This window comes from Pavona decussata, unplaced genomic scaffold (assembly GCF_977016875.1).
Source record: "Pavona decussata unplaced genomic scaffold, jaPavDecu1.1 SCAFFOLD_238, whole genome shotgun sequence".
Taxonomy (NCBI): Eukaryota; Metazoa; Cnidaria; class Anthozoa; order Scleractinia; family Agariciidae; genus Pavona; species Pavona decussata.
The window spans coordinates 1,315,015-1,385,627 of NW_028145643.1; the positions used below are offsets into that span (position 1 = coordinate 1,315,015).

General features: G+C 38.7%; 6 protein-coding genes, 1 long non-coding RNA gene and 1 pseudogene across 9 annotated transcripts in view; 7 read left to right on the forward strand and 1 right to left on the reverse strand.

Moving 5' to 3' along the window:
• The window catches only part of LOC146457667 (ferric reductase SjCytb561-like), a 7,898-nt gene extending 2,046 nt beyond the window's left edge, over positions 1-5,852 (forward strand). Inside the window, exons 2-4 of the mRNA XM_085091660.1 lie at positions 732-934; positions 2,486-2,640; positions 4,772-5,852. Coding sequence (XP_084947786.1) covers positions 732-934; positions 2,486-2,640; positions 4,772-4,934 — 521 coding nt within the window. The 3' untranslated portion in view covers positions 4,935-5,852. The remainder of the gene's footprint in view (positions 1-731; positions 935-2,485; positions 2,641-4,771) is intronic.
• A 10-nt stretch (positions 5,853-5,862) lies between these two features.
• LOC146457668 (uncharacterized) lies at positions 5,863-8,150 on the forward strand. Its single transcript, XR_014858414.1, has 2 exons — positions 5,863-6,329; positions 6,376-8,150. It is a non-coding gene; the product is annotated as an uncharacterized LOC146457668 (long non-coding RNA).
• A 2,144-nt stretch (positions 8,151-10,294) lies between these two features.
• Positions 10,295-12,961, forward strand: LOC146457669 (opsin-3-like). The gene has a single exon (XM_085091723.1). The coding sequence runs from the start codon at positions 11,825-11,827 to the stop codon at positions 12,932-12,934; it is 1,110 nt and encodes a 369-aa protein (XP_084947849.1). The 5' UTR covers positions 10,295-11,824; the 3' UTR covers positions 12,935-12,961.
• A 1,115-nt stretch (positions 12,962-14,076) lies between these two features.
• LOC146457670 (uncharacterized) lies at positions 14,077-16,042 on the forward strand (annotated as a pseudogene).
• A 518-nt stretch (positions 16,043-16,560) lies between these two features.
• On the forward strand, positions 16,561-23,134 carry LOC146457671 (uncharacterized). Its single transcript, XM_085091667.1, has 4 exons — positions 16,561-16,887; positions 19,416-19,484; positions 20,846-21,115; positions 22,637-23,134. Exons 3-4 carry the CDS (start codon positions 20,858-20,860, stop codon positions 22,832-22,834), a joined length of 456 nt encoding a protein of 151 aa, XP_084947793.1. The 5' UTR covers positions 16,561-16,887; positions 19,416-19,484; positions 20,846-20,857; the 3' UTR covers positions 22,835-23,134.
• A 4,070-nt stretch (positions 23,135-27,204) lies between these two features.
• On the reverse strand, positions 27,205-36,167 carry LOC146457672 (sodium-coupled neutral amino acid transporter 5-like). Of its 2 annotated transcripts, none has more exons than XM_085091626.1 (8): positions 36,027-36,167; positions 33,990-34,329; positions 32,880-32,954; positions 31,514-31,656; positions 30,352-30,646; positions 29,762-29,905; positions 29,139-29,312; positions 27,205-28,179 (listed from the first exon to the last, which is right to left on the reverse strand). In XM_085091626.1, the coding sequence occupies exons 1-8, from the start codon at positions 36,086-36,088 to the stop codon at positions 27,925-27,927; spliced, it is 1,488 nt and encodes a 495-aa protein (XP_084947752.1). In that variant the 5' UTR covers positions 36,089-36,167; the 3' UTR covers positions 27,205-27,924. The 2 variants fall into 2 exon arrangements, with proteins under 2 accessions (XP_084947752.1, XP_084947753.1); XM_085091627.1 differs by lacking the exon at positions 36,027-36,167 and adding an exon at positions 34,471-34,626 and having other exon boundaries at positions 27,537-28,179.
• A 137-nt stretch (positions 36,168-36,304) lies between these two features.
• On the forward strand, positions 36,305-47,290 carry LOC146457673 (citrate synthase, mitochondrial-like). The gene is made up of 11 exons (XM_085091628.1): positions 36,305-36,457; positions 36,664-36,729; positions 36,895-37,002; positions 39,935-40,000; positions 40,993-41,034; positions 41,469-41,558; positions 42,872-43,060; positions 44,089-44,415; positions 45,020-45,118; positions 45,728-45,940; positions 46,696-47,290. The coding sequence occupies exons 1-11, from the start codon at positions 36,407-36,409 to the stop codon at positions 46,858-46,860; spliced, it is 1,416 nt and encodes a 471-aa protein (XP_084947754.1). The 5' UTR covers positions 36,305-36,406; the 3' UTR covers positions 46,861-47,290.
• A 1,928-nt stretch (positions 47,291-49,218) lies between these two features.
• Positions 49,219-70,585, forward strand: LOC146457674 (sodium/glucose cotransporter 4-like). 2 transcript variants are annotated; one of them, XR_014858416.1, is made up of 16 exons: positions 49,219-49,370; positions 51,370-51,441; positions 52,818-52,922; positions 53,587-53,646; positions 54,800-54,904; positions 55,720-55,825; positions 57,432-57,512; positions 58,963-59,171; positions 60,068-60,203; positions 62,126-62,233; positions 63,604-63,754; positions 65,203-65,371; positions 66,323-66,538; positions 67,676-67,865; positions 69,240-69,547; positions 69,582-69,598. XR_014858416.1 is itself a non-coding variant. In XM_085091677.1 (16 exons), exons 1-15 carry the CDS (start codon positions 49,275-49,277, stop codon positions 69,455-69,457), a joined length of 2,022 nt encoding a protein of 673 aa, XP_084947803.1. In that variant the 5' UTR covers positions 49,219-49,274; the 3' UTR covers positions 69,458-69,493; positions 69,582-70,585. The 2 variants fall into 2 exon arrangements, 1 of the variants encoding a protein (XP_084947803.1); XM_085091677.1 differs by having other exon boundaries at positions 69,240-69,493; positions 69,582-70,585.
• Positions 70,586-70,613: the final 28 nt, after the last annotated feature.

Sequence of the window (70,613 nt, forward strand, 5' to 3'; positions counted from 1 at the left end):
CCCAGGAGACTAGGGATAGTGTAGCTGTGATGTCAATACAGGATTGTTACTTTCGCAGTTTCTCTATTCCTAAGTTGTGAGCAGTCAACATTTCCAGTCACAATTTTGTCCTTCCCACATGAAAAACAACTTACATTGAACCTTGCATCTGACCATAACTTTGTTATATTTAACGTGTACTTTTTTTGGTGACTTAATTCATGATAAACAGAATGGGACATGCCAAATTTTTGTCAATTGAACAGCATCATTTCCTACAACTATCCATTCCCCCCCCCCCCCCACCCAAATCCCAGGAAGGTGTTATTTCTTGAGCCCCACTTTCCCACCCCTCTGGAAATTCTAATTTAGCTTCATACTTTTTTTTTGATAATTTTGGTATTTCATTTGAGCATCCCTCCTCCCCTTCTCTGAGCTTTTCATTTTGAGTGCCTATCATTGGGTTGGATAGCCGAGATACTGTACATTTCAATCAGTACTTTTACTTATCTGTGAAAAACAATACACCCTATGCAAAAATGGCTGACATTTTAATATTCTTTGGTCTGTATTCAAATTAGCCTCACCAGCCTCATCCAAGGTAAAATATTCTTTTGATATTTGAACTCAAGAACAAGTGAGTGAAGCCAATTTGAATGTAGACAAAAGAATATTAAAATGTCAGCCATTTTTGCATTGGTTCTATATTACTAATAACAAAATTATTGCGTTCATCTTCTTTTATGTTTCAGCCATGATCGTTTACCGAGTGTTCCGTCATGAAAACAAGTTTTTGGTGAAGTTGGTTCACTTTGGCCTGCAGCTGTTAGCTTTTGCCATTGCCGTTTGGGGTTTAAAAGCAGTGTTTGATTTTCATAACCATAATAACATTCCCAACTTGTACAGCTTGCACAGCTGGTGTGGCCTGACTACCGTTATACTGTTTGGTTTTCAGGTGAGTCAGTCTACCTTAAATTTTTGTTCCAAGAAAATAGCCATATCCCTTGGGGGTGATTAACATGTATATTCTCCTCACTGTCCTCCATATATTTCTTATGCTACTAGTTGGGAGTTTTTGTCTAAAAATCAATGCATTTTATCTTTGCCACTGATATTAGAATTATAAAGGAAATAAAGGGAGATGTAATCTCTTCCTTTATAATACTAATATCAGTGGCATTAAGGTTGGTTGGTTGGAGGCTCCTTCATAGGCGAGGCATTTCTTGCAATTAATGTGACTGCGTGATGCAACAACAACAACAACAATCGTTTATTCGTGCCCAGAAATTATACAGTTACATTAATACAAGGAAGAAAAATTACTAAAGAAGAGGGCACAGCCACTTAGAAATAGCAAGCTAATCGAGCTAAGTGGCTGGGCCAAGCGGAAAAATTTGCAAATACCCTACATTAAAATAGAACTAAGGACACGATTTACCATTCACATACACACACGCACACACAAAAATAACAATAAACAAGGGGAAGTGTACACGCAAAAACTGGAAAATAAAGTGCATCAATGAGCCAGTCAGTGGTTGGTTAAGCCTTGATGTGTTGCTTGTGATGGACTGTGTGACTGCGGGATGCGGTTCGTAAGTCCAACCCACAAAAATGACCCTTGCTCACCAATGAGTCCTCAGTAGCTCAAAGGTTCGAGCATCCGATCTAGAACATGGAGGTTCTTGGGTTCGAATCCCATCTGGGTCTCAGATTTTTCTGTGTCCTCTTATGGTTGATTGTTTACATCTCCCTTTATTTCATTTTATCTTTGGTGGTTATTTCCTTTATTCTCCTGGCTTAATTTAAATGTTTTCAGGAGAAGTTAGATGTTGATCACCACTGCCCAAAGGTCGACCTCGTACCCTGTCACATACCAACTTTTACCTAAGTGGTACACTGTACCCCTTTCACATGTAATGCATAAAAAAATGTACCACTTTCTCATACCTTAAAGGTAAGGGAAAGCCTCATTTGTCATCATCATTTTATTTATTTATTTGCCTTAATAAAAACAAATAGAAGAAATGATCGAATTTACAACTATGGCGAGGAGACTTCAAGAAACCACCAGGCTTATAAGAGAGGCCACCTCGGCTGTCATTAATAAGTAGAAAACATGGTGCTGCGTAAGTGCGGCTTAGTCAATTCATGATTTTGAAAGGTGAAAAAACTAGATAAAGAAGTAATTTTATTGATATTGGGAGAGAGTTCCAGATTTTGGGACATTGGTACTTTTTTGCTACTTTTGTATTGTAATTTTGCATAGTTTCTGCTGCCTTTCCAGTACTTTTGATTGCTACCCTTCTGGTTCACAATATCTTAGTTTACAACCCTTTAAAATATTCACTACCTGTTTGAAAGTTACTTAGTAATACAATGGTCAAGATTGCATAAATGAAACTCTTCAATTATTTTCTGAGGAGACCATATTCATCAATCTTTACTGTCACATATTGACTTGCCTTTGTACAGTGTCAGCTAACGACATGGCTTCTTTTTGCAGCTCTTGGGTGGTTTTGTGAGCTTTCTGTTTCCCAAACTACCTGATAGTCCTCGAGGAGCATATCTAAAGGTGCATGTTTTCTTTGGTGTGTTTATTTTCGTCCTGGCTATCAGCACCTGTCTGATGGGAATCACTGAAAAGCTCTTCTTTTCAAAGTGAGTAGCAACATGTCTATCTAAACTAAATCAGCTGTAAAATAAATACATGTTATATTGAACTAGCATGAGATCCGTATTGTTTACCTGCCAACTTTTTCCGAGTCGAATGCGTGAGATTTTCGTCTTGTCATGACCGGGATTTCCGAAAATGTCCCAGCCAAGATGTTCCTACAACCTTTGAACACTTCTGATTCGAACGGATTGTAGACATTTGAAACCTTTCGCAAAAATTCTTGTGTATTGTAATGCAGCTAGGACACAAAGTCCACATTAAGCGCCTTTTCAGGGGAAATTTAATTGAATTTTTGTCATTAATCGTGTTAAAGAAAAACTCGTCCGGATTTGTTTTCCAGGTGTGACAAATCGTCCTTGGTGCGTGAGATTGATGTCTTTAGTCCACAAGCGTGAGACTCACGCATAATGCGTGAGAGTTGACATTTGGCAAAAAAAAAACAAGACCAATATTTTCCCAATACGTACAAAACAAGCTAGTTCAATGAGTTTTTTATTATATAGGCTTGCCCGCTTGTTGCTTTCTAGTCCTCCTAAAACTTGCTTATGTTCAATTAAGCAGTGCAAGAAAAAGGGCATTGACAAAAGTAAAACTCTGACATGATGGTTTGAACCGTTCTTACTTCCTGAGCTTAATTTAAGATATAACTTTTGGAAGAAAGGTCCTCGCAGTTATTTACACAACTTAGCAGTTGCAAAAAGAAAGCCTGAAAAAAAAAATGTAGGCTTGAACAGGATTCAAACCCATGACCTCTGCTATGCCAGTGTAGTGCTCTACCAACTGAGCTATCGAGCCATCTGGGAGCTGGTCATATTGTGAGTTCGTAATATACCCTTGAAGGATGATAAATGAATATGAATATAAAATATGAAACATATATTTGAACTGCGGGTGAAAGATTAAAAAGAAGAAAGATCCTCACAGTTACATGTGTTTATGCAACTTAAGTAGTTGTTAAAAGAAAGCCTGAAAAAAATTCAGGCTTGAATAGGATTTGAACCTGTGACCTCTGCGATGCCGGTGCAGTGCTCTACCAACTGAGCTATCAAGCCAACTGGAAGCTGGTCGCATTGCAAGTTCATAATATATCCGTGAAGGATGAATAAATGAATATGATTATATGGAACATAAATTTGAACTGTAGGTGAAATATTTTTGTTTGTTTTTTGTTTTGTTTTGTTTTGTTTTTTTTTTTTTTAATTGAAACACATTGCTCCTTTCAAATGTATGCTGTTACATAAGCGGTCCATCTTTGCAGCCGGTATGTAAGAAAATTTGGACCGCTCAAGGAGCCAATCAGAATGCTCCTTTTCACGGCAGTCCAGTTCAGCTATATAATAAATCACTTTATTTAAATGTTAATGTATTTAGCTGTCAGAGCACTAATTGGGGACACTCTCCAGATTGATTTGGAACTGAATTTGGAAATGTTGGTTTTTGAGAAGAGGGGAAAACCAGAGTGCCCTGAGAAAACCTCATTGGATTAAGAACCAGAACCACCAACAAACTCAACCAAATTTCTGACTGTCCTAATATTTTTTCTGCCTAGCTTTGACCTCACCAAACCAAATTTCCTTCACAGTGCTAGCAGTCTGGGAAACTATAACAACAGTGCTTAGTTTGGTGGCCCAGAGGGGCCATCCATGTTGTGTTTTCGTTTTTTCCTTAGCTTGAGATCCTCCTATCTCATCTTATAATGCTAGATTATTCAACATATAACTCAAGATCTCTACTTATATCACAAGAACTCAACTTATATCACAAGATTTCAACAATAATTTATATTGCATTGCTTGCGAAAGCAGACACCTTTCTTGCTTTTGTTTCACCCCAAGAAAACGAAAAACAGCTCAAGATCTTGACTTATTACACAAGATCCAGTCTTATAGTCTCAATTTACAACTCAAGTCCTGAAAATGCAAGTCCACGTTCTAACGTGCCGATTCATTTGACTGAAAAGTTCTGTAAAGTTGGAGCATCGTCATGGCCCTTCTGGGCCATAACATTTATTTAACAGTAGTCCTCATTTCAGCACTCCAAACAAATTAGTTTTACTTCTATATATCACTTCTATCATCTTTGAGATACGATTGTTATGTTTGATTTCTTTTGCAGGCAATATTCTTCTTTGCCTGAACAAGCACAGACTGGGAATGTGTTAGGAGTCGTACTTATAATCCTGGCTGGCATTGTTGTGTTTGTGGTAACAAACTCAGCATTCAAAAGAGTCAACACAGATGAGGAACATGTGTCATTGATTAATGATGACAAGGAATGAAATTTTTCAGTATTGGTGAAGATTGAATTAATAGTTGTTAATTAATAATTTATTATTATTATTATTGTTGTTGTTGTTATTGTTGTTGTTGTTGTTGTTGTTGTTGTTGTTGTTATTATTATATTATTATTATTATTATTATTATTATTATTATTATTATTATTATTATTATTATTATCCTCAGGTGCCTCCACCAAAACTGCCTGTTTTTGAGGTAGCTTTTCTTTAAATTAGGTACTATACTAGATACTTATTGTACTTATTTTATTATTGCTAGAGTGCAATATACTAAGTAATGTTTAAAAAACGAGCAGGAGTGTTTCATTGGGTTTAAAACCACGAAGTGCAGCCGAGTGGTTTTAGACCCAATAAGACGTGCTGCGAGATTTTTGAACGGCTTGAAAAACATTCCTGGAAAAGCTTGTTTCAATAGAGTTCATAACAATTATCATTTACGCTTTTGTGAGCGTTGGAAATCAGCATACGAGAAAAACACCGCATACTTATGAGGAGTGTTTTATTAGCTGATAAAACACCGCATACTAATAAGGAGGAGGTTTATCGATACAAAGTCACTGAAAGTGAGGTATTATTGACCATTGGATAGGTCAATGGGCTTATTAATTATCATCAAAGTCCACAGAAGGTTAAAAATAATTATGTGTTATGAATCAAATTATTTTTAAGTTTAGATTAAAATTTTATTCATTTACGTTTCATCAGTTCCAATTTCATAAGGAATGGAATTTCACAGTTTAGACATGGCAATCAGCGTGATACAAAACAGTGTTTGTACTTGGAACTTTCAGTAAGATCTGATTAAAGGATTAAGTAGGGTTATATCTGTCAAATAGGTCAGTAATATGACTCAGTGCTAGACCATTAAGCACCTGCATGTAGTGACAATGGAGAGCCAATGCAGGTTTCTTGCTAAAAATCAGTCTTGCATCACAGTTTTGTTACATTTGAAGTAAGATTCTGCAGTAGACCAAACAGTAGTAAGTTGCAGTAATCAAGCTTACAGGTAGGTGCAAACTTGCATCTTGGTGCTGTCTGTAGAGAGGCATTTCTGAATACAAGATATATTGCGCAGACGGAAGAAAGATGCTTTACAAAAGTTAATAGCACTAACTTGAGCTTCATAATTCATATTTATATCAAAGATCACACTAATGTTCTTGGCAAAAAAGTCTGAAGGTTTGATCAAATAATTGCCAGTCATGAACCAAATACAAGGAATTCTGTCTCATCTGAGTTAAGTTCAAGTCTGTTTGTGAACATCCAGTTGCTTACATAATAAGCGTCTACTCTCATAGTAATAAATGACCTGGTAGGTTCAAGTCAAATGACATGTAGATTTGCGAATCACCAGTATAGAAACGTAAAGCATATCATGTTTACTTGCAATGTTCCCTAATGGTGAAGTATACAAAAGACAGAGAATCAACCTAAGATTCCTATTGTAACAATATGAAATGGGGAAATCTAGAAAGAGGAGAATTAGAAATCTAACATGACTTCTCCTTAATAATAAACCGTTGTTGTGTTTCTATTTTTTTAGAAAGATGTATTCAGAATTTTTTTAAAATAAAACAATCATTATTTTCTTGGAAAAGCATTTAAGAAGAAAAATGAAAAGTAACGTTGTCCGACATTAAACGTTTTCTTCATTCTTGATAATGATGTTTGATACATGGACACGTCAAACAACGTTTCTTTCAATTTTCTTCATTATTTTCTTGACAAGTTATAAGAGAAATGTTCAACAATAATAATCTATCACTAAGGTTTAGCACACCTGGAGGGGGGGGGTGAGGTTCGGGGGGGAACACTCCTCTGCATTTATGGCGAGGTTGTGCAGCTAAGCTCTCCAAACCCTGACTCTATTTCAGACCAAAATATGTAATTTTCTGGTACCTTTTCAGACCTGTTCTCTGAAATTCATACCCATTTTCAGACCTGGTTTCTAAAATTCATGCTAATTTTTAGATTTTCGGACCAAAATGGTTAAAATCTGTACCCATTTTCGGACCAAAACAGCTCAAAAACCCTTCGCTTTGGTAATGCACATACCTATATAGCTTATATACAAGAGTACCCCCATCCCCCCCTCCCCTGGGTAAGCACAGTGCACAAATAACAATAGGCGATTTCTGAGTTGCCGTAAACCTAATTATGATAAAAGCAATGCTAAGTGCAAAGTTTTTATTATGAAAATTAGTTTTCATCCATATGCAAACAAAAATAATTTTCATGTGAAAAGCTTTTGCACTTAGCCTCGCTTTCATAATGAGGTTCACAGCAACTATTATTATCATTATTATTGTTATTATTATTATTATTATTATTATTATTATTATTATTATTATTATTATTATTATTATTATTATTATTGTCATTACCAAAGTAGCAAAACAAAAAAGAAACATACCATACAACTTTAAATACTACACTGATACTAGTCACAAAGGAAAATAAACAGTGAAGACTAATAAATATTCCTTGAATAAGCGCCTTTTGACGCTTCTTTCAAGTTTTGGACTTTCTTGTTAAGATTCCATAAATTTTGGACTTTCTCGTTAAGATTCTGTAAATCATAGTAGTTTTTGGGCCAATAAGCTGAAATTTTTAGAGACTAAGAGGATATCTTTATTCTCTGTCAGTATTCCCAGGTACTTACGGTAAAAGTACAATGAAGAGTTCTGGGACACATAGGGGATGCTTATTCAAGGACTTACTGGTAACAAAGCAGCAATAATTACGTTGACTAGTTAATGCTTAAATTTAGTTTAGTCGTTTTCCTTAAAATATTAACAGGCCTGTACTAACAGCAAAAAAAGAACGAAAAGATTCCTGACTTTAAGGGGCTAAAGGTCCACATTATCTTGGACACAGGATACCTCGGTAGACTACTTACTTTATTGTTTCTATTGACTAAATTCTAGGTCTAACGCAAACACTTGATTGAAACCACCCTTTTAAAACTCGTGTTAACCTGTTTCTTGGTTTCATTTAAATTTTCACATTCTTCCCAAACTTGCTTTTCTGTTTGCGCTACCTACACAGACATAGGTTATTTTCATAGGTTCAATTTATGGAGTACATGTACTCATACACTGTGTCAAAGCTAGGTATATAATAAAGTTTCCTTGCGCGGATACATTCATGGATACAGTGTAATGAAATGACCGATAAATATGTAAGTGACAGACTCCATATGGATACTTGTCTTCAGTTTATGGATAACAGTGGATTCCTTGGGTTGCATTGGGGTTTACCCTGAGAAGTTTGGATTGGTGGGGTGACCCACGTCCACCCAGATTAACACCCACCCTGCCCCACCCCAAATACCCATTTCCCAGGGGTTTTTTTTTTTTCTTTTTCCCCTGCGAAGCGGCGACAACCCAACTGTTTTCAGAGGGTACACTCCAAACGAACATCAGCTTGAAATGTATTCCAGACGCAACTGTTTAGTTTCGTCAGTGTATCTTGTAGTTATCCACGCTTGAATAGAACCGGTTTGAAATGAACGAATCCTCGCTGGTAAACTCTTTTGTCAGGGAGTCTGGAGTCCTGAGCCATGAAGCCTGGATAAAAATGCTGATTCTGGCTAAATGGAGCCTTTGCCCCCAGTTGTTCATAGCCCCAGGCGCAGACGTTCTTTGGCAGGATCGGAGGTCATGGGTTTCGGCTTTGGCTCGTCACGTCACGTCACGCACTCCTCCCCGGCCGTGGGGAGGGTTGCGTGATGTGACGAGCCGTCTGTGTAGGAGCGTTGCGTGACTCCTGCCCTTGCTGCTGCGAAGGAGACTATATAGTTTTAGGTTCAACGTGAACTTTGAATCGAATTTGATTACTAATGAGGATTCTTCCTAAAGATTTTGTTCTTCAGATTTAAATTAGACTTTCTTTACCTTAAGGGCGCTGCCACCTTGGCAGAGGTATATTTGCGCCGTTTGTGGCTGCAGGAAAAGCATACTGCTTAGAACTAGTTTTCGTTTTGGATTTCAACAGCCGTTGCAAAGATATCAGTTTAATTCCTGCATAATCATAATTTGCACAAAAATACCTTGTTAGAATCAGTGAAAGGACCACCACGACAAATAAAAGTACCGGATCCTGAAGTAAAGGATTTAATGAGTAAAAGATTATAGAACAAATAATCTAAAAGAGAGCATAGTTAATAAAAGGCAATGGTTATGAAGCCTGACAAACTTCTTTGTTATATGCTTTTGTTAGCATTTTTGGCCTTGACAGTGCACAAACCACAATAGATTTTGAAATGTGTTGGAACAACTGACCAATAGAAATGTTCGTGGTTAATAAGATATTCAACTGTAGTGTGACTGACATTCGAACAACGGATTCAGCGCGCTGTCGTGGCCCTTCCAACATAAATTGCAGCACCATTGTTTTCATGACAAAGTTTCATAACCAGTCCCTAAATTAACTATGAAAAGAGCAAGGCTGATTTCACGGTCAGGGAAATATACATGTATTTTTCCAACATTTCGAAAGACACGAAATACACGGCGTCCTTGTAAAGCAGGAAGTCTGTTTGTTTGTCTCAAACATACCCTGAAGAAGAAAAGCCGTGCCTTTCGAAATATTGGAAAAATATATTTCCCTGGCCGTGAAATCAGCCTTGCTCTTTTTTGGATTATCAAAAACTTTCTTTCATGCCTAATCAGTCATTACCAGAGGAAATGTTCGAAATTTTTCAAGATAATGAAGGGAGGAAAAACTACCACCACTATCACAGGACAGAAAAACTTTATAACTTTTTGTGAAATGTTAGAAAGTTTGAACCGGCAACACGATAAAACCAAAAGACAAACGGTGTCGAAAACAAATGGGTCCTAGCCTGCGCAATGAAGCGTTTTCGTTCGGGTTCTGTGTGTTCTTCGCTTTTTGACCGCGCGGATATTGGGACGATAGCGACAGAAAACCCCCCCTCCGACAGGCTCCCAAGAAATAGGGCGAAAATAGACTTCAAGCAGTCCCTTTCTGGAAAGTCGAGAGGTCGAGCGAAATAACCGAGCGCGAAAAAAACTGGAGCGAACGAGCGGAGGGGGCTTGGGGAGTCTCTTCTCGTTTATTTCTTCTCGCTCTAGTCCCGCTGCGCTGTGAGCGCACGTACCCTCTCGACTAACCAGAAAGGGACTGCTTGCAGTCTAGGGCGAAAAGCGCGGAAAGGGGGCGCCCCCTCCCGCCGAGCTCGTTTTTCCTCGCCCTATACCCCACTTGGGAGCCTGTTCACAGCATGGGTACCTTCCGACACCCAATTCCTCCGTTTTTTTGCTCTCGTCCTAATTTCCGCGCATTCGCACTAAATCCCACTGAAACACTTGGAAACAGCCGAGCGATTCTGAGCGGCTCTGATGAAAGCAAAATTGCACCTTGTAACTAGCTGACCAGATTCCATTCATTTCGACCACCCGAGGAGCAGAAAAATACTGAAAGACTCTTTTTTTGCAAGCTTTCCCCTTGAAACACCCTAGATTGTTAGCAAATTTCTCGTGACATGATTCTGTTCTCTCAATATATTTACGTAATTTCGGCCGCCTTGTTGTAAATTTTCTCGAGGGAAACGATCTTTCTTTGCAATTCAAAGCACCCAAAGGTAATTAGTACAAACAATAATTTCAAAGGATTTGTCTCAGACTTCTCATGCATGTAATCAATTACGATGACAACTTTATAGTGCCAAACTCAATTCACTTAGGCGCTTTATAATCACGAAATGAAAAAAAAAAGGAAAAGGTTCGACTCCTGAAAGGAGCACTCGGAATTTCTTTTTCCGAGTTTGCGTGTTTCATTACTGAATAATACATCACTGTCATTAAAAATTCTTATTAAAAATTTTTCCATTATTACTTTATTTTCTAGTTACCTTTGTGGTTGAATGATAATCATGACCTTCCCCAAGGAATCTGTCATTTTGTCAGTTTGCCAAGGCTGATAAGTATGTTATTGAAAAAAAGTGTTTTGCATAACAGACGCTACCGGTAAGCACTGCACTGTCCATTCTATGAAAAATTATGTGGGTGATTTGTGTGTGTGAACACCTGCAAATGTTATAAAAAGCGCAGAGCCTCGTTTATACAAACTCAAAGGCATATAAACTACGATCACTAATCTTTATTAAATTCTTCCGGCAAGATGTCCTATTTTATTTGTGAGTGAGTAGATAACTCGAAGGACTTTATCCGACTTATGAATAAAAGTCGACGTATATTGGTTTAATCATTGGCGTTGGTGTAAATTTGCATGCGAAGTCAGACTCTATTATGTTAGAGCTCAGCGCGGTATTATCTTTGCTGTAGGTCAATTGGTTTAAAAGTTTCTCACCGGATTAGCAGCCTCTTGAGAAGAGCTTCTTCTGTTTCAGCGTGACTGATGACGAAGTGCTGAAAGATGAGCATTTTGCGCCTGTCACAACAGTTAAATATTGATTGTGAACATTAGTACGTGTACTCGGACGTCGCTGAGCGAACAGGTTGCTACAGAAACAGGCCCCCAAATGGCAGTCTGACAATAATTTACGGCTTTTACCAGCCGGCTGCCAACTTCTGTTATTTAAAGATTTTTTTATTGCTTTTTATGAGCAAGGAAGGAACAGCAGGTCCTGAATATAACAAGCAGTTCCTCAGCGGAAGTAGTTGCCATCAAAAATTGTGACATCTGCTTGTCTTTCTAAATCATCTGAGGAGCAAATGATGTTCAAAGTACCAGCGCTTTCGATCGAAGATATTTTTTACGGGTGTGTACTTGCGTCGATGTCGTCGCCAGCTGAAGCAATATTTCGTCTTCTTTGATTCCGACGAACTTTTCTTCTTTAATCTGAGCAATCAAGGAAATCATAAACTCTACATTTGCGTCGACATAACATGGTTGGAACAGACCTCAACATAAACACGAGCGACGTGAATTATATTCAATATCTTCCCATTGAAGCGGCGTTTCAAGCTACGGCCTTAATATTAATTATGCTCGTAGCGATTGGGGCAAATGCTATGAACATAATCGTTGTGTACAGAAATTCAAGCATGCAGATACCTCGGTACATGTTTATTATGAATCTGGCCGTTTGCGATTTAGGGGTGACACTACTCTCGATGCCTTTCTCTCTGGTGACATGTATATCTCGGCGATGGATAATGAGCGATTCATTATGCAAACTTCACGGATTCCTTGGTTCGTTCTTCTTCTGTGGTTCGATTTTTACGCTTACAATAATGAGCATCGAACAGTATTATACCCTGGTGAAACCTCTAGCTCGTACAATAACAATTCGGAGGGCGTGGTACATGATCGCATCCGTATGGACACTGTCTACTCTACTATCACTGGGGCCAACTCTCGGATGGGGGCATTTTGCTTACAACTCAAGCACGCTAGCTTGTGGGGTGGCGTATCCGCGATCGACCTCCGAAAAGCTCTACCTTCTGTTCCTTGTGCTAATAGCGTATGTCACAACATTGCTGATTATGGCTTATGCTTATATCAGAATTTTCTTCGCGGTTCGTAAGCACACGCACAGAATTGCAAAATATACCAAAGGAGGACTAGAAGTTATGAGGTTGCAGCGACGCATAACCTACACACTGTTACTTGTATTGCTTGTATTTTTACTTTGTTGGCTGCCGTTCGTGGTTTTGATCTTGCTAGCCACGCGCAACGTCAGCGTCAAGGAACTACCGTATGGTCTCGGCGTGGCCGCTTATTGGTGTGGGTTTTTCAACTCGTCCATTAACCCGATTATCTTTGTAATCAGGAATGATCGTTTCCGGGAAGGATACCGCGATATCCTCAATGAAGTCTGGTACGGTTTGCAATGCAAGCGTCCTCCAAAGCTGAGAACACCGCAATTAAAAAAGACATGGTATTTGAATAAACGCACCGGTGATATGGGGGAAGCTCCTCGCGCTGTGTTGAGGGCCATCCCTTCACTTTCACCTGTACAAGATATTGAATTAATGTCCGATCACAGCGAATGAACAATACGATACGGTCGCCCAATGACAGAGGTTGATCCCTCTTTTGGTAGAATGATTGTCGGTTTCCAAGGGAATAAGTGCGTTTGAGCCCAAAAATAGTCGCGCCAGTAATCCTTTTAATGCCCTTTTTTATTTTTATTTTTTTTCTATTTTTACTGAGTTTCACAGACATTCTTTGTGAGCGTTGTTTTCTTTGGGATAACTCGTTAACGGACTGAATCAATAACAGATTGCGCCTGAATGTCGCGGCAATGCCCTCAACATACTTCTCATCCCCAATCTTGGTTCCCGCATTTATAATCGTTCTTGAAAACTCCCGACGAAAAAGGTTCGCTAACTGGTAAAAACAGGTCAAAACAGGACGCCAACAAAATAGCTGACGTGCTGACGGGTAACCACCGTTGGTAGGTTTTCCGTAAGGCGTAATCAGGTGGGAGAGCCACTTCTCAAATCCTTAGCTAGCGCAAATTGCTATGCGCATAAATTACTGAACTTTTCTAATTTTAAAAACGAGATAATGGGAATTTTAAAATCAAAGGCAGGAAATTAATGTCAGAGTGTCATGAGAATATTTTAGTTATCAAGCCGAGACGGGAAAGGAAAATAATAATAAAAAAAAGACTAAATCCACTAGATTTAGAGTACCAACTGTTTTAAAATGATGTACTCTGCAACAAAGTTCTCTGAACTAAAAAATAAAATCATTATAAGGAAAGTTATATCAAATTTTGGATTATTTTCGATTCAGAATTGAAAAGAAGAAGAGAAACGCGATGATATTTGCTAATGGGGCTTAATGGATCGCTATTAGTCGCTACTTCGGCGACGACAATACCACGTAAATGACTAACAACAAAGGCCCTGCACGTGCGTTATAAATTTTGGTACATTTCTTCGCCGTAATCAGCCAAACAGAAAGGCAGCAAGTTGTGAACGTAAAATGACCAAATTCAAGGTTTTGTGGAGAACGTGATCGAGAGCACATCACGATAAATTTTTCATTTTCTGTTTCACCCTGAACGTTGTTACCACCTGTTCTGTTACTGGATAGTTCGGCCACACTGTGCAAGTTTAGATTAGTTGAACGAATTGGAATAATCGCGAAGTAGTACAAGTTAACTGGCACTAGTTGCGTATGCGTAATGGCTTTCTGGGTCTGTTGTGTTTTGCCACAAAACACTCTGTAAGTTAGTTCGATCTAATGAGTCACGTATTATCGAAATTAAAGATGGCCTCTCAACAAATTAACAATTGTGTTTTTAATTCTGGTGGTATAACTTAAAGGTCTTATTCTTTCTCCCGATCAAAGCAACGAGGTGGACTCTTCCCTTATGAGATAAAATATATAGAAATGGGACTGAAAAAGATCGGAGATAGGTGAAAAAGACCATAAAACAGCTGCAAATTAAATCTATAAGTTTTGCCCCTAAGGCTTACTTATAACGTCTCGATGGTTTTGTCCGAGTTCAATCGGAGCAATTGTTGTCAAATATTTGAGCAGGTTTTATATATTAGCAACATACAACAAAATTGACTCTTCACGACAGTGTTTCTTTAGGTTTTCAGAAAATCTCGCTGCTGGAGATTAAATCAGGATTTATCAAATTGAGTAATATTGCGCTGTTTTACTTTATCTTTATTCGACTTGGTGACGTGAATAGCCCATTTCTGAGTTGCTGTGAACCTCATTATGAAAGCGAGGCTAAGTGCAAAAGCTTTTCATATGAAAATTAGTTTTGTTTGCATATGAATGAAAACTAATTTTCATAGCAAAACATTTGCACTTAGCCTCGCTTTCATAATGAGGTTCAAAGGAACTCGAAAATGGTATATTACAATAGGCGAGTTTCGTATTCCCGGACGTCCAGGGTCGAGCGAACGAAAGCGAGGCTAATGCGGGTGAAAATGACAGGGTACTAGGGATGCTAGAGCCATTAGCGTTTTCAAAATGTCCAAACACAACTGTCGTGCTTAAAAATGTTCAAAAAGTGAACAGAAAAAAAGACAGACTGAAAAATACCCAGAACGTGCAAAAGTTAACTTTTTTCTATTCCAACCTGACTACCCAAACAAGGGTTATGCACCGGGAATGGCAGAGCGTGAGCGGAGCAAAAACTTGATCGCGGCCTTTCAGGTCTTTAAAGCCTAAACGTAACAAGACACACAAGAATTTGTTCTGCTCATTTCGAAGGACGTCTTGGCCCAACCAAAGCAAATGCTGCGCCGACAACATTTGCTTTTCCACAACATCTACAACCAAAATCCCCTAAATCGGTCGTACTGACCCCGAAGCGGAGAGACGCCAAAATGCAACACAGCCGAGTACGGGGCCAGCAAAGAAAACTAGAACTTTAAGTATGCATCAAGGCAAGGAAACCCAAACGAGTCAAAATCGTTGACCGGAATGGAATAAGCGAGACGATCATGCTGTAGCTTAAGGAGTCACTACACGCGGGCCTATGTATGTCGCTGCTGAAGTTCAAACAATTTTAACAGCTTCCGAGCAGTCCATGGAGGACAACACAGCAAAGTTGACCTGATAGCAAGTTCAGAAACATTTGTCTAAGAGCTTTGGAAAGTTTCTTCGAACACCTCTCATCACTGATTGCACTGAACTAAAACTCCAAAAAGCAACAGGTCCATCAGTTCAAAATGTTACCTGGACCAACTAAGAAAGCTCTAACACTATTAAACTGTTGGTTGGAATATCTCCTACTGGAGTCTTAACGTTCGTTTCTAGGCTTTGGTCAGGGGGAGCCTTTGACAGGCACATCACTTTGAAATCATGTCTTATTAATAAACTGGAACCCAATGATAACTACAAGGTAGACAGGAGTTTTAATATCAGGGAGTAAGTCACCAAGAGAAGAGCAACCTTTAAATATCCCTCCTTTTTCCATAAGGGTAAACAACTTTTTACCAAGGCCTGTACCCAGACAAGAAGGATTGCTGCTGAAAGAATTCATGTTGAGGGGGCAATTCAAAGGCTGAAAGGCTACAAAATCCTACATGGTATTTTGCCAATATCACTGGCCAGCCCCATTTGCTGACCAAACTGCCATTATTTGTTCCGCCCTTTGCAATTTAATGAAGCCTTTGGTAAAGTAATGCAATCCTCATAATCCTAGAACTGCCTTAGTTTTCTAAGTTTTTCAGGTGCATGTTTAATATCATAATTCATTAGATTACTTGCCGGAGAAAAACAATACTTGTGATACATCATTTGTTTGATTGATTCATTTCACAATTCAGGAGTGATTTAGGAACAGCAAAGCTTAAAACAGCATTAAAGTTTAGTTCGAGGCAAACCATATTTAACTCTTGAAAACACAATTTCAGGTAGCATTACCTACTGGAAGAAGGTAATGAGTTTTTGTAGTATTGGAGCTAAAAAGTCTTGAAGACTTTTAATATGCAATACATATCACCACAGGTGTAATTTGATAATGAAAAGAAATCAGTTGTCCAGTCTGAAGTCTGACTTGAGTAAAAATAGATCTGAAATTAAATACTCTCTTCTTCAACTATTAACTGCGTAAGCTCATGGGCATGTGGGTATTTGTTGTCGTCCACAATATCGATGCCAAGATCATGAGCTTTGCGAGACAAGTCCAAGAGTTCCTCTTGTCTTTTCGCCGTAACACTTTTTCCTCGAACCTGCAAATACTGCTTTGACTCCGGAACCTTCATACGATCAAAATTTGGCTCCGTGGTTAAAGGAATTTAAGGAACGTATCTTTCTCTAATTCTCCACGACTCTCCAATAGCCGGCCTCGCTTTCGTTTACTCGGCCGGGAATACGAAACCCGCCTAATCGTGAAACTCACGATGGACGCCATAAGGGCAATTTGTCTTGGACATGCCGTTATTCTCTTCGTCATTGGGGTTTATTGCTGATCCTCAGCGGCTTGCATGAAAATTATATTGTTCTCTTCGTTTTGAGCGGTATATGGGTAAGTACTGTTTATTATAGCTAGCCGATCGAGCGTGAGTTCTGCAGTTGTCTTACCAGATAATACGTTACGAACTTTGTTGACATATCGTACTCTGATAGCCAGAGTTTCCTTACTAAATTTTGGGGTTTTGTTGCTTGTAGAGTAGAAAAGATTCCCACACAGCTCCATACATTAGCTATACAGGCTCTTCTGCCGTGCTTTCCTTGAAACATAAACAGGAGGTATATGAATAATAGTCTGAGTAGCGGAAAATGCATATTTATATTGTTTGGCGGAAGTTAAGGTATTTGTCAAAGAGATAAATACCAAAAACGAAGGTTTTAATATTATACATTGCGCTCGTGATGTACATGAATTAATAAATAACGACGTTCAACTGAGGTATTTATCTGACTGATTACATGATTTTAACATGAGGTAACATGTATATGAGAAATCCCGTTTCCAAGAGGGTAATAGGAGCTCAATTAGTATTTTCACAACCGATGAAGAACATACGTTTTCACTGCGTTCGAGATCCATCGTGACTTGGGAAACTGATTATTTTCTTTGGTTGGCCTATTAAATAGCTGTAAGCTTTTGTATTAAAATGAGCAGCTGTTGCTGTAAAGTTGGCAAGAAGCGGTTAAGCTGACAGCTTGTAGAGAGCGCTGTTTGATCTGGTAGACAGAACGTAGACAAAAATCAAGGTATTTTGAGACAGCAACAAGGTCATCGCATAGCCGTCAAAACGCGAGGAAGCAGTTGTATTTTCTAACTTTTATCACGTTTTTAAATTTTATCATAGAGTCGTATTAGGATTTTTATACCCATTTGAACATTTCTATGAAATAGGCTAGTTGTGTGCTTAGTTGTGTCCTTGTTTTGATACAAACCTCGCTGCTTTTCATATGCAAACTACAGTCTGACTCTCGCCTTGTGGATACCTCGCTATATTTTTTTATGGACACCCTGATATTAGATCCCCGCCAAAAATAAATTACAGACGTTTGACAGAAATAAATTCCCGCTATTACGGACTCTCGCCATTAAGGACCCGCGAAAAAGTGATGTGTATTGTGGAGGTGTCACGCATTCTTCTAAAAAAACAAAAAACAAAACAACGTACGTGTGAAATTAAAAGAAATTGCTGCTAACGGATAATTTACGAAGTGCTCGCTGCTAACAAGTCAAGTTATTTTTTTTTTCTAAAATGCACGCTACTCGCAAGACAATTTGATCACTGCTCGTGCTTGCAATAAAAACCACAGTGCTCGCAAAGACCATTCGATCGATACCCCTTCTGATATGATTGTTTGACATAAAAAAGGGAACCCCGGCTTTCGTCCTTTGTCAACTCCCCTCTTCCCCCTAGATGAAAGACCAACACAGGTGAATTTACACAACTAAGTAGTTGTGAAAAGGAGGCATAAAAAAATTCAAGCTTTAACAGGAAAAAGCTCTCCAGTATACAGGAACTGAAAATCAAAATCCTACAATCAGTTCATTATAAGCACAATTAAAACGTCAAAGATTCTGCTCATCTCCCAGCCTTGTACGGCCACAGAAGGCAAAACAACTTGAGATGCCTATACTGGCATTTTTGCGTGATGCTGTGCAAAACCATGTTAAAAAGAATTACAGCATATCGGTCCAAAACATAATAGCAAACAATCTGCAAGGAACCGCACGACGAAAATGCTGATCCTGCGTATACCGTATACGAAAATGCTGCAACGCTTGCAGCACTTTCGTTTTGCGGTTCCTGGCAGATTGTTTGCTTTTATGTTTTCTACCGTAGATCTTTTCAGATCCGAGATTATGTAGTTTTTTTTTAACATGGTTTGGCCATGTACTTGTTAAGGAAAGTTTTGCTTTTCTTAATTTATTGCGACAGCGACATGATATTTCAGTTCTTTTGTTCATTGTTCGTAGTCACGCGCTATGACGTGGACAGATGTCTGAATTTGGGCCAATCCGAAATCACTGCCACGTGCATTTGGTAGACAACTCGACTCGTCGAGACTAGCGTTGGTTCTATCTTTTGCTGTGCTACACTGTGCTGACGAGAGCCAACCAGCTCGAAACAGCTGTCCACGGTTGCCGCATTCTGTTGATTCTCGGTTTGGTCTCTATCATGTTGCTGTCGTGTTACGCAGTCCGATCAGCCTTGCAGAAATTTGAGTCAGTTCAGTCAACCGCGCAGGTTATGTTTGACCTTTCCTCTCCGCGTTGCGAAACACAATCTGGCCAGTCAATACCTGTCGAGTACTTCTTAAAACTTATCCTTTCGATTTACCGCTTCAAAGGGGTTAATTTTCTTTCTGTAAACAGCACATTTGAATCTAAAACATTAAAACAATATGGCCGCTAAAGAAGCCTACTCAGTTCCAACCCAGAGATCACGAGTACGTGACGTCACAATAGTAGAAATGCCACCGAAATTTAGACACGAGCTGCCCTGAGGGCATCCCGCGTAATTAGCCCGGTCTAAATTAGGGTTAATATACCAAGTTGCGTGACCTAGACTTAACCTTTATTTGCAGGATTGCGTTACAGCTATAGTGGGTATTCAAGCCAACAGACAAGAAAGAACACGCTACCACAATTACTTTGTGAGTTTAAGATGTAAAATAACTTTAGAGATTGCGTATGTCCGTGCAAGATGCTCTTGTATACTAATTCGACAATTTTCATTTGATTTTTTAACTGGCACTGGCTTAGGGCTAGGTCACACTGGAACGAATTCTTTTGCTTAGGAAATGAATCAATAAAAACCTGGCGAAAATAGGCTCGGCCAGTCCAAGCTTCCTAGACTTTGTAAATTGTCAACGCAACGGTTGCGGATTGCCAAAATTTCTCCAAGTGCTGTATTCGAAGCGACCAAAGTTTGGAAAATGAAACAATTAACAACTATCATCCGCGCGACCCAGGGACCTCAGTTAAGGCGCTGTTAGCCTGTTACACCAGGCAAATTTACTTGCAACTTGTCTGGCAATTTTGTTGCGCCGTTGCGACACAAGTTGCACGGATCGTTGCCTAGTGTAACATCCCCTGAAATGAACATGCCTCGCAACGTCGTTGCACGAAGTAGAACCGACTTTGCGAGACGTGTACATTTCAGGGCACATTACACTAGGCAACGATCTGTGCAACTTGTGTCGCAACCCAATAGCCCTTTTCACGGTTAACTCTGCTCATTTGAATTACAATGGAATCTAGCATGTATGTGAGGCAATTTCGGGCTATTTTGTAGTTTTAGCCCAAAATTGCCTCGCATCCACGTTGGATAACATTGTAATGCAAATGAGAAAAATCAACCGTAAAAAGGGCTATTTCGAGACAAGTTGCAAGAACAATTGCCCAGTGTAACATCGGATTTATAGTATATATATGAATTATATATGGATTATAGTACCTTATAGAATCTGTATATGGAATATATGGCATCTATATATAGAATATATATGGATTATAGTATCTTATAGAATATGAAGTGTAAATGCTGCTAAGTGGTGCTATTCCAGTTTATTATGACGAATCTCATTTAACTTTTATTTCTCACGTGCTTTGGGGATTTTGTGTGGTATCAGAGGTGTCCCTCACATTAGCCGAACAGTGACGAGTATCATCCGAAGATTTCCGAGGAACTTTCGACTGATCTCAATCTCTTTCGAGACTAAACCAACACCGCTTATCATGACTTCTAAAAACAAGTTGTGAGGAACTCCGGGGCGGTCTTCGTTGGTAACTTATTCTCCAGGCGTCAAATACAGAGTTATTTGCAAGTACGACTCAATGTACACAGGCAATGTTTAGATATCTCTGCTAACAGTTTTGTTAATGTTTCTCAGCTATTAGTTTAAAAAAAATGCAATTTATCTGATGACAGTTAAAAATTTGGCCATTTATAAGAATCATATTATAACCACATGAAGACCCCCAGACTTAACTTGATTTATGGTCTTTCTTTTAGGATCGTTTCTTCATGGTTTTTGCCATCGTATCTGCTTTGTTAGGTGCATTAATATTTGGCTTGTACACTCCTCAATTGACTGGCCGTGATGTTGGGATTTTCACTTTAAAATCCCATTTTTGGGGAAACGGACCAGAGGAAATTTTTATTTTTACTGTTACTGTAATTGTCATTGGTCTCCTTGAATTTGCGACCGGAATCTCTGCAGCCATATTCTGCTGTATGCTGTATGCTGATTGTTGCATCCCGTGCAGGACTCAATACCAACAGGTGACGAACAAAACGTACTTTTGTCACCGCGCATACGTTCTGCGCATCTTCAGATACTTGGGTTTCCTATGGGTGGTGCCTACTAATACAGGGATATTTTTGCGCGGTTTAAAACTATGCGGAGAAAGCAGAACTTAGCAAGTGCCCTTGTTATCCAAACAGAGAAAATTTGGGGATAGCGATGCAATTTTCAGAGATAATAAAGCTTCAATTTGGAAAAAAAACGTCATACATTGCTTTGTATTTTACTGTTTTTTAGAATAATTGTTGCTAAATTATCTCTAAAAAAAATGCGTAGTTATCCCCAATTTTCTTTTTGGATTTCAATAGCCCTTGCTAAGATCTGCTTTCCCCGCATAGTCATAAACCAGACAAAAATACTTTTTTATTAGCAGGCACTGTCCTTAAAAGGTTCAAGTGATAATAAAGCAATGTCCTTTTATTAGCTCTTTTATCTCTTTTCATATGGATGATTTCTTGATTTCTTATATAGCATTTTTAGATCTAGTTTTTTTTAACGCAGGACTTATGTTGATAGCAGTTTTTATAACTGAAATGGTCATCCTGCATAAATATTATTATATTATTGTTATTATTATTATTATTATTATTATTATTATTATTATTATTATTATTATTATTATTATTATTATTAAGCAATTATCCTGCGAAATCGGGCGAAATATCGCCTGATACTCCAACGAGTCCGGAGGCCAGGTGATACAGTCGACTCCCGATAACTCGAACCTTCATCGAAATTGAAAAAGGTTCGAGTTATAGGGAGTTGAGAACAAATGTTCGGAAATAAGGAAGAAACAGTGTTTACTATGTATTTCTATTCATACAGTGTGCATTTTATAAATCAAATTCAATTGTTGAGAAGTCGAGTGAAAATAGAACAATACTGTATTTCTAAATAAAAAATTAGAGCTGAACGTAAAGTGAAACAAAACAAAGCAAAAACAGCAGGAGAAGCCTGAGGTACTGCGAACTTTGAAGGTTTCAAAGACGACGGTTCGAGTTATCGAGGGTAAAATTATACAGAAAACGACTTGAAGGGAAACGATAGTTGCTTCGAGTTAGCCGGAGGTTCGAGTTGCCGTGGGTAAAATTACGGTAACTGTATAATGGAAATCCAGGGAAACCGATGTTGGTTCAAGTTAGTGCAAGGTTTGAGTTATCAGGAGTCGACTGTATTTCGCCCCATTGAGCCGGATAATTCGCTGATTTTGTAATTGAACTATCCAGTGAAAGGCGTGCTATAAAAACAAGGGAGGTGTTAGCCGAACAGTTGTTTCACTTTTTATATTTTGTTTTCCAAATCAAAACAAATTTCTGGGTTTTTTTTTTACCTTATAAAACAGGGCGAGGAGCTTAACACGAAATCAAATTTAATGAAAATCGATGTGTCTAGAACTAATCCGTTATTGGGAAATAAATATTAATCTCACTATTACATCCCATTACATAAAAAAATTCTCATAAATGATGCCGTTTCTACGTACCTTTTTCTGATATCAGATGCAAGAAATGACGCATTCTGCCGACGCGTCAATGGAAAGACCAACTGAGGTCTCCGCTGACAGTTCAATGCACGAGAGCCATGAAATGGTCACTGCGCAGGCGTCAATAGATCAAGAAGCCGAGCTTGCTCCTCTATACGAAGAGAGAGAAGGACAGCGGCAGTTTTCCCAAGGTCCTTCATTTGAGGCAACGTAAACCACAGGCAAACAGTGTCAGCTTCCTGCCAGGCCAACTATTATCTGATGACATATATCTGACAACTTCATAGAAAACAAATCACTTAATCTCAATGACAAATAGAAGAAAGATCCTCGCAGTAAGCGGCAAGTTTAGCAGTTGCTTAAGTTGCATTTATTCATCCTTCACGGGTATATTACAAACTCACGATATAACTAGCTCTCAGTTGGCTTGATAGCTCAGTTGGTAGAGCACTACACCGGCATCGCAGAGGTCATGGGTTCCAATCCTGTTCAAGCCTGAATTTTTTTCAGGTATTTTTTTTACAGTTCAAAATATATGTTTCATATATTTACATTCATTTTTCTCAATGTATTAAGCGCAGAGCACTAACTGGGAACACTTTCCAGATCGAATTGGAATTTAGAAGTGTTGGGTTTTTGAGGAGAGGGGAAAACCGGAGTACCCGGAGAAAAACCTCTCGGAGCGAGGACGAGAACCAACAACTTATTTATTTAGCTTTATCCAATATGGACAGAGATACCGCAACAGCTAAGGCCAATTACTGCGGACCCGGGATATACGGAATATACACACAAAGACCATACCACAACACCGGGAACTACGTCCCCTACTCTTTGCAAACAGTGAGTGGGTTCTTTAACGTCCCACAGAGTTATTTACAAACAAGGGTTGTGAGACGGGGCCAAACTCAACCCACATATAACGCCGAGTTCGGGAATCCAACCCGGGCCACATTGGTGGGAGGTGAGTGCTCTCACCACTGCGCCATGCTCCCCTTTTAAGTATAGTCATTAGCCACTGTGATACTAGTATATTGGCCAAAGGGAAATTTGGTGTGTTTTGTCTACTTTATAATTGTTTGTGCTCTGAACACAAGGACTTCCTTCATCATAGAAAGCAGGAAGTGTAAAGAAGTATAGTTATAACAGTATAAGCCACTGCGATATTGGCATTGAAGGGCCATTTTGAAATTGGCTATCTTTATTTTCAAAATAAATAAAATGAGTTTGATTTCCCGGAGGCTAAAATAAGGCTATGGCGTAAATAAGCAGCGAATGCAAATTTGTAGACACCCCTCCCTTCCAACCACCAAACTGTAATGAGGGGGAGGGGGACTTTCTTGTGATATGCTCCGAACATTGAGTTAAGCTAAAAGCCACGCCTTTCACTTGGATGGAACAATAGTGGCGGTATGAACGGAATTTGGAATTTTTAGCTCAAAGGAAAAGCAATAACCGCAAAACGTTTAATAACAAGGTATGCGCCAATAGTTTATCGGAAACTCGTACAATACACTTTGTTTAATGCACATTTATTTACAACTCCTATTCTTTGAATTGTTCACCTTCTGTGATAGTTGTAGATCCACCCTTAACTCTCTGGTTCTTAAGTTTTGCCTTCCTCCATCTGCTTAGCATATTGTTCCGAGAGAGTTATCCTGATCTGAGTACAATTTCCGTTGTCGTTACCGTCATGGTTTCAGTGGAACCCCGCTTTACTGACCGCCATTACAGTAACTGTTTTTGAACAATTTTCTTGGTCCCGCCCCGTTTACTCGCTTAATAAGGACAACCCGGTACTGACGCGGGACACTTTTTCTGGTCTCAATGGTGTCCGTAAGAACGGGGTTTGACTGTAATACTGTTGAACCTTTCACTTTAATTTTAAAAGCAATCGCTTCACCATCATGTGGGAGGCGGTGGCCTTGAATAGTTTATAGCGAGTCAGGAATCAGCTGGATCGAGCGTTTCTCCGGAGTCATTGTATTAGTGTTCTCGACGGGCATAGCCTGCAAGGCAAACGTTTCCGTGGAGCCTTCTGCACTAAAAAGGCGATTTCCGTATTTTGGATGCGCGAAAACGCTTGCTTCGCAGGTTATCACGGGTAAGACTGGCATAACTCTCACATAGACATTCTCCAGCCAGGATACGGCTACTGGCGAACAGTCGGGAAAAACTGGGGAAGATAAGAATAGGAAAGAATTTAAGTAGAGTGGAGAAACAGGTAGCTGGTGCCATTACTGGTTGGCTCCGACCAATTTTCCTGGTATTTGGCTTGGGTTAAGGTGCTCCCGTAGTGTTTCTCGTTTCGATGGCCGCTCACGGTTACGATTTCCAAGTGCATATATTTTATAACGCAGATAATTCATGTATTCAAGGGTTTGCTCTGTAGATGCACCGTATGGCCTTTTCCTTTGTTCAGCTGCTCCAAATGTTTTTCTCAGTGCGTTTTTAAGCCGGCCTTGTGTGCACCACAAACCTTCAAGTATTGTTCTCTCAATTATATATTTTTTAAATTCTTGATTATAGTTTTTTAGCTTAGTATTGTGACTCATTCTTATATCTTTTATTGTAAATCAGACGTAATTTAGCCTGTGGCTGCAAGGTTTTTGATTAATAAACTATCTATCTATCTCCTTCTCACTATGGTTTCATCGATCGTCCTTAATTGGAAAGACTGCCGCTGTGACAAGAAACTACTTGGTATGAAATAATGTTTAAAAGACGAGCATCAGTGTTTTATCTGGATTTAAAACCACTGCACGTGATGTTTTATCGACCATTTGATAGGTCAATGGGCTTATGAATTGTTAATGAGTTTTTGAAGCGCTTAGAAACGGTGCACAACAGCGCGTTATGCCGGTTCCTCAGCCGGTGTTTCGTTTCATCCTCGGCTCCCTTCACTCCTGGCTGGACTTGCAGCTACTACACAAGGAAGCCTCGTGATGGCATTCCATACATCTTACAGTCTTTTTCCCCCATGGATCAGTTAAGTCCTCAACGGGCGCCATCATTCTAAAAAAGGGCTTTTTCCAAATAGTTTCCCAAAAGTTCAGTCGTTTTATGAGCGGTATCCTGTGACGTCAGCCTCGTTCCCGGTCATCCTTTGCGCACGACCGAAAGTGACGTCACCCGTTGAACTGCACATGTGCTGGAAGACGCGCGCAGCAAACAGACAGCTAGCCTCTCGCAGACGCTCTTGCGGCTCGTTACGCAATTTGACGAGCCGAAAGAGCGTCTGCGAGGGAGGCTAATAGGCAGCTCGGCTCGCACGACAAGGGCGATTAGGAATTGGTACGAGGCTACATTGACGAAAGTGAAAACCGATGTTACAACCCGCCCCTTGCTTGTTATCATCAACCAACAACTGGAGCCCCGCCAACAGGCGCCCGTCAAATGATCAAAATTGTCATAAACTATTAAAATTTTGAACATGTTCAACGTTGAAAATTGTTTAGCTGATGATACTTTGTGTTCAAACGGAAGCGCAACTTTGACTAATCACCAAACATCACTGAACTCAATATAGGCTATCATATTATCGACTATCATGCACCGTTTTAAAGATCATTGTGAGAAATTCAAAAGAAGGACGAGCTCAAGAGTCTATAAATAATTCGGACTTACTATCAGGTATTAAATCATTTTCGTTAATGAACGCCATGTCAGTATACAGCCTCTGTTTACAGAGGTGAATCAGTAAAATAAACCACATGTACTAGACTACCATCCCGACCATGGCACTAACTAAAGATTGACCCAGGAACTAGACTATCAGCAATCCCTTTCTTCTAGGGAACTGTTTAATACTGTTGTGCTGTATATTGTAATTGAACAATCTGTGAGTAGCGCTCAGCCAGGAAAACACATGCTGGCGAGTGTAGAATAAACGACTTGGATGGGGTAGACAGGTGATATCCGCGGTTTCTTTGCAAGTGAACATTGATGACTATATCCGTTATAAACCACAAGAAAAAAGCGAGAGACATTTGCAAGCTTATTACTTCGATGATCAATAATTTTTATTACTTTCCTAAAATGTTAACTTTTGCTTTACTTTATACAAATTTGAATAATTTATGTCAATAATTAAAAAAAAAAAAACTAGCCATAACCCCTAATCAGGAGCGAATCACTTTACGCTCCTGCGTCATTTGGTATAAACAATAAATTCGGTGACGAGACTGCCTGTTGAGAATACAAATGTACAGTAAAACGTTCACCCAAGATTCCTATAAATAATGCTCTATTTGAACTTTATTCTACAACTGGCGCTAACTGTTCAAAGAGCGGATAAATCGCCACCGGCAGATTACAGAAATATGATGCCAGGAGTACTCCTTGTAATCATGAAAAAACGTAAACAATAGCATTGTATTCATAATCAAGTACGGGGCTAGGTGGAAACTCTTTCTTGATGTTTTATTTGGGGAGTATTTTATTCGAAGAACGGTCATTTATCTTCTGGACAAAGTTATCCGGTCTTTGAACAACTGGGGCCTGATCTATATTGATACATTTCCACCATGTTTGCCTCACCATTTAAAATCAGTTTCTTTGTAAACGTTTCGACGTGGGCAAAATCATGTCATAATTTATATTGATCTAACTAAGTTCTATTTCTTTGTATAAAAAACGTAATAGTGAATAAATAGAAAATGTTGTCAATGAATAAAACATATAAACTGAGGACTTCTCAGGGACTGCGAGTGTGCGGGGCTCAATTCCGTCAAAGAATTCAGGAAGTTATTAAGCTTGCGCGGTTGCTGTGACATCAAGCGAAGGCCATATCGCACCGCTTCCTCCTGTAAGGTCACGAGTTTTGAAAAGTTTGTCTTCATCTCATTAGCTAACAGAAACATTAAATACTATTTATCAACCTAAGTTCACAATAAAGAAATAAACTGAAACACGTTGAATTAGAAACTGGAGAGGTTTAAGATTGACTGAAGAAAGTAGTTGTAAGTATGCATCGCCGCTTTGCGTTCACCAATTTCTCAGACAGATTGACACGTGCGACGTGCCTAACCAATCAGAGAAAACGTACCATTTCTTCCACCAATCAGGATCAAGATAAAAATCATTCTTCATTTGCCTTGAACGCGTTTTCCCGCGCTTGGAACCAGTTGCACGTTTTTCCTTCGACTTTGTGTCAGTTTTACTGCGTTGTTTCCATTTGTATTACCAGCTTTCACAGTTGGATTGTGTTTTTGCATCAGTTATCATAAAATTAATATAAGACATTTGCAATTGGAGAAGCTAACAGCATCCATATATCGTTCATTGCTCCTTTTATAAATCCAGTCAAACTGACGATGTTGAATTTGTCACAATATGTGTGCGTATGACTTTGGGAATCGGATCGATGACGTTGGCGAATGATTGATAGGTGCCAACCATCAAAACTGCGAATCCTGTTAGCATTAGACCCCAGGCCGCCACTTGTTTGAGGTCGGGCCTCTCCGGGTGAATGCGCACGCGTAAATAGAAAGCTGGTGGTAGGATGTAGATCATGATAGTGGTACCTATAGCGCCAACAAATCCCCACACCATGGCAACCTAAAAACAAAAACAACACAAATTTGCAAGGATGTAACATGCTCAAAGTTGAGTCAAATTAGACAGTAAATACAACAAGTCTTGCGGAGGATCAGATGGCTCAGCCACGTTCTTAGAATGCTCCAGGAACGCATACCGCATAAAACCCTAAGGTGGACACCCTAACATTAGGCCCCAGACCGCCACTTGTTTGAAGTCACGACTCTCCGGGTGAATACGCACGGTTAAAAAGAAAGTAGATCATACCGGGGAGACCAAAAACAACATGGCCGAGAACTGTGGAATCCGATCAGATTAAGATGGGGGTGGGGGGTTGGGTGGAGCTGGGAAAGTTGAAAAAAATCGAGAAAGATGGCAGTGTCCCATGAACCTTGTTTAATGGCCTTAGCTCCCACGAGTCTCCTATAGCTCAGTGGTAGAGCATCCGAACTAGTAATCGGTTCGACTCCTGATAGGAACACTCGGATTTTTTTCCGAGTACGCCTGTGTCATTTACTGTTAATACATCATTCTCAATTCTTACATTGTACACGTATTATGATACAGTTTGTTGCTGTTATTTATAGGAAAAAATCGAGAGGTGACATGGATTCCTAAGTGCTTTATAAACCCTAAAGATTCTTTCATGCCTGCTTCTCTGTCTCACAGTTTCCCAACGAATAAGTACCAAGTGAGATTTGGAAAGTGCTTTTAGTCTTCGAATTTCCCCTCTACAACAAACGCTACTTGCGGCCAGCTAAAATGGGAACAGCTTCACAAAGCTATGTAGCGGTACCCCTTCCACCGCGTTCGGCAAAACAAACAGACATTTTGACCCCCAAATCACTGTTTGCAAAGCAGGAGCCATAATCAGGGATCATGGCCCCTGATGCAAAGTGAAAGTAAGGAGAGTTTCCATTCTGACCGTGGCTTTATTCTCTGAATATCGAAACTGATACAAAATCAATGAGCCAATTTACTTGAGGGATATAATACGCCAGGATGTAACCAACAAATACCAGGAGCCCAGTCTCCAGCAACCACATAAGCCGAGAGGGACCTGTGCCTGTTACGTTACTCAGATACTCCAAAGAGCGTGACCCCATGGAAGGCTGAGACTGGAGAAGAGTTCTGGACTCTATGCGCCAAATCAACTGCAAGGAAAAAAGGGAAGAAAAATTAACATCTTTAACTTCTCTTCCAATAATAGAGAAATTGCACGAAGATAAATAAACTACTGCTACTAAAGCCGACCGCGCATTTCCCGCGCTTGGCATCAGATGTACGTTTTCCCGCGTTTTTTGCCATGCTCGACACTCATGACCTCTGCTATACCAGTGTAGTGCTCTGTAGACCAACTGAGCTATCAAGCCAACTGGGAGTGGTCATTTTGTGACTTCGTAATATACCCGTAGAAGTGACGAAAATGGAATAGATGAAAGAATGAATAAATGTGAGACCATTGCAGTTGTGTATTTCCAGAAATAGTTTCGCTCGACAGAAAATCCGGTAACATTCCCAAAAAGTTAACGACTTTCCATTGACGAGCTCTGGATGACAAAATTTAGTATTAACTTATTTGTCAAAACCAAAGATACCCTACCCTGTTGATGACTGCTCTACAAGGGAAGATAAGAAGAGGAAAGCTAAGCAGCAGTGTAAGCGCTAAGGCCACTCGTCCAACGTTAACAAGTATGTCATCATGGCGATAATTCTTTGTAATATCTTGATCAATGAACTGTCTGAACTGAAAAAAAAAAAAAAACAATGTTAGTTCAAGGTAAAAGGTTTTTTACAAATGGTTTGTCATCGGGGAGTGTGGGGAACTTAAATATCTGGCCTGAAAAAAATCTCTGTATAGCCTCCCTGAAAATTGCTCTTACACGCGGTATGAGGAGGGACGCACATTGGAACTTCTCGTGCCAAGCTACTTTTTTGTGCACTTGCGTGTTTCCGCTCACTCTACTACAACTCTGAGAGAAACACAAGGCTACTCGTGTTTTCATTCCTTCCACCCAAAAATCCTCTTTCAATTCTCAAGCAACTAGCAACTTAACTCAAGCAGTGGATCGATTCTGGAGCTCGTTGCCCTGTGGGATGACAGAACGATCTAATAAATTTAAGAATGATTAGTTTTTATTCCCTTGCCAATAGTAGTTTGTTTAATTTAGAAAGCAATACAATCAAGCTTACCTGGAAGAACCCGAAGAAACTAACGAAAACATTCAGAGTGTATGTGATTCCCATTGCTGTATAGAGAATGATTCTCTTGTTTGCACGTGTTTGATACCGTAGTTCTCCATGCATGGGAAGAATGTTAAAATGACATGAGAATGTCAGTCCAGATATGGCGATAGCTGTCAGGAGCCCACCAAAGTCTTTGGGCCACCACCGCACAGGATTCTTAGGATTGTCCACAGGGCCACCAACATCATTTTTGATTGACTTGAAAATCACAACACTCGAGAGGAAGACTACACACATAACGCTGCAAAATCATAAAGCCATTAACTGTTACTGGGGTGTATATAGTTCCCATTCAACATTAAATATCTTTACTGAATACTGGATTCAGTCTAATTCTTCTAGAATTCTACTAGCCTGTGTGGCAGGTACTGACAGTGAGAGACAGGAAGTGTGAGGCACAAATGTTTGGGGGGGGGGAAGGGGAGTTAGAAAGGAGCAGACTATAAGTACTCCCTTATTTGTCTTAGTTACAGTGAAGCTAGTGAAACATGTGAGTGCATGTGAACATTGCTTGTCACAAGGTGACACAACAAAATTTTTATGTGTGCTTGTGTCTCACTCGCTTTACTATCCCCAAGAAAAGGGGCTACTTAGGAGGAATTCATGAGCATCTCAGGTTTCTTGCTTGCTCTAACATCTCCTTTCCCTCACTTTCAGCATCTGCCATGCAAAATGGAATTATTCTTGCTTACAGGAAGAACAACGTTTTATTCAAATTAAGGTGCACACTCAGGTGAGTAGCAAAACAAAATAATGTGAATTGGTAAGATTCATTGACTCTCTGACTTTGAAATTTATCTGGAACACTGATGGATAGAGAAAGCTAACTAATTCAATAATAAAATTAATCCTAATAATATTTTCCTGGTGGTTGCTCTCTGTCTTTCATAGAGAAAATTAAAAAATTTTGGTGTCAGGATTGCCACATGACTATATACCCCTACTGCTTTTTTTCAGGGGCTCATTTCTGCCTGCAATTCTGTAGGCATGTGCCCTTCCCCCCCTCCCCCCTCCCCCCTCCCCCCCCCCCACACACTCATACTTACAAATAAAAACAAAATCTTTGAACATGTCTCCATAATCTTCTGACAAACTTCATTTTTCCTACCTGAGAACTGATGTGAATCTGAGTGCACTGAGACTCTTGAGTAATGTTATTGGAAAGATAACTATCATTGGAATACTCAGTATGACGATTTTCTTTGCCCAGAACGAGTGAGGCCCGGCAAGCAGCACAATAATGGGCTCAATCTACAGAAAGAAAAGTCATGTTAAGTTTACATCCTGGTTCAACTGACAACAATATATCTAGCTGCAGTTCCTGTACCCCAAGGTGAGCAGAATTGAAGAGCTGAGAGCAAGTCTTTTCAAACGGCTTTATGCTGTTTTAGCTCAGATTCACAGAGTTCTTGCATGTGGCCTTAAATTCCTTCAGGAAATGTTGAGCACTCCAATATTTTATCCACTGTTTTGTTCTTGGTGTGCAATGAAAACTTATAAATATGGGCAAATTTCCATTTTCATCACAAAACAAAGCGCAAAGACTTGGATAAAACATATGAGCAATGTTTCCTGTGCATGGGCACTTGTCTAAACAGGATTTTGTCCTTCTCCATGCTTTTTGTCCATGCCTCCCCATAGTAAAGTAAACAAAATGGTGGGTGCGAAATGGCCAAAAGAGGAAGCAACTTACTGCTCCTCCAAGGCACCAAGGAGTTTGAAAAACGTCCTTGTCTGTGCCTGAGCATAGGACCCTGTCATAGGAACCTAGTATGAACAGGAGGTGGAGACAAAACGTGGACCCCCATTTCTGGAACCCTAAATTTGTGTAAAAAACAAAATAAATAAATAAATAAATAATAGTGATTGCTTTGCACTACAACTTCCTTTGAATCACCATCCACCTTGAAAAAGAGCATTCCCTTTAAACCCATTTTTTTGTTCAATGGTGATTTCTGAAGAAAACAGGCATTTCTTGACAATCAGCTGCCTAGTAGTCAATTTCCTCAAAACTTGTGAGTTTCTGGTAGCATGGATGTTTACTAGTTCTCCCGCCATTTTGTTTCCACCATCTTGGTTTTTCTGCTCTCCAGTACCAACGTCCGTGCTGACAGAAAAATTTAGGGTCCCAAAGGGGGGTAAAGAAAGGGGGGTCCATATTTTGCCTGTTTAGGGAGGCGGTGTGGTCCAGCAGTTTAGGGCGCTGGACTTGAAATCTAGACACCCTGGGTTCAAGCTCCGTCCTTGGCCACGCTTGTATATAGCCAGCTGGTTTGCCTCCTGCCAGTTGGGATTTTTAACCTGTTATGTTTAATTTGATTATTTGTTTCCATTATTTTCGAGTTAAATACCTGTAAACTAGCTTTGGGTAGCTTATAAGTGCATTTCCATCCCTAAACAGGGCCTTACGAAAAAGCCTATCAAGAGACAGACAAATAAAATGCAATAATTTATAACACACAACATTAGTGTACCTGATCTGTTATTAGAATCCAGTACGCCACTGAACAAAGGAATAATGTAACAATAAAGACAACCTGTGTTAAAATCTACAAACAGAAAAAAAAATTTATTAGCATACATTGGTGTAATTTAATACACTTTGGAGTCAGGATCAGAATGGCAGCTCACCCCCCTTCTTATAAAGTAATAGCCTTCCTTATACAAACTAGACCAGCTCTTCCAAAAGAGGATAACTAATAACTACCTGTAGTTATAATATTATTATAATAATAATATTGATTTTCCATGTCAATAATAATTCCTTACATAATCAGCTCATGAACAAGCAGGCATACTTATTTTCCAATGGGAACTTTTTACTTATTTAGTTACTTTAAAAAATTTATAATCTTCAGATCAAATTGGAATTTGGAAATGCTGATTTATGAGGATAGGGGAAAATTGGAGTACACAGAGAAAACCTTCTCAGAGTAATAAAGGATGAGAACCAACAACAAAACCAACCCACATATGATGCCGAGTATGGGATAGACAGGAGCCACATTGGTGGGCGATAAGTGCCACACCATCCCAGCGACCATGTGACATATGATAAATAAAGTAAATTCACTGATCGTTTTCCGGTAGCTCTAGAATTGGACAAAGCTTGTAGATTACAGACAGAATCCATACGTCTTGTGGTTATATTAAAACAAAACACCCCCCCCCCCCCCCCCACACACACACACACACAAGTATAAATATAAAGAAGTGTACTGTTCTTAAACTGACATGCTGAGTGTGGTTGGTTTCTCTTGTCCACACGGCCAAAGAAAATAAGACAAAATACACTGTACATATATACAGATTATAAGGGGCTAGTTTCTAAGGAAATGGTGACGCTGGTGCACGGGGAATAGAAACAAATGTTTGGTTTATCAACAGAATTGATAACTAAAGATAAATTGGCCACCATAAAAGGATCGATTCAAGTGCTGATGTTTCGAGCCTTAGCCCTTCGTCAGAGCAAATCCGTCAGTACTCAAATCTCTTTACAGTGGCCCATTTACCTTTAATTATCAACTCTGTTGATAAACCAAACATTTGTTTACACTACACAAAGTTACACTTAAATTGCATACCTTTCCTTTGTTTCCAAATGCTATATTAGCTACATCCTCAACATTCCTGATTTTGCCCTGACAATATCTTTTGCTGTTTATGATTAAAAATGCTCCATGTGTAGACGCCATAAGAACACACAACAAAACCACTGATGTCATGATAAATCCTCCTTGTTGAAATGCAAATGGTAACGAAAGAATACCTCCTCCAACCATAGTTGAAACAAGGGTAAATATTGACGAAAACACAGTACCACTTCTCTCATGCTCATCACTGTCTTTAAGATGGATAAGTGGACTGGACTCTGTTACAACTGAATTATCCTCCCTACCTTCTTCTTCAATTTGTAAATGTTCACTGTAATTCAGAAGAAATAATTCCAGGTCAAATAAGGTAAAGAGCAGCCCAAAACAGATTCTATAAATCCTCACAATTCCCAACAGTAATTTTGTCCCATCCCACTAATACACATCACCATGAATAATTTCCCAAATTTACCTTCCTCTAAATGAGTGATTGTCTGAATCACAGAGAAAGCATTGCATAAATTACCATCAACACCTGCCTGTGATCTCCGTTCCCTCGTTATTAAAAACATGATCATTGGATAATCCAATTCCAGAGTTTTGATTAGCTCAGAGCGGCCATGATACATCAGCCATTACCATTAAATTGTCTTCTGTTCGTTCTTACAGAGCAAAATCAGCAAGATCTAGCAATATTCCATGATTGTTTTTAATAAAACAATAATTGTTATTTCACTTGTGTTTGTTGAATATGAGACGATTATGGCCACCTTAGCACCATGCACATCTTGGCTCTCTGTCATCTCATACGCAACATTATGCAGTCATGGATGATAATAGTATAGGCCTTATCACGGTTTTCGACGCCACTTTGATGAGTAGGCAAACAGGTCTTGAAATAACAGTGTTTGTATGGAAATCTGATGTCAACTAATTTTCATAAAACATCGCTTCTGAAAAATTCATGAATTGGAAACTTTTAACACTAGGAAAAGGATTTTAAGAAAAAAAATTGGAGGGATGTAGCTGTGCCAGAAAGCGTCCAGTCGTGTTTTGAACTTTCCATACATTTGTCTGCATAGTGAACCAGCTGTGAACTGCTACTAAAAATAGTTCGCAGGAAAAAAAATACAGGGAATTGAAATGCATGAAAAGTTCAAAACACGACTGGACGCTTTCTGGCACAGCTACATCCCTCCAAATTTTTTTCTCAAAATCCTTTTGCCAAAAGTTTCCAATTCATGAATTTTTCAGAGGCGAAGTTTTATGAAATATTATTATTTGACGTCAGATTTCTGTACAAACACTGTTATTTCAAGACGTGTTTGCCTACTCATCAAAATGACGTCGAAAAGCGTGACAAAGCCTATTATTTATAGCATGATCACTTCCCTCATTGTGTAGGTGTAGAACTTTCCAAAAAATAACTATACCCCCACCCCCACCAATTTTTTTCCCATACCCCTCTGGCAATATTTCAATTTACATGTAGCTTCATTCATTTCTTTCAATTTTTGGACTTTGAGACTCCCCACAACCCTCCAACCCCTGGGATTTTTACGGACATAATTTAATGGAAGAGCTGGCAATAAAGAATTCCTGATAGAAAACTCTCACTTATCAACTCACTTCACAAGAAAACCTTGATTACCTTGACACACAACCTGCATTTAGGCCACACTCCAGGCTTTGTGTCAAACGTTTTATATCATAAGCTATTTACAGAGGGTTTACAATGGGGAGACCATGCATTGCGCAACTACTGGGTATTTTGCAGATTAGATCACTCGTGATCAAGGGATCACGGTCATCCGTATTTCTGAACAAAAAGAAACGTTAATTGTTCAGAATTATTCCTCACAGGTTCTGTGAAGGTTACTGCACTTATCACAATGCGTTGAAAAAAACCAAACAACGGCACAAAACAAAACCTTTTTGTCGGAAAATGGCCAATGCGTATACGCTACAAAATTCCAGTCTATTCTTTGCGGCCGAAATTTACAATAACAGAAAGATTGAAATACTTACTTGGTTAGATTAACAGAAGAGTATTCAGCATTTATGGAGGGATTAGAGACGTCATCACCCATCGTTAATTCCAGGAATAAGAAAGAAAGGAATAGCTTCTAGAAATTTCAGATATCAGGGATGGCAGGATGGCAGCCTGTCTGAATCGAGGTCTGTCACGCTAGCGGTGACGAGGTCCTGTTTTGTACCTGTACCGGAAATGGAAATTGTGACATATATTTGTGACATTCGGTGACATATTCTTGAGAAATACTTCCGGTTGAGTCATGTAGTGTTCAGTCTTCCTCGTCTTCTTGTGACGTAACGCATGGTCGCTTGGGCGAGAAAGCGAAGAAAAGGAATCGGAGGTTAGGTTCAGTTGGCTGGACGGAGTCGGCAAGATGAATGTTTTGAGGACTTGCAAACAGTTGTCAAGACTTGGACAAACGACTGTAAGCTTCCCAATTCTGTTATCTCTTGTAATATACGAGTGTTGTTGCTTGGATCTTCCTGCTAAGGCCGTGTGCACACTGGTTAATTTCTGTTCCATGCAATGCATGTGATTTCGATAGTTAGTTATAGACGCCGATCCATTTAAACATTATACATTCCGGTGTTATCAATAGCACCTAATGTTTTGATTTTATGTTTTCCATAGCAAATAGTTCAACAAGGACTGGCTGGATGTTCAACACGGCTTCAGTCAACGCAAGCACAAACTCTGGTGCGGGGGTGTTAAGACTTATATGTTAAGCTTAAGCTTATATTAAACTTTGATGCTTAATTGCCTTATTTTATAAGATGTATTTTTATTGTGTCTGACTTGCTTTTATACTCTCATCTTTTTCTCTCCTGGTACTTATAAGAGCTGAAACTTTTCGCTTCACAGAGCTTGAAGGAAACCCTTTATCGCATTGTACCAGAAAAGCAAAAAGAAGTTGCCGAATTTCGTAAAGAATATGGAGACAAATCTTTGGGAGAGTACACAGTTGACCAGGTATATTTCACGCTTTTGTTCACTGTTGCAACAGTTGCGTCACATTGCCTCTGTAATTTTGACACCCTTGCCGGTAAACCGTAAAGTTAACGTTGCTTAATTGACTGTCTCTTATATTAAAAATATATTTTCGTTAGTTTAACTTTATTAATGTTGTATTTAATTTTGAAGATGCAATTGGTTGAAGTTAGCATATGTTTAATTTGATCACATTATATAATTGTAAGCAAGGAGAAATTGGGTGCTAGTCACTAAGCTTACTGGGAGTTAGGAAGTGATAGTTCTTTTGATTGACTGTTGCAAAATACATTTGTTAGCTGTACTTCCTCCCTACATTAATTTGTGATCATGTATGGAACATGTGTGATCTGCATGTACCAGTATCCTGAAATGATGAACATCTAGGTATTTAGTATAATTAGTCAGGTAATTATAGAGATTCTGTTGATCTCATTGGTCGAAAATTGCATCATATCCTGCTATAATCACCTCGCATAAGGTGATTATAGCGGAGCACTGATTTTCAAAATGGCTGCTTAGTGATTTGTTGATGTTTCTGAGGAGGAAGTAAATGCGTCAAAAGACGCTAAAGATGCAGGTAAGTCCGGGGTGACACTTTTTCAAAGGCAATTTATGAAAGTTTTGCTAATTGTAATAAGACAACCTTGTCAATTACAGTGGAAATGTTGTCAATGTCGATACCAGTATACCATGAAAACAACAAATGAAGTTTGCACAAAATTTTCTTTATTTTACAGAATGGTTTCACCAACAAAACAAATTTAAGACAGAATTTGGAAGAATAGAAGTAAACAAGATGACAAAAGGTCTCTAAGTTTCACATTTCAGTGAGGAAAAAAGATGGCAGTTTCTAAAAGAAAACTAGTTTGTTGTCAGTTTGAGCGGTTCTCGATCGATTACCATCTGAAAGTCCTCACCCTAACAATTAAAAAATATTTGATCTGGGACAACTGGGGAGTTGTTTAGTGAAGCCAATAAAGGACTTAATTCCTACCTGAAGCAGCTTATCTTTGAGGGAAATTTACAAAAGTCTGTTAACAAGTGAAGCCATCAACAAGATCAGAAATTATGTGACACACCATCCCGTTATGACAACCACATTTTCATGGTCTGCGGGGAGTCGTGTTAACAGGGTTCCACTGTATTTGGTTAAAGGAACCATTGTCCAGATTTGCATAACGGCATGAAACAATGCCATTTAATGCATAAGATTGATGTTTGATGTGCAGGCAAAATGCAGACATGCCACTTGTGCATGATAACCATAATGTGTGAGAGTTTGCAGGTGTATGTTAGGAAACAATGTGCAGCTCCTGAAAATATCCATACTCCCCGCCACAGAAGGTGTTTTGTTTTGCAATCCCTCTCTCCCCACCCCCCAGGAAATTCCGGTATAGCTTCATGCTTTGCTTCTAAAATTTTGGCTTTTTAAGATCTCCTAAGAATTTCCGATGACCTTCCTTTGGGTGGGTATGAATTTTTTCTGGAACTGCACAATTCTATTCAAGATGTGGAGGGTCACCAATTCAGATATTTAGAAATCACTAATATAGGAACTTTATGACACTTCAATATCATTAATGTCAATACCCACTCCACAAATAATAACTAACGTGGTGCATGGAAAAAAGTTTCAAGTGATTTTTGATCTCACATTAAATTCTCCCCCTTATTACAAGGAAACACAAGTTAAACTCATCGGTAATAGGGAAGGAGAATCAAGCAGTTTATCAGAAGTCACTTTAGGCTATTTTCCAGGCATTTCTACAATTATTATTATTTTATAGTTAATAATGCATTCACTGTAATTTAGTCAAGTATTATTAATACAATATCACAAATGATTGGAGAATGTTGTCTCTACTATGGCTTTCAGGGCATATGAAAGATAGGTCCTTTAGCAGTTTTATAATTATTTAATTTATCTTGTTGTTAACAACCTTGATGAGCAGGAATAATGTCCCTGGGATTACAACAAACTTAGCCTGCTTTGCAAACCTTATCACTTAACACTTGCTGTAGGGATGAAATCACTTACTGTGTGATCACATAATCAATATTTTTCTCCTTTCAAAAGAAAGAAAGGAAGCTTTCTCTGCCTTTTGTATTTAGCTTCTTAGTGTAAGTGCTAACAAAATATCTGTGACCTTTGTACCCTGTGTTTTGTCATGTTGTAGAAAACATAGCTCATCATCCTTCTGGAGTTGTCACAGTTGTGTTTTCTCCAGCAAATTTCTGAAAAAGCTGTTGAATATAGACAGTCATTTGTAAAAACTGTTCTGTCTTTTATTACAGTGCAATGAACTCAACCAGGGCCCCGAAAAAACCGACACTTTGAAATTTAAAGAAATGTTCTTGTTTTTGATTGGTTTACAAACTACCAAAGCCAGACTTCTTTTTTGTAAACGTGACCTGTGATTGGCTGATCAATGCTGGGTGGCCCTGGTTGAGTTCGTTGCAGTATAATTACAGTTCTAATTAAATTTTCATGATCAGGAAAAACCTCATTTGCATAAACAGAAGTTCACAGAGATTTAAATTTTATATTAACTAAAATTAAATTTGAATTTTATTGCATTTGTCAAGTAGTAAGGATATCATAAATTAGTACAAGCTTGTACTTTTAAATTGTATCCTTATTCTTGTTTTAGATTTCTACTTATAGTTTTTTGTTATTTGAATTATTTTGTATAAAACATTTTTAATTAACTCAATTTATGTAACTACCGGTATATGTTTTAATTTTTGATTCAACTTATATTTCATGTATTACAAGTTAAGAGGCTTTTAGTTCTTAATCCCCATCTTGTATAAATATAATTCCCATCTTGTATAAAAAAGTTTGATCGATAAATATTTGAATTTTAACTATAAAATTTATAATAATTCTAATGCTGAATTTAATTGGTAGGTTTATGGAGGTATGCGAGGTATAAAAGGTCTGGTCACTGAAACGTCACACTTAGATTCCAATGAGGTAAGTTTAAATGCTCATTATTTGGATTCTTATTTTGTTCATATTTCAATACACATGTTGTACTGAAACATGAACCATGTACATGTAATTTCCATCCCATTTGGTTTTGTCAACTTGAATAGTTGATAAAGTATAATTTAGCCACCATAAAGAGTTTTGAGAGCTGTCTTTTCAAGCGTTAGCCCTTTGTCAGAGTGAATCGACAAAGGGGTAATGCTTGGGAGTGACAGCCCTTGAATCTTTTTATGGTGGCCAAATTACCCTTAGGCTGTTAACTAAAGTTGATAAATAGGTAACTTAACTAACCGCCTCACCGCCACCAATGCAGCACGACAGAAAGTAACCTCCTGATCAAATTTTCATTATACATGTCCTGATACTTTTCGTATATCAATGTGGCTGGCTGATCACCACAAGCTTGTCTTTATTACAGAGGTTGCGTTGATGTTTATTTGGTCTCTTACCAAATGCATGTAGTGGTGGCATGCTGCAGTAGTATGTAGTTTGGGCAGTGGTCCCAGGTTCAATTCTCCCTTTCTGACCTTCAGGATTTGTTTCATGGTTTCCCTGTGTTAAAATCTTGGGCAAATTGGTCAGCCTCCTACCACTTGGAATTTAAAACAAAAAAAATTTATTTTGCAATGTTACTTTCTCTTGATTCTACATGTAGTCTCCAGTTGTAGTTCTGTGAAGCTAAAAACATTGGCACTTATTTATAAAGTTGTTGTTGTTATTATAATAATTTATTATTATTATTATTATTATTATTATTATTATTATTATTATTATTATATATTACATGAATATTACAGTGTATTAATTGAGCTCTAAGGTGTCAATTATATTATCAGAGGTGTCTTCGACTACCTTTAGTTCCTTTTTTTGAACGGTGTGTGCCAATAACAAGCATAGGATTAAAGAGTTGTACATTTTCAATGTGTGACCAAAAGTGCATGCATGCAAAATATTAATTTTTGTTTTTTTGTTTTCAGGGTATTGAGTTCCGTGGTTACACAATTCCACAATGCCAAGAAGTAAGTTTCATTGTATAATCCATGTTACAACCATCTTAATATTATCAAAAATTATAACCTATCAGGGCCCAGTTGTTTGAAAGCCAATTAACGCTAATCCACAATGATTAAAAGGTAACCAAGGTTTTCATCTGGCGTATGAAGAGTGGTTTCTGAGAGCTAATTTTTAAGCTCATGCTAAAGACAAGTCTAAATGAAAGCTGAGGAATAAAAATCTTTGGCAGAACCTTTAATGATTAGTCATTTTAAAAACTAGCACCGAAGTTCGAGTTAATCCAGGATTAGTTTAATCAAGCTTTGAACAACTGGGCCCAGAATTATAACTTGTTTCCTACTTTCAAGACCTTTTGCCATCTCAATTATCTGCTAATATTTGAAGAAACTGATAACTAAAGAATACAATAACTCTTTGTGCTTCTTATCTATGTGTGTAGCTTTTGCCAAAGGCTGATGGCGGGGAGGAACCTTTGCCAGAAGGAATATTTTGGTTGCTGATGACTGGTGAAATACCAACAAAGGCACAGGTCAGTTTTAATAAAATCTCACCTTCAATTACCATCTTATCAAATGTGTTTTCTATCATCCTGGAGTTTCATGAAAAAATACAGTGTAGTTAAACCTTTGTTAAGCCACATGGATGCCTTGTGGTAGGTGTGTGTCTACCTGTAGTTCATGTCGGTGGTTCGTTTTTACTGTGGTCAAATTAAAAGTCTCAAACAAACTAAAGATAAAAGTCGAATATCTGAAATTTATATATTTGAACTGTGGGTGATAGAATACAGAAAGAAAGCCTGAAAAAAATTCAGACTTGAACAAGGTTGTGGTTTTGTATCCTGTTCAAGCCTCAATTTTTTTTCAAGCTTTTTTTTGACAACTGCATAAGTTGCGTGTCTACATGAGTGTGATGATCATTCACTCAAACTAAGTTTAGCTTGGCAGATGCGTGGTCATTGCTGCCATGTAGTGTTTTTAGACAAGTAAATTTGAAAATACCCTTTTCCACTACACCAAGCAGTGGTCCAGATAAGAGAGGGGTCTCGGTTCAAAAACCTGAGAAAGCTGCCTTCCTCACCTAGCAAATTGAGTGGTAAACTTAAGAACTTTTGGAGAGAACCATTATGATAGCAATTGACCCATTAAAATTATTGATTGACTCCCTGACTCTGAAAATTATCAGGAACACTGACTAGGTATATTGTAGATAGCAATAAGCTTACTTTTCCTTGTAATTGGGTTCACATAGGGTTTACATATATCATACATCAACTTCTAACCAACAAGGCACCTGGCACAGAGCGCTATGAGCTCATCTATAGAAAGATCAATGAAAAGAAATTGATTCCAAGAAACTCTTTGGAAAACATTGTAATGTATTAGTCTCATATCTAAGGGAGAGCAGTTATCCCAAGTTGTTTTAAGCTAAGAATTCAGCAATGGTCCTCAGCTTGAACCCCCTTACAATCTACAGTAGGTCAGAACAGTTATCTTTGGAGCTGATCTTTTTTAGATTTTATGAACTCTTAATAGACCCTTCCATGGTTTTTTAAACCTTTGACATTGGCCAGTTAACAAAAAAAAAGAAAAAAAAAATCAGTGAAGTTGCCAAATTTGAGAGTGAAATGTTGAAAACAAACGAGGATATACATCATTCTGCAAAGTTGCAAGATTTTACAGGCATTTGTATGGTGGGGTCAAGTTTGTGCCCCCCACCTTTGCAGAGCTATATTTTGCTCGCTTCTGACATATCTCTTTCATACTTGGCAAGTTTATTGATTTACGAGTGCCCTTGAAATGCATTATTATCTACACATATTCTAATATTGTGAAATCATTAAAGGTTGATAACCTGTCAAAAGAATGGGCTGCCCATGCTGACTTGCCACAGCACGTCGTGCAAATGTTGAACAACTTTCCTGACACACTGCATCCAATGAGCCAGTTCAGTGCTGCGATCACAGCAATGAACAGTGAAAGCAAGTTTGCCAAGGCATATTCTGAAGGGGTACACAAAGCTACCTACTGGGAGGTAAATAAAGTTTGCATTTTGTGGAATGCCAGGGTTACAGACTAGTAAAAATTCAGTTTGGGCTAGTCAAGAAAAGATTTGCTTCGGTCTGCAGGAATATTTTATTTTTGGTAGTAACTTTAAATCAATCTGTATATTTGAGGGAAAAGGAGAGAGTATTGCATTTCATTAAGAACCATGTTATGTACTGTAAGAATACATGCGACATTTTTTCTCTGACTTGTATTTTTAATGAAGTCAAAGTGCATTTATTGTTTGAATGTGTACCTAGGGAGCAAAGCATGGATCACTGGCAGTACAATCCCCTTGAGATGGAGTTTGCCTTACCCTTGTTGTTTGCAATTTGTCTTTTGTCACAAGTTTCTTGTTGAGAATGTGGGGCTCCAGGAAATTTCCCAACCTGTGGATGGTTGGAAATTCCAAGAGGGGTGGGGGGAGGGTGGAGGAGGGATCTGAAAAGCTAAAGCTTTTTAAAAAGTGTATATGACAGAAATTTTTTTATTTGCGTGATCAAATCTTTGTGCTGAATTCTCATTTGTTTTTTGTTTTGTTTTTTCAAAACGTTTTCGCTGTCAATTTTTCTTCTTGTGGTTTCAGGTGTATAAAAACATCAAATTTTCGCTTCTGTTTGGGTGTAATACTGTATAAGAAGGGAGATTGGGGATAGTAGGGTTGTGACATCATTACAGGATAGCTAGTTGTGTGGGTTATCTCTTAGTTGTTTTTTGTGTGCAGAGGACAAAATTATGAAAGAGTAGTTAAATGCTCACAATGAAACAGCTGAGGATTGTGATAAGGAAATTTGTTTGTGATTTTCATATGAGAACAACATCAAGATTTTTATCAAGCAAATTAAAAATTATTTCATTTACACTCTAAAGGAAAGTATGAAGTTAAACTAGGATTGTCGGTGGGAAAGGGCAGTGTTATTGATATTTTCTGGAACAACACTCACCTTTAGGGTTCTACACAGTTCTTCAGTTTCTGTTTTAACTGAGTAATTAAAACTCTTTGCATTCCTTTCACAGCATGTGTTTGATGATGCTATGGATGTGACAGCCAAAATAACCACAGTAGCAGCATACATATACAGAAATGTGTTCAAAGATGGAAAAGTTGCTCCTGTAGATCCTAACAAGGACTGGGCAGACAATCTGGCCAGCATGCTCGGATTTGAGGATCCTAAGTTTCATGAGATGATGAGGCTGTACTTGGTTCTTCATGCTGACCACGAAGGCGGTAATGTCAGTGCGCATACCACTCATCTTGTCGGCAGTGCTTTGTCAGACCCTTACCTTTGTCTTGCTGCTGGAATGAATGGCCTTGCAGGCCCTCTGCATGGACTGGCCAATCAGGTGAATACAGTTAATAATAGGTTTTATTATAATTATCTCTCAGGTAGTACACACAGTGTGATAAGTCAATTTGCAGGCCGTATTTCACTGTATGGCCTGCTAAATTTGAAAGTTTCCACACCTGCATGCCCAATTAACCTCAGAGATATAATAAATACCTTTCTAACCTCATTTTCTTGGTCTGTACTGTAAGTTATGGATCCTCGTTTTTCTGGTTGATTTATGGCCCACGTGCTTCATGCCTGGGCCATAAATCAATGGGAAAAAACTTGGTCTGTAATATACAATACAAACCTCGACTCGGTTAGTAAGAGGTAGTTAATTGGCAGATTTAACCCATTGTCCTGCTAGGTTATATGCCTAATTTCCCGTTCAATGTATCCTGTTTACAAGGTTTTTACTGATCAAGGAGAAAATAAGCCTTTTTTGATGTACTGTATTAATGTTATTTCTAGGCTCTTATAATCAACAGTATAAATAATTCCAGAAAATCCATGTATCTGTACCATACCACAGGTGGCATCTTAGAATTCCCAGAGGGAGGGGGTGGGGTGTTAAGACTGGAATACCTTATATCTAAAGTTTTAATTAAATTGCCTTCCAGGAAGTCTTGATCTGGATCACAAGAATGCTTCAAGAAGTCGGAGAGGACCCATCAGATGAGAAAGTTAAGGAATATGTGTTGAATACATTGCAAGGCGGGGTATGTATCACACATGGCAGCTTTTACATGTTTCATGTACTAGTTAAGTTTTGATTGCAGTATGGTTGACTCTCTTCATCTCAGGTAAACTGAGAAGAAACAACAGTTATACAAAGATATATTCTTGAGAAAATAATGGTAAGGAGATTCTAAAAAAGGTGTAGCGCTAAACAACCATTGCCTTTAGTCAAAACTGAGCTGAAGTTATCTGGAAGGCTTTGGGGCCTGGTCTTATGAGTGTGTCAAAGTTGGATCGTATTTTATTGCAACATGTTGTATTAACTAAGATTGTTGTATGATATTGCAATGTACTGATAAAAAAAAGACGATTTTAACAGAACCGTTCGACTAGATATTGAAGCAAACGGTTTTCATCTTTTCTTGTTTCATTTCTTAACTGGTTTTACTAATAGATCTATATTTAGGTTTTTTAGACCACTTACAATCATTTCATTTAGTGGGACAGTTCTGTATGTTCTTCCTTGCTTATTCAAATATAAATTTATTATTCTCCTGTTTTGAGAAATAGAATTTGTTTTTTGTGAGTAGGCCTTTGCCACTGACTGAAAAAAAACCTCTATCGACATTGTTTTTGTTTGTAATAAACAGCAAGTTGTGCCTGGTTTTGGTCATGCTGTACTCAGGAGAACAGACCCTCGATATACAGCCCAGCGGGAATTTGCCTTAAAGCATCTGCCAGATGATCCTTTGTTCAAACTTACTGGCCAACTGTTCAAGATTGTCCCTGATGTTTTATTGGACCAGGGAAAAGCCAAAAACCCTTGGCCAAATGTTGACGCTCATAGTGGTGTGCTTTTACAGGTAAATATGCTCTTTCTTTTCTGACTTACTGGGCTCGTATGAAAAGTAACAATTCAAAATGTCATCTATTTTTTGAAACACTTTGGGTCTCATAGGGACACTTTCTGTCAAAGGGAGCTGAAACATAAAGGCCAATTTTCTTTTAAACGGCTATTGTACCCCACAGAATCTACATGTATTCACTCAGCATTTTCAGGTATGGATGGCCAAGATAGACTTTGATACCAACTTGAACTGGATTGCAACTTGAAAAAACTGGCCAATCTTTTCAAGTTGTTTCCCTATTAACTGGGAAAATCACTAGAAACTTATTTTGGTTTGTTCTTTCTTTGAGAAATCAATTGATATCTTCGTTGAGCTCTAAGAGCAATTTTATTTTTGAACAAAGGTTCTTTGTCAAGCATTTGTGCAGTTTTGACAAAAACATGGGAAAATTTGCGTGACAATTCCCCTTCAAGCGTCGCTAAAAATATCATCTTCCTTGTGGCCGTGTTTCCTGTTGTCGAATTCACCGTAATCGGCGATTTCCGAGTAGCTTGGAACCTCTTTATGAAAGCTAGGCTACGTGCAAAATTTTTATCACGAAAATTAGTTTTTATTCATATGCAAACAAAACTAATTTTCATATGAAAAGCTTTGCACTTGGCTTCGCTTTCATGACGAGGTTCACAGCAACTCGGAAATTATGCCGTAAATATTACAACACAAGTGATTTTCGTTGTAGTGGAACTAACTGTGCTTCTTCTTATTTCAAGTTCTACGGCTTGAAGGAAATGAACTACTACACAGTGCTGTTTGGAGTGTCACGTGCCCTCGGCGTGCTGTCTTCATTGGTTTGGTCACGTGCTCTGGGCTTGCCTCTTGAGCGCCCCAAGAGTATGACGACGGAGTTACTCAAGGAGGCCGTTGGTGCGAAATAACTGAAAAAAAAATTGAGAGAAGAAATAGAAAGCAAGAATCTCCTGCTGGCAAGAGTTAGTAAACGTCCTGTTTGTCCGAGTTATTAATTTTAATTTGTACAGCATTTCTGTTTAACACACCCCTGTACTCTTTGTTGCGCGTAATATTGTTTAAGGCTTATATCAGAACTGGACATAATTTTTAGAATTGAAATGCACCTTGCTCAATGGCTTTGCAGCAATTAACATGCACCCACTATGAAATATCCACGAAGTAACTGCCTTTTGAAGAATACATTGTGTGGAACTTCTGAGTTGCAATAATGAACAAAACGATACGATAGAATTCAGTATATTTGAGGGAAAGTAAAAGTGTGAGTATTGTAAGTATTGGAATTTTGTACAAGCCGCGCACATTTTCCCAATAAATATGTGTTTGTCACTTGCTCTACTTGCTTGTTTCTTCAATATTAGGTTTCACGGGGCTTAAAGGAGTCAAATTTGACCGTAATGTACCTATCCTCCGACATCCCTCGGGCAAGTGGACCTTTTTGAGGGGACCTCTAAGGAGCTTTGATTGATAATTTGCCTAACAAGGAGGGGGAAACGAGGGAGGTTGTTTTCCCGTGTCTTACCTTAAGGTGCCTTTCTAAGACAAGATGTCATCTTGCAGTCGTTGTAAATGAAGTGCAAACAGACCATTGTCATTGAAGTTTCCTGGGCTCATCGTGTGCTGTGTGCCTCTGGTGAGCTCGACGATGACGGGTTGTATCAGCTCGGTCATGCAAATCCATCCAATGTGATATACGTGAGTTGTGGTACCACAGTTCTTGCGATACATGTGTTAAACGAAGATGATACCGACCACAGGGGGTCTTGCTATCAAGTTCACAATTTTTTTCTGTGATTACTCTCTGGGAGGGGCAATTAATTTTGTTAACTTTGATTGTTCTGTCCACTTCCAAGAAAGGAAAATTAGCACTTTTGAGAGGGAACTTTGCCCGGGAACCCCCCATCCCCCTCTCCCGCCAGGAGATAGTAATGACAAGTGCATAATTCCTGCAAAATTCACCGGACAATTACAGCGCCAGTCGAATTCGTTGAGGAAATGGATACTTCCTGGACCTTGGCCTGCTACACACTGAGAAGCATTGAGCAGTGGAAAAATGAAATCCAGCAGGCAAATCTTGAAGTCGATTTTGTCCCCCAGGGGAAAAAGCGACTACTCGCTTAACTAAAATGTTACCAAATTTACATTTTTCGCCAATACTTTCTCATGAATAAGTGAATGATCGTCGTGGCTCAGAGCTCCTCTTACTAATTACTCCGCCCTGTGTAAGGTGCGAAGAGTCAACCTCGTTCCCAGGGGGAAAAGCCTTAGGAACGAGGTTGAAGTGAGAGAGAGAGACTCTGTTCTTACGCCACACCCATGCTGGACGGAATAAGAGGGAATTCCCAGACACGACTAATACTTTCTTTGGTGTGGTGACCTGCACCATTTGTAACGTCTTACATGGTTGGTCGAGAGGACAAAGAACGAACAACAGAACAATGCTCCCAACCCTAAAAAGCAATGCAGCTGCAGGTTATAAGGGTCCAGTGAAAATTGAGCTTTTGAAAGGTACAGGTCTACAGTCTTGGTCGGCGCCTGCAAGAATAGTGCAATTTTAATTGTGCTTTTCTCTCATTTCTGAGAGGTCCGCTGCAGTGATTGACGGCAGTGAAAAGCGTAACCGGTTGGTTGAATCTAGATCTTGAACTTCAGAGTCCGCATGTTACTTAAAGGCGCAGTAAGCTGCCAGTTATCAAAGTCCCGAAACTATTGTTAATATAATACCGTAAATAAAACCCCATGCCAAAACGGCCACCTTTTGGCCATCCAGATAAGCTGAAAAAGCTGATGGCAGATAGAGTGCGAAATATGTGACAACTGATCGATAAAGTCTTTCAAACTCACATTTATTATCCCCTTAAATTCTGTTGTCACTATGCCAAGTGATCAATCATCTTTTGATTTTGTGGCATTAAACCCATCCTATGAGACCAAGGGGCAGATAGTTAGGTCAGGAGCAAGTCGAAGCGGCCGATCCGCCGAGCTGAATCAGGCTCATGGTTTTGGGAAATATTTCAGATGATCTTCCTTCTATGATTACACTTACACTTTTTAATACATGTAATATTTTGTTGTTGTTGTTCAAACTGTCAATATTCTTTTCCTTTTCGGGCACTAAAATGTGAATAGTATCGGTAAATATCAGTCTCGTATCGGATCGTTTTGTAAAAGTGGTATCGCACTTCCCTTGGGTTGTGTTTTGTCAGTTTTGTCAATTGTTTTTGACCGTGACCAATCAACGCCGAGAATTCCATGGCGTGACCGGGGAAGGTTCAACTTGTCGTTACGCGATACGTGAATGTGAATCAAGGCAGCGTTCAAAATGGCTGAAGCACATTACAAACCTCCAGGGCTAGAAGCATGGGATATCGTCATTGTCGTCCTGTATTTTATTGTTGTTCTAGGGGTTGGACTTTACGTGAGTATTTACAGCAAATTATTGTAGCGTTAGAATGGAATTTTGAAGCTCGTGCAGCCTAGCTGGGATTGCAGCAACTGCATGTACTATTTCAGTGACTATCTCAGTTTGTGTCAGCTACTGCACGTAGTCTTAGTTTTAGCTTACAACTATAAGTAACAGTTAACTGTTCTTGTTTTTTTTAGCTATTGATATGAATTCTTGTGCAATTACACCCCTCATAATTTGTCTGCATTATCGCTTTTCTGTAGCTGATCTGACGTGACATTAACTGCTGAGCTCCATTTCATGCAGGTTTAGATTACTCATCGGCATAACATTTGGCGTGACGAAAAATTAAGCTTACCTAGGGTTTTGAAAACTTCCACCGTTCAAACGAACTGTTTTTGTTCGAAAATATTCAGCGTTTCTCTCCCAGGAATTAAAGTCTTGGTGCTTCGGCGAGAGCTTAGCCCGGAACTTCGAAACTCTCGGCGTAATCTCCGGCACATGGGACGGGATGGGCGTGATCTGGCCCCGATTGTTCAAAGAGCCGATAACTCTATCCAGCCAATGAAATGTATTAGTCGAAGTACATTTTATTCGGTGGGTAGCCATTTTATTTGTTCTTTGAACAACAGAGGTTTGATTTTCTGCACATTGTACTAACTTATCCGAGATCACGTAAATCATGAATATATTATACCGTCGGCCATGTTGGATTAGGGACAGGTCCTTTTTAAAGGTCACATTCCACAGGTCACAACTACAGGTCAATGTTATACTGGTTTATAACCACAAGTGTAAGCGTACCCTAGGCCTGAATTAACTTTCTAGTATGGGGTTAGGGCTAGGAGACCCTGTGTAGCTTGTTTTTGTATACAACTATCACTGACAGTGAGCTGTATGTGTGACCTGTGACCTGTGATCTGTAAAACAAACCTGCTTTTAGAGGGTTTTCCTAAAAGTGCAAAATGCTTCATGATTCACAAATAATATCTCAAGATTTTCTTTACATTGCAGCTGAAATATTAAACGAGCATGGTTAATTTACATGCAGTACTTTCTTGTCAGTTTTGCTGCATTTAAATCTGTTAAAAGCAACTATTTTTTAAGATCCAGTGTTGATCCAGACAATAATATACATATTTTATTGTGAGCTTAGGCTGCAGTTCATACGTTGCACTTATGCCATTTATAGAATTGAGTTGAATTGAGACACGGTTACCGTATCAGTTTGACATTTGAATCCCATGTTGGACTTTTACCGCAAGTTTGACCCTAGAGTCCTCAGGCTCTTTGGCCAGTGGTTGGTTGCCAGGAGAGACCCTGGAGAATTAAAAAAAAATAATTTTTTCATTGGCTGCCTTGTAACGGCTTGCATTGTTTTACTGCAGAAATACTGCGGTGATAAAATTCCAGTATCGCAGAGTCTCTTCTGGTGTCTAACCGCTGGCCAAATGCAAGTGGCTTGCTGATACTCAGTCCTCTGCAATTTTATAACATGGTAATGAGACCAGATGCTATCCTCTGTGGGACAAGGTTAAGTTTATTGACTGCGACTCACACTGTTACACCCGTATGGTTATTAAGAGGCTTTTAGTGCTATTCACATTAAACTTCACCCTAAAAACATTGACAGGGATTTTAATGGGATTGAAATTTCTGAAGCATGGATACTAAAGATCAAACAGCACAACAACTGATTGGTACTATAGCAGACTGCAACAGAAGGATCAAACTCTCCTTTATCACCAACACCCAAAACAAGGATGAAAATGCACCAATTACCACTAACCAGTCAGTATAATACATGGAATGCAGACTACGTATATGGACCACGGACAACAGACTGGGTATAAAAGACGGACTGAGTTATATAGTTATATAACACAGACTAGGTATAAAATAACGAGGACTGGGACTTAATAAACATAAAATCTTGTTTTACACTGTATGTCAGTAAAACACCTGGATATTTAATATTCAATAATTAATATTCATTAATATTCAATTGCAGGCCATGTACAAGTCAAATCGTGGTACAGTGAGTGGCTATTTTTTGGCCGGTAGATTTATGACATGGCTTCCAGTAAGTAGAGTTGTCTTGTAATTCCTGTGCTAATTATTATGTGGACCCTTACCTCTGGCTTTAGAAGTATGATGACAAAAAAGGCCGAGTTTTAGTAGCCCTCAGTTTTGCTGAGAAGCTGCAATGGAGACAAGACCTGAAGCGATTTACAAAAAATTGCTGACTTCTTATAATGGCGAGAGGTATTCAGATGTCCTTTGATCTTCTCACCTGCAACAGTTTAGCCTACAGTGCAGGTGTAGTTTGGAGGCGAGCAAACACTCAGTTTTTTCTTTGTGGAATTCCTTGCTGCCATCATTCTAGCTGTGTACAGAAATCCAAGATGGCGGCCCATTGATGCACCAACGACTGTCAATGGAGCACTTCCCCATGAAAAAATTCCTGCACTGCACACTAGCAACAGTTTTTTAACTTGTGAGTAAATTTAACCTTTAACATACAGTTGAGTATAGAAAAGCTTTAACTGATCAAGCTTACTTACTTTCTCTGTTTTTTATATATTACTAATAATTATTAGTGATGAAAAAATTGAATAACATAGCTGTGACTGGTGTTATTAATATCAAGTTACAACCCTCTTGAAGCCCTGGTCTGTGTGAAGATGTGAAAACTATCCTAAGCATACACTGTCACAGCATTATTTTAACACCTGTAGGCTTTGAATCACGAGGTTTTGAGGATGCAGCATGACCAAGTTGTACATAATTAGAGGGTCAGGCTTGTAATCTGGAAAACCCAGGTTCAAATCTTGATCGTTAACTACTGTTCTTCCTCTGTGACGCTGAGTTCAACTCCTCGGCCTCGCTTGTCAATATCCAGCTGGGATTCTTAAACAGGAAATTCTGGTACAAAAGGGACCTAGCATGGCCATTCTCACCTTTAGTCTGTTATCAATCAGCCATCAGAGCGTAAACAACTGAGAAACCACATGCGTCTTTTTCTAAGACCCTTACTGATTAAATTAGCTTAGTTTTTGGAATAAACCCTATAAACCAAATTAGAAACTGATGTCCTGTATTGCTGTGGTGATATCATGAGATTTTGAGTATTTCTCAAAGGACGCGTGAGTCACCAACATGCCATGACTGAACAACATCTAAATTTGCATTTCATGTCCACAGAGGTGTGAAAGGAAGGAAAGGCTTGTCATTTATAGAGGAACTTCTTGCTTAACAATGTTGTCTGCCATCTCAGTGAAATATTTGTTTCTGTCTGGTTTGTTTCATTATCCCTGAAAAGCTCCTCTCAAGGAGATGATAGCTCAATACAATCATTATTATTTTATTTAGTTGTTAACCTTTTTCTCTCCTTCATAGAATCCCAGGCCCTCCATTGTGTTTTCAATACCTCAACTGTATAATCTGTTGCCTCCACAGGTTGGTGCATCGCTGTTTGCTAGTAACATCGGCAGTGAACACTTTATTGGTTTGGCAGGATCTGGAGCAGCTGGTGGAATTGGTGTTGGAGCATTTGAATTCAATGTAATTATTATCGTTTACAGCTGATCGAAATTTTCATTAATTAGTTGAATATTTCTTGGTGTCAGTTTGAAAATACCTCTAAACTGGTAGTTCATGACAAATAATGATTATTAAAGAAATGAATTGGTTGACATCCCATTGACTTCTGGCTGTTATACAGAGTTGTGGTCTCATCCACTCAGAAGCCTTTTGGAGATTCATGGCAAGCTGACCACATACTGGCACCAAGGATTAGTCACAGCCAGGGTTTGCTACATCCTCAGCGGTTCTTTACCATCCCCAAATTGGAGACAGAACTGCCATTTCTGAGCCATGTGGAGGTCTAGCCATTTGTACATTCCTATGAAGCAAAGGGTGCCCTTTCTCCTCAGTTTTTTTAAGACTCTGAGTGTTGGTCCAGCCATGGTTCAAACCAGTGACCTCCACTCAGCAGTCTGTCTCTCTACCAACTGAGCTACCCAGGGGGGCAGTTAAATACATTGTGGGACATGGGCAGATTCCTTCCAAGATTGGCACTGAAGGTTACATGTAAACCCAAAAAGTACTAGATTCAAACAACTGGACGGTATACTAGAAAATACTGTGAAACAGGTCCAAACGTTTCCATAAGTCATAGCAAACGTCTCTTCAAGGGTGTTGAATCTTCAATATTTTTATATTTTAGGCGATTATTCTGCTGCAGTTGCTTGGATGGGTGTTCTTGCCTGTCTATATCGCTGGAGGGGTGAGTGGCAGGTTTAATAAAAAAAAAAAAACACTTGTAGAATAATAAATTACTATAAAATCAACTATGTCGTTAAATTTCCTACTCATAGAAAACAAATTTGGTCTGATTGTTTGTAGTTCTTTAGATGAAAAAGTTTTGGCAGAAAATATGTAAACAAAACTCACTAGATCTATATATAATTAAATTGTATATGTTGAAGTTATTGTATGACTTGTGTAGTTAAAAAGTGAAAATCAATGCAATAAATTAATATTTTAATTATTATTTGTCCATCATCCCCCTACTTTAATCAATAATATTTATTAGATACTAAATCGATTCGTGGATTGTCAGAAGAACAGTGAAAATGAATAAATGAACTGTCAATAAATAAACTTGCCATTTTCATTGGTTAATATTAATAATTATAATAATTATTGCCATTGCATAATATGTGGACAACGTCAAATTGAACTCCAGTCCATTAATTCAAGTAGCCTCAGATTCCATTTACTGATTATAATTTACAAGAGGTTTATTTATTGAGAATGATGCATTATTCAAAGTGACAGAGTGGGGCCAATGTGCGAGCCAGCGAACCAAACATGCAAGCCATGCGAGCCAAACGTGCGAGCCATGCGAGCCAAACATGCGAGGCTTGCGAGGCACGAACAACCCCCAACATAAATGCTAACCATTAAGCTAACCGAGGAGCTACTTAAGCTAACCTGAGTGCTATTTAGGCTAATTGGAGTGCTTTTTAGGCTAACCTGAGTGCTTTGCACGTCTGCCTCGCATGGCTCTCTGGCTCGCTGGCTCGCAGATTGTCAAGACTCAAAGTGACACTGCATACTCGGAAAAAGGAAATCCGAGTGCTCTTATCAGGATGTTGAACCTAAGACCTTCTAATTACTAGTTCGGATGAGCTACAGGAAACTCATGGGAGCTAAGGCCTTAAGCCTGGTGAATGAATGAGAAAGATGTATTATTCAAAGTGACATAGGAAGGAGATCTGAGTGCTTTATTATTATGATTATTATTATTATTATTATTGTGTTTTAGTTTTATTTATTGCTCTTTTCATCTCTTTCTCATCTTTCAAGTTGTAGCTTTAATTAATTGATAATAAAGGAATTATTTGATGTGTAGTTGTTTATTTTGTGTTGAACAGATTTGTACTTTACCAGAGTATATTTCCCGTCGTTATGGTGGCAAAAGGCTCAGAATGTGGCTCTCAGTTGTCTCTCTTCTGCTGTATATTTTCACCAAGATATCTGTAAGTTTGCATTTTACATTTTTAAGTCAAAATAATGGTTAAAAAAAGTAATGGCTTAAAAAAAATAATGGTTTAAAAAAAAATAATGGTTAAAAAAAGTAATGGTTTACCCCAAGCCTTAGAAGTAACTTCATACAGTACAAGAAAAGGTCTTGTAAATTTGTCACATATGCTGATATCAGTTGTTACTGTTTTGTTGAGCTGCCATGAAAATGGTAATTGGCTTATAAATATTTATGTAATATGGATGTGTACGTGTTTACCATCAGATGGGGTACAAAGTTATTGCCTTTTAAGTAAAATTTCAAGGAGCCCATAAGGCCAAAAGCCGAGACGTTAGGAGCTCGACATGTGAAGTGTTAGGTCTGCTGCAAAAACTTTAGGCACCCAGAGCATTTTCTTGGGCGCCCCAGGCTACCGGGCTTCTGTTCCATGTAGGCAGCAGCCTTGGGGTAGATTGCTTAAAAATTTAGGAAATCAAGGAATTTAGCATTAATTTAAATTTTTGAACTTTGTTTCGAAAGTGTTTACTGAAACAAGGTGAGAGAGAATCCAGGAATTTTAAGATGTTTACTGTACCTTGGTGTGATGTTTCTTTCTCTTACTGTATATATCTTTCATTTGTAGTTCTTTGGTTTGTGTTTTATTCTCAAAATAAATCATCTCCGAAAATGGGCTATTGCAATTTCATGATTTCAAAGCAAATTGGCAAACAGACATTATTTTGATTTAAATAAAATGAATCACTTAATCCTGCCAAGTATACACTTGCATATCTTGAACCTATGGTGGCTTTGTTCTCTAATGTATTTCAGGTAAATCTGTTTTCTGGAGCTTTGTTTATTCGCTTAGCTCTTGGATGGAACTTGTATTTAGCCATTTTATTGATGCTTGGAATGACCTGCCTTTGTACAATAACTGGTAAGTTTAACAGTCATTCTCAAACTCATTAATAATTCAAAAGCCAATAAAAGGAAGGAAATCATGGACCGTGACGTGTTTGGAAATCTGGTAAAAGACTCCTCGTTTGTTTGAGAAGTTATATCAAACACTCGTCACAGTGTTTCATGTTATTGTAATATATCAAACACGAGACACAGTGTTTCATCACATATCAAACACCGATATGAGAGTTGAAAATACGATGCGTAGCAGAGTATTTTTGATGAACTGCGAGGTTTTTGATTTTGTGATGAAACACTGTGACGAGTGTTTGATATAACTTCTCAAACAAACTGATTTTGAAGGAGAAATTAAGGATGCAAAAACGAGGAGTTTTTCATCAGATTTCCAAACACGTCACGGTGCATGATTTCCTTTGTCTTTGGCTTTTGAATTATTAATGAGTTTGAGAACACAATATCAAACACCTCGAAGTTCATCAAAAATACTCCGCTACGCGTCATATTTTCAACTCTCTTCTCAGTGTTTGTGGATATGTGATGAAAGACTGTGCCTCGTGTTTGATAGTGAGTGAGAGTGAGTAGGAAGTTATAATTATTATTACTTCCTACTCACTCTCACTCATTCCCTTTTTGCCGAGTAGCACATAAAGGCTCTACTAGGTTTCTTCAGCTCCAGCTAAATCTATATATCGTGGGTTTTCTTGACCATTATAATTTCAGTGATGCCAACCCTCCCGCTTTTGGTGGGAGACACGCTTTTTTGCCTCATCTCCTGCTCTCCTGCTTTGGTACATAAATCTCCAGCTTTTTACATGCACTATAAATATGGAATACTTAGTGAAAGATTGAACGCTGATAATTTTTTTTGTGTTTTCGTTGAACCATGAAGGCCTAAATATAGGCGTAATTCCACAGCCCTCAGAGGCTCTTCGCTGTTGCTGACACGGTTCTGCTGGCTGCCCCTGAAGATTTCTGGACGTCTCCCCATTTTTGAACTCCGTGGGTTGGCACATGATTATTACTTCCATCCACCCTATTAAACAGTCGACATTGAGACACTTTGTTTCTTTGTTTTAGTGTGTCACACTTCATAAATCCCTTGCCATCAGTAACTGCACATGGAGAGCAATCCACTGCTAAGCAGAAGTTCTCAGGTTCATATCCCAGTCAGACCACCAACCAGGGTCTTAAAAAAACTGGTTACATCATGCTGGCTGTGATTAATACCTTGTCTCAGTTCAGATGATTCTGTCAATTGACAGTCGATGTTATAAGCCATTAGCGTTGTTTCCTTCGTCCTTACATTAAATTTGGGAGTGGATGTAAAAGAACCTGTGGCACTATTCAAAAAGACTAGGTAGTTCCTGTCGTTGTGGTGTATCTGACTTGTGCTGTCCCTAGTCTGGGTGAGTGGGTGGGATGTGATGATACGTGGACTGAGGCGGCAACCAGTAGTGACTTTAGTTTCTATATGCTGATATCCAACCTCACCTCTGGTTCCTTCACAATTCGGTTATATTTAGCTGCAAGTGAGAAAAAGAGGCACCAGATATCACATGACTTTAATTACTTAAGGTGCTAATCTCAAGTCACCTTGTTTGTTTTACTGTTAATATCAACAGGTGGCCTGACAGCAGTGATTTACACCGATACCTTGTGCACTTTTCTGATGGTTGTAGGATCTCTTACAGTCATGGGAATTGGTAAATAAATGTTTCTCTATTACACTTGTGAAAAAGGAAAACCATGTGATAGGATCACAAGGCAGAATAAACTGTCAGCTTCACGGGTTTTTTTTTCTTCTGGTAATCCTTGGCTTTTTGGTCATGTGCTTCTTGCTGATTGTTGTTATCAGGTTAATGGTCCTTGACATTTTTATCCTCATAAACTATATAGTGTACTGTTATTGAGAATGGTGAACTGATTATTCTGTGATTGACACAGGCATACCCGGAAAGAAAATGATTATCATAGTTTTTTGGCCTTAGCTCCTATGAGTCTCCTGTAGCTCAGTGGTAGAGCATCCAAACTAGTAATTGGAAGACCTGTCAGGTAGGTTTGACTCCTGATAGGAGTACTTGGATTTTCTTTTTCTGAGTATGTCTGTGTCACCCCCTGAATACATTGTAGTCAGTACATCATTCTCATTTATTTACCAGGCTTAAAATGTACCATCACATCTACACTATATTATTGCTGGCGAGCGTTAGCGAGACAGCACACTATTCTTGTCAATAGGGGAAAAAATCCAAAATTTTGTCGGATGTAAGACTCGAAGCTTGGGCAGTAGAACATTATCCGGGATGCATGGTTGAAACGACAACTTAACCATGCACAAATCACATGGCTGACATATAATCCGGGATCCACACCGCACTTTGCACTTGAGAATCGCTCGCTGTCGATGTCGATGTCAGACGCTTTCGGTTACGAGGTGAAGTTGACGTTGCCATAAAATAAGTAGGTATGTTTTCAATTTGCTATGTCTTTATTTGCTTTTGTAATCATTCATCAAGGTCACGAACGGAAAGAGCTCACTTTCCACGGGTTTCATCATTAATCCGTTTTTGACCTTGGTGAATATTTTCACAAGCAAATGAAGACGTCTAGCCAATAAAAATATTTAGAAATCAGTACTTACCTACTTGTTTTATGGCAAAGTCAACTGCGCCTCGAAACTGTCTGTTCGTAAGATCGTGGTAAAATTCTCCCCTGGAAAAGTGATCTCAATTCTCAAGCGGTGGATCTATAAAAGCAGCCAAACACAAATTGATCTCTTTCCGTTCGTGACCTTGATGAATGATTACGAAAGCAAATAAAGACAGCAAATAGAAAACATACCGTGGAGGCTAATAATGGTCAATAATTCCAAATCTGCACTCAACTGTGAAATCCCACGAAAAAGAAGCGTTTTCAACATTTCTTCCCCAATGTGGGTTATACAAATCACTAAACCTGCCATGACCCATTTTCAAAACCAATGCTTGCTGTAGTCATTTTTACAACTCATCCAACCAAAATCTACTCTCCCTACCCTCAAAGTCGACGCCCTTTTCCAAACCCATTCACTGTTTAATTAAATCGCCACAACTTTATCCCCCTACGCCAGCACTCACTTTCATATTGAAATTACTAGTATTTAATTTCTTGCAGGATTTTCAGAGGTTGGTGGTTATGGTGAGCTGAAGGAGAAGTACATGATGGCCGTGTCAAATGACACATTGTTCTCAAACAGTAGCTGTGGTCGGCCCAGAGAAGACTCATTTGTTATGCTGCGTGATCCAATAAACTCCGATATGCCTTGGGCAGGGTTCATTTTTGGGCAAACTATCGCTTCAATTTGGTACTGGTGTGCTGACCAGGTAACCTGTCTGACCAGTTGAACTTAGTAGTCGAAATTATTTAACAGGGTTCGTACAGGTCGTGGAAAACCTGGGAAATCATGGATTGTAATATTATTGTGGATCATGGAAAGTTACTGAAAATTATATTAATAGGGAAAAATCACAAGAAATGCATATTCTTCTAGAGACTGAGACTGTGAAATGTGAACACTGTCGTGAAATCATGAAATACTTGAAAACGTCATGGATTTTTAAAACCCCAAAAGGGAACGAACCCTCACTGGTTATTACAGTCATGTTACAGTATTAGGAAAGCTGCTGTTATGGTGTCACTTGCTTGTTTGTTTTTCCCTGATACTTTTTCTTCTTTACCTTTGGTTCCATCTCTTTAATGTCTGTACAAAAGTAAGTTCAGGACCTGCATCATTCAAGTCAGGCAGGTGCTAATCTCTGTTTCTATTCATGGTGTACAGTGGCAGATCAGAGTTGTTAAATGGTCATCATTTAGGCTTGATACCCAATACTATCAAATCTGACTGTGTAGTGAAAATGAAATAAATGAATTTAAATAATCAAATAAATAAATCTTAGGGGAGATTGTTTTGAAAAATTCCAACCAAAGTTAGTACACAAAAATCTTGACTGGTTGTACTGTGTACTTGGTATGGTCAGATAGGTATTCCTTTCAACAAGAAACTCTTATTGAAATTCAAATGTTTTAAAGTTCAATATTCTGAGATGAACCCAAGGTTCATAGATGCATCATTTTTCACCCACCACTCCACACTCAGCATAAAGAAACTTAGCAGCTGTTCATATCAAGATGAGCCATTCACCAGCTCCAAACTTATTTCTATTCTAATTGAAAGGATGATAATAACTTTTGGTAACTGATTCACTTTTGTTCACTAAAGGTCATTGTTCAAAGAGCTCTAGCTGCCAAAAGCTTGTCACATGCACAGGGAGCCTGTCTGCTGGCTGGCTACATTAAAATTCTGCCGCTCTTCACCCTAGTGATGCCTGGGATGATCAGCAGAGTGTTGTCACCAGGTAAGAGAAGGGGAAGGGAGGGACAGGAGAAAAATGCTGCACTGAGCTACAGTCGAACCTGTATATAATAGAGCACCCGGGACTTGAGTAACTGGCCGCTTAATACAGGTGGCCGCTTAATACAGGATCACTAAAAACATTCACTGGGCGTATTCTAATGTCAATTTTAATGGCGTATCATACAAAAACACTTCATGCAAGGAAACCAAGGACAATCAACACTCTTTCAAGTGATCAATACTTTAAACAAAGTTCAGTGCCAACTTGTGACTTAACGGTATATAATATACGTAACATTGTGTAAAAGTACTATACAATAAATTGTCCTCTACTCTCCTACCGTATACATTGCTCTATTTCTGTGACTTACAGTTCACAACAAAATATCTCATTCCGTCATTTCATAGTTGTTACGCTCAATGTTCAATGTCACATGGCTAAAGAGCAAGTTAATTAAAGAGGAATTTCTTGCTAAAGAGTGAAGCATATTCAAAACAAACTTTTTTTTAGCGTTCGTGATATGGTACTGTACTTCAGCACATTGCGGACATATGAAAAGCGATAACTATATTAAACGGCCGAGTATCAGCTTGCAGTAGCTTTGTACATGTTATTTCTTTATAGTGATGCTAGATCGCATTTTAAACACAATAAAATACCGCATAAAATAACATATGGCTTAGTTTCCAATCAAGGATGGCCGCTTAATACAGGTAAAAATAACAAAGAAAGACAAACATAGGACTGCTACAGGGTGGCCGCGGCCGCTTAATGGAGGTGGCCGCCGAATACAGGTAACAAATACAGCGTTTGTATGAGCGAAAAAAAAAGGGACTTTGAAAACTGGCCGCTTAATAGAGGGTGGCCGCTTAATACAGGGCCGTTATATACAGGTTCGACTGTACATTCTTTTGCCAGGTAAAATTTTGTTTAGGTACAGTGCCTCCTAATACAGAGATATTTTTGCGCTATTTATGACCATTTGGAAACGCAGACCTTAGTATGGGCTATTGAAATCCAATTGGGGGTAACCACGTATTTTTTTTTAGAGATGATTAAGGAACAATAGTGGGGGTAACCACGTATTATTTTTAGAGATGGTTAAGGAACAATAAAAAACAGTAAAATTCAATGCAATGTATGGCGTTTTTTTTTCCGAATTGAAGCTTCATTATCTCTGAAAAATGCATAGTTACCCCAAATTTTCTTTTTGGATACCAAGAGCACTTGCTTAGTTCTGCTTTCTCTGCATAGTTTTAAAAGTGTGCAAAAATATCCTTGTATTGGTAGGCATCACCCATAGCAAACCCGAGTATCTCTAGATGCGCAGAACGTACGTGTATGCGCAGTACCAAAGTATGAAGTTCTGTCCTTAATAAAGTCTTTTTACTACTGTTACTTGTGAGCTACCCATCTCGTCTGTGCTTACAGGTGTATTCTATTTCTGTGCTACAAAGTAACTCTTGGCCTTTTGAACGTTAAAGATTTCTTTGCTCAAAATGTGGGAATCCACTCAAATTCCCATCACAATTATAGCGTATTGACAGGTGTTTAAACTCTTAAAACTCTTGTTTGGCAAAACTGTTATGCGATCAGTCTTCATGTGTGTGAGAATGATTGGTTGGTTGGTTGGCATGTGATGTGCTCTGAAAAGCCATAAGGCTTCGCTAAACTGTGTAATGATTATATTATAGAAACATTGCTATCTGTATTCAAATGTCCCTAGTTTAGCTGTGCTAGATACATAGGCTGGAGAAGCAAACTTTGTGTATTGGTCACCAGAAAATGTTTTAACTGAAGTCCGTGGACACAAGTTTTCTGAAACATGTTTTCAAGTTTAGCTGCATTAGAGGAAACAGTGTTCCTCGGGAACAATATTTGCCTGGCTTAGCCAAGTCTTAATAGCCTTTCTTGATTGTTAGACCGAGTTGCCTGCAGTGTTCCAGAGAAGTGCATGGAGATCTGTGGCAGTGAAGTCGGCTGCACCAACATTGCTTATCCAGAGCTTGTCCTGAAACTACTGCCTACAGGTTAGGTGTGCTATTATCATAATGACCAGTGTCATGGCTTTCTGTCTGCAGAGTGTGTACATTACCAGAGTATACATGTTTCTGGGGGATTGCTTGATAAGGATAACTCCAAGATCATTTTATAGAGCGTTTTCATGCACGTGATTACCGGCCATATTGGTTTACTGAAACAAAAGAAAGTATTTGCATAAAAATAGAGTTAAATTCCCAGAGGTTTAGTTTGGGACACCAACATGGCCGCCATTTCTTTGTTTTGGGACACCAACATGCATATGGTCGCCGTGATGTCATGTGAAAACACTCTATAGAGTGCATTCTCTGTTACTGTGGCTCTATTGTAAGCACTAAAATAAAGGAAATTATAATTGTATTAAATTTATTCAACAATGAAATTGTGAATTTTTCAGGGACAAAAATAACCTCTACCTAGCTGGTGGACTGGTGTTAGCCTTTTACATGTATTATGTTCCAGTCCAAAAGAGACACCATTTTCAACAAGGCTATCGAGTGGGCAAACTCGTTTCAGTTGTTAGTGTTACATTTGCTGTTATTGCTCATTAAATTCCTGTCTCGCACTCCGATGTTTATGCTGAAAAAGAAATAAGTCAATTGTTTGTACAGTGTAATAAACACCTCTTTCCACCGAAAGTAATTCATGTAGAACCCTGGGTCCAGTTGTTCAAAATCCGATAAATGCTAATCCCCAAAGAAGAAGTTACCGAGGTTTTCTTCTCGCTTAATCAAAAATGCTTTTAAAAGTTAGTGGTAAAAGAAAAGTCAAAGTAAAAACTGAGGAGCAAAAATGTTTTTGAAGAGTTTTCATTGATTTGTAATTAAACTCGAATGAAAGTTCAAGTGACTCACGTTAACCCAGGATTAGCGTAATTGGGCTTTGAACAAATGGACCCTGTGAAACAATTTACAAATCTATTTTATCAACAGTGTAATAAAATTCTTCTTTGAATAAAGTCGTGATGAGCTACATTATCTACTCCAGTATTAAATATTAATGTTCAACTTATATTCACAATTACAGCAATCAAAGTTCAATAATGTTAGTATACTGGCCAGTTGTTCGACAGCCGATTAACGCTAATCCCCGATTAAAAATTAACAAAGGGTTTCATCTCTCTCATTAAAAATGTTTTTAAAAGCTAATTTTAAGCTAATTCAAGTCAAAACTGAGGAACAAAAATCTTTTTGAAGAGTCGTCATTGATTAGTAATTATTCACATTAACCCAGGATTAGCTTAATCGGGCTTTGAACAACACAGGTCAGTTTTAAATTGACCCTGGTAGCTTATAGAGACTGCCAATTTTATAAGCCTTGTTTTTTACTGTTTTTGTTTTTGTTTTTGTTTTTTTCACAGGTATGAGGGGATTAATGATGGCAGTAATGATGGCTGCACTGATGAGCGACTTGACATCAATCTTCAACAGCGCCAGCACTTTGTTTACTATTGATGTTTATGGTAGATTCCGCCCAAAGGCTTCAGTCAGAGAACTCATGATTGTGGGACGGTAAGTAAGAAAGCTTATGTCTCAAAGATGTTTTTACTGATTGCAAAACAAAAAGCATTTAAAGTGGAATTCATGTTGCTGTAACAGGTTCTCCTGACTTGAGCAATTTTAACAGTGGCCATTTAGTTAAATTGAAATTTCCGGCCTTATAATGCATTTTGAACCGCTGTGCACGGCAATAAATAGACCCTTCTCCAAAATGGCGGCAAAGGATTTCAATGAGTATTGAACTGAATGAAAAACTGATGCCAGCACTGGAAAGAGCACCTTTACTTTAGTAACCTTGCAAGGTTTCAGCCTGTTATCAGCTTAGGAAATGTAAGATGAAATTTAATAAATTTACAGACGTTTGTATGACTGGTACCCCCAGTGATACAAACGTCTGTAAATTTTTCATTTTTCAACTTACACTTTCTCAGCTGATATTACACCTGATATGCTGAAACTTTGCAGGGTTACTAAAGAAAAAGTGCTTTCACCAGTGCTGGTATACATTTTCAATTTTAACTTATTTGAATTTTCGGCCACCATTTTGGAGAAGGGTCTATTGGAACTTTTAATTGGGCAAGGTGTCTATATAAGGTTCATGATGTTTAAACACAGATCAGTTTTTTGAATCGGGAAGGCTGGAAGGATGCTTTTCATGTTGAGCAAGAAGAAGCGAAGGGTATGAAACTGAACCAACGCAAGCGGAGTATTTGTGGTCCAAATAATGAAATCAGTCAAGCATTGGTGCCTGTTTTGCTTAGGTAACTTGCGTCGGTTTGCCTTAAAACCCTTCAATTACTTTTTCAAGTTAAAGCGAACAATGTATCATTCAAGTTAGAGCAGTTTCCAGTTGTGTATCGTAAAACCAAAACCAAAGTTAAATACTCTGGCCAATCGCAAGAGATGTAAACAACACAACGAGCCAATCAGAATTCGAAGCAAAGACATGTAACTGGCGTCAAGCGCGGGAAAACGCATGCGGCCAAAATACGATTGGTTTTGGTTTGGATTCTTATTGGTTGAGAAAGTGGCGCGAGTTGTGTTAACCAATCACAGAGCGTAGTAATGCAAAACCAAAGCAAACGCGAAATTACTTTCGACACTCATTACACAATTGAAAACTGCTCTATAGCGAACAATGTATCATTGAAAAATAACCTAAATTTACGCCCAGGAAGTGATCAACACAAATTAAATTCAAAACAGTAACTGCGTGGAAATCAATCCAAAACTTACCTTGGGTTTTTTCTATGCATCCTTTCAGCTATCGCCAATGACAAGTTAGGAATGACTGGTGCAGTAGCTCTCTAATGACTGTTTTTATTTATTTTATGTTATATTTTTTTGACGAGAATATATAAATAGGATACATAAGAAGCTTTCATGTAGAGTGTTAATACTCAGAAGGTTTGTTCTGTTTAGAAGCTCATGTGGTTTGTGTCTTGGCGTGGTCTTTGTAGGATCATGGTTGCCATTATGACTGGCATAGGTATCCTGTGGATTCCAGTGGTACAGAATGTACAGGGCGGCCAGCTTTTTATCTACATTCAAGCCGTCAGTGCGTACTTTTCTCCACCAATCGCAGCTCTTTATCTGATTTCCATCCTTTGGACCAAGGCGACTGAAAAGGTTTGTAGCACTGCATTTCTGTTGAGCTCAAAATGAACAGTGATCTCAAAGAGCTCAGACTGTATAATGTTTGTGCCGCGTACAAAAATTATGCGCTTACTTCCGCAATCAATTCTTTTGGTTTCCTTTGCTATTGGACTTTTGTTGGATAGCAATCGTTTACTGAAATTCTGGTGAATAGATTTTTTTTTTCAGTCAAATACACAGGCATACTAAGAAAAAGAAAATCCTTTTACTGTACAGGGTTCGTAGGCCTGGAAAGGCATGGAATTTAATTGTGGATCATGTAAAGTCATGGAAAATGATGTTTATAGAAAAAAATAACTGAGAAAGCATTCTTTTAGGGAATAAAAAAGGAAGAGAATGAGCAATTTGGAAAAACGAAAAGAAACCAAGAAACAGATTTTCACTCAGTAGAAATAAACACTGCACATTTTGAGACTGCAAAATGTGAACACTCTGTCGTTGAAACCTTGGAAAAGGTTACGGTAAAAGTCATGGAAAGTCATGGAATTTTAAAATCCCAAATGAGTACGAACCCTGCTGTACTTCATAGCAACAACAACAACAACAACTTTCATTTAAAACACGGTGGGTTTTAAAGCTAATATTACGGGCTAGCTTATGGGGCCGTGTAATAATTAATTGAAAAAATATTAAAATTGAGTGTGGTCAGTAAAAGGTGAAATATGTACAATAAAAGAAATAAACCAAATTAATTAATAATTAATAAAAAACGAAATCGCTGTCAATTCGGGGACAACCCGTTTGTGGTGACTCTTCATTAAAGTTCAGGTTTCTGAGGGCGTGAGACTTTTTTGCCCTTTTTTGCAACTAAAACTGGTGATAATGACTACCACTTCAGACATTGTTTTGTTATTTTTCATAGTTTTTATCTGCATTTTGTTCTTGTGTCTGTTGTATAGTGAAGTTTTTGTCTGCATATTTCAGGGTGCCTTCTGGGGTATGGTGGTGGGCTTTATTGTGGGTGCAATACGCATGATCCTTGACTTTACCCATCTGGAGCCTCGGTGTGGTGAGGAGGACACCCGGCCGTCAATCATTGCCAAGGTTCATTACATGTACTTTGCTCTGATTCTGTTCTGGCTCACTGTTATCACTATCGTCGTCATCAGCCTGTTTACGGAGCCAATGAAGGAAGGAAATGTGAGTAGATAAAGGTAGAAGATTTAAAGGGGCATTGTCATGGAAACTTACGAATGTTCTTAAATCATTAATTTGTAACCATTGAAGATGCACTGTCTGGAGTTGTCAAGACGAGTGGAAGAAGACAATCCTTCCACTGATTGAAAAGACCTATGAGGGACAGCAAGGGGCAGCATTACAACTCCTTCTCCAATCGTTTGACTTCACCTGCAACAAGTGTGGCAGAGACTGCTGCATCAGTCGGACGTCCGAGCCAGTCCAGATGTAGTTTCCAGAAAGTTTTGGATGCTCCTGTTTCCTCAAAGAGGAGAGAACGTCAGAGCGAATGGCTATTCGCTCTGACGAAGGGCTAACGCTCAAAACGTCAGCACTCGAATGTCTTTACAGTGGCCAATTTACCTTTAGTTATCAACTCTGTTGGTAAACCAAACAGTCGTTTCTATTCCCCGCCGACGCAGTACCGCAGTTTCTTTGGAAACTAACGCCCTTATCTGATTTAAATCTGGCGGTTTTTTGTTTAAAGCATATTGTGGTTTTCAAATGAGTGTAATTAAACCAAACCAAATAAATTACTCTGGCCAATCACAACACTGTCAGATACAAACATCACAATGAACCAATCAGAACTCGAAGCAAATACAAGTAACCGGCGCCAAGCGCGGGAAAATATGTGCGAGCAAGTCGCGAATGGTTTTGATTTTAATTCTTATTTGTTGAAATTTTGTGAAAGTGGCGCAAGTTTTGTCAACCAAACACAGAGCGTAATAAAGGAAAACCAAAGCAAACGCGCAATTACTTTCGACATGCAATTGAAAACCGTTCTCTATACAGTGGTTTTCCATTGAGTGTCCTAAAACCAAAGCCAAAGTAAATACACTGGCCCTAATCACAAGAGTTGTAAACAGCGCAAACAAAACACATGTAACAGATGCCAAGCGCGGGAAACCGTGTTGGAGCAAGTTGTGATTAATCTTAGCTTACTGCTCATTAGTTGAGAAAGTGGTGCGAGTTTTGCTGGCCAATCACACAGCGAAATAAAGCAAACGTAGATCATTTTCGGCTATCAATTAAAAAACCGCTCGATGCTGTGCACGTTACATTCCGAGTCCCAACAAACCTGTGTAAATTCTTTAACAGGTGGCTCGTTTGACATGGTGGACTCGTCACGATAAACCGTCAGAGACTGATATAATGGAAGAGGCTAGGGATGAGGAGATTGAGATGCAAGAAATTTCAAAAGAAGAAGAAGAAGAGGAAGAAGAAGCTGAAGAAAAAGGCGAGAAGGCTACAACGGAAGAGACTCCAGCTGTAGCTACAAAACCCCACAGTAAGTGAACATCAATGCGGCTAGTCAGTTCGCTAGGAATTTGTATCCAACTTGAAATCACTGGACTTTAAAGATCTTGAAAGTCCTTAAAAATACATTTGGTTTTCAAAGTCCTGGAAATTTGTTTTTGTTGTTGTTGTTGTTGTTGTTTGCTTCTCGTGTTCAAAGAAGTGATTTTTGGTGCAAAAGATCTTGACTAAAGTTTCTCTGAAAGAGGTGAGGAATATGTGTTCGAGTGTGGCGAGAAAGCACATTGTGCTTTGTAAGTTAAATAAGAGAACGACTTAGTTTTGTTAGTAAAAGAATTACTGATAAACTTGGCCTCACCCCAGTTGCTTCAAAACATTTAAATCTAATAAATGAAGCTTATATAAGAATACTTGAAAATCCATGAAATGACCTTGAACGTTTGGTGTTAAAAAAGGGAACGTACCGTGAAACAAACTCAGCCAGAGATGGGTTTGCTTTGTGGGATGCCTGTGGCCAGTGCCAGCAGTGTGGGCTGCCTGTGGCCCAATGCCAGCAGTGTGGGCTGCCAGGCTGCCTTTAGTAATCACTATGGCAACGCGAACGAAAACGTCATTTATGTGACTTGAACTGCTTTGCCGAGATTGTTCCAACTCGCCCAACGGAACCTTTGCAGTATAACCACTGAGTTGGTATAAAGGAAAAATGATGTGAAATTCACCGTTTTTTGCTCACGCTGTCAATAAAACTTAGCTGATCATCTCGTGTTGTTATTGGTTTTCAGATAACGCCAAAGAAATGTATCAAACTTTCTTCGTCTTTGTTGTTGTTGTTGTTGTTGTTTATTTTGAAAGCGTTTTGTTTTGTGAGGTTCTCAGTCCTAACCGTTGCCATAGTGGCTGCTTAAGGTTCCGTAAATCTCAGTTTTACGTTACAGTCCTTTGTTTTCCGCGTTAGCCGAGTGCGATCGTTGATTCCATCGAGCTACTCGAGACTCCATCTTTTAACACGGATACTGAACTCTTCAGAAATTTCTTTTTACCCTCCAGGACTTCGCTGATCATTGCGTTCGAAGACCGCAATCCTAATCTCGTGTTAATTGTCCTCTGTCTTGCATGCAGAAAAAAATTGAAAATTTTTGTTGTCGGAACTCCGTATAGCCGCCCCTATTGCTTTCTTCAGGGGCTCATTTCCGCCGGAAATTCAAGGGGCATGTTTCTGCCGGAAACTGTTACGTATTTGAGGCCTCGTTTTCGTGAAGAAAAAACCTTCGAACGCGTCTATATAATGTCCGATTACTGCTAGATTTATTAATAAGGATAGCACTGAGCCCAATGAAACCAGCTACCTTGTGTATGGAGTGTAATCTGAGCAGGTAAATCACGTGATGTGGTCACTGTCTTTCAGGACACAAGGCGGAATCAAAAATCAAGCGATTCTACTCTTGGTTCTGTGGCTATGAAGCGGGAACTGAAGAAGCAAAGAAAGCAGCACATGAACAACATGAGCGACTCGCCCAGCTTACTTCCTTGGAGCAGAATCCTGTTGCGAAAACCACCCTTAACATCAATGTCATCATCATTCTCGCCATTGGCCTGTACCTCTATCTTTACTTTTCCATATAGTTTCTTGGTGTAACAAGTTTTATTCGCTGTTTGTTAGTTAAACAGGTTTTGTAAATACTTAATGTAACAAGCTTCATTGGTTGTTTGGTTGTTTGTTTGTGTAAGTTTTATTCTTGCGTTGTAGCTTGTTTAACAGGTTTCAAACTCGTCAAATCCGAGCAGTGTCGGTACGCACAGCTGCTCGTCTCCACTGCCCCACTACCTGAACTTTTTATTTTTCAACTGAAGTTCTTAGAAAAACTGGTTTAACTGGTTTCATTGTTACTAGGTTACCCAGTTTGCGCCCAACCCCCAAACCTTTCTAGTAGTTGTGTTCTCAGTCATGACGCTCGTCATGTCCTCTCTTATTTGCCTGGTTTGCATCAGTTTTTATTGTAACCTCAAATCTTAACAGAATGTGAATAGTTTTTAGATTGCCCTTCTGTTTGAATTGGTCAAATAGTAATAATAATAATAATAATAATAATAATAATAATAATAATAATAATAATAATAATAATAATAATAATAATAATAATAATATTACATGAATAGGTAACATTTAGATAGCGGCAATTCCTTATTGCCCATTAGCGCTTTACAACTTAATGCTAAAAGGAAGAGAAATTAACTACGTATTTACAGAATATTTGCAGTATAAACACTAACATTGAAATACTACTTACTTTACGTCGTAGCGTAGCGCGCAAATCTAGTGCAGAAAGGCTCAGATATTTGCTCTTTCCGTTTTCCTTTGTCACAGTGTGAAAGTAATCAAGGAGTTTACTGAACTCCCAATACTGTATTAGTTTTCGTTGATCCTACAAGCTAAGATGTATGGTGTGGTTCATGTAGAATATTAGTATCTTTCATACGTATAACCTTTTGGTTATTTTTGTTTGTTTGTTTGTTTTTTTCATTATATACGAATGACATGTTTACTTGTTGCTATATTTGGAGGACATTTTGGAGATAGCTAGGATAACGATTAACGCAAAACAACGAATCGGTTGATACAGTCCATATTTGCACCTTTTTTTTTTCAAATAATGTTAACATTAGCTGTTCCTTGAAAAAAGGGCAAAATATAATATAATGCTAATGTGATTAACATAATGTAGTACATAATAAAGTATGTTTTTTACCGTCTTGTGTGTCTATATTGCATCTTATACGA

Bases quoted from the DNA above. Each gene is read 5' to 3' on its own strand.
- LOC146457669 (XM_085091723.1), top strand. From the start codon at position 11,825: ATGGTTGGAACAGACCTCAACATAAACACGAGCGACGTGAATTATATT.
- LOC146457671 (XM_085091667.1), top strand. From the start codon at position 20,858: ATGGTTTTTGCCATCGTATCTGCTTTGTTAGGTGCATTAATATTTGGC. The intron at 21,116-22,636 runs GTGACGAACAAA...TTCTGATATCAG, and splicing joins GCAGGACTCAATACCAACAG to ATGCAAGAAATGACGCATTC.
- LOC146457672 (XM_085091626.1), bottom strand. From the start codon at position 36,088: ATGGGTGATGACGTCTCTAATCCCTCCATAAATGCTGAATACTCTTCT. The intron at 30,647-31,513 runs GTAGGAAAAATG...ATGATTTTGCAG, and splicing joins AGATTCACATCAGTTCTCAG to CGTTATGTGTGTAGTCTTCC. The intron at 28,180-29,138 runs GTAAATTGGCTC...TTTTGTTTTTAG, and splicing joins TGGCGTATTATATCCCTCAA to GTTGCCATGGTGTGGGGATT.
- LOC146457673 (XM_085091628.1), top strand. From the start codon at position 36,407: ATGAATGTTTTGAGGACTTGCAAACAGTTGTCAAGACTTGGACAAACG. The intron at 36,458-36,663 runs GTAAGCTTCCCA...TGTTTTCCATAG, and splicing joins CAAGACTTGGACAAACGACT to CAAATAGTTCAACAAGGACT. The intron at 43,061-44,088 runs GTAAATAAAGTT...TTCCTTTCACAG, and splicing joins ACAAAGCTACCTACTGGGAG to CATGTGTTTGATGATGCTAT.
- LOC146457674 (XM_085091677.1), top strand. From the start codon at position 49,275: ATGGCTGAAGCACATTACAAACCTCCAGGGCTAGAAGCATGGGATATC. The intron at 66,539-67,675 runs GTGAGTAGATAA...ATTCTTTAACAG, and splicing joins AGCCAATGAAGGAAGGAAAT to GTGGCTCGTTTGACATGGTG. The intron at 67,866-69,239 runs GTAAGTGAACAT...ACTGTCTTTCAG, and splicing joins TGTAGCTACAAAACCCCACA to GACACAAGGCGGAATCAAAA.